Source organism: Benincasa hispida, chromosome 2 (genome assembly GCF_027475165.1).
Source record: "Benincasa hispida cultivar pf3 chromosome 2, pf3_genome.v1.1, whole genome shotgun sequence".
Classification (NCBI taxonomy): domain Eukaryota; kingdom Viridiplantae; phylum Streptophyta; class Magnoliopsida; order Cucurbitales; family Cucurbitaceae; genus Benincasa; species Benincasa hispida.
Genome location: NC_143479.1, coordinates 37,383,434 through 37,455,522, shown reverse-complemented (window position 1 = coordinate 37,455,522; position 72,089 = coordinate 37,383,434). Strand labels below are relative to the sequence as shown.

Sequence of the window (72,089 nt, the reverse complement as noted above, 5' to 3'; positions counted from 1 at the left end):
TATTTTCTTTGGAATTCTCTAGGGAGCGGTTCATCCTTCCCGAATGCAGCATATAACTCTCCGTTGTACTGCGCTCTCCAAGTGTGCTTGTTCCCCCTTCTTTCTTACCATGGCAAGTCTTTACCATGTCGAACTTAATTCAATTATACAAAATTAAAAAATAAAATTGTATTGAAATTGACAGCATCGGATTCTTTTCTTATCACATGCAATTTTTTCAAATGTAGACATTTGAGGTCACATTATACCTATTTTATTTGTAATGTGAAAACTACTCTTTTACTACTATCTTTCAAATGTTTGATTTAATTTTTTTTTCAAGGGAATACATTGTTTTTGTTTATTTATCTTCCAATAAAGCAATGATGTGATAAAATAATATTTTCTCACATTTAAAACGAACACCGTTGAATTGGTATAAAGTTTTGAAGTTCGATTTTCACACTCCATGTATGATTACAAAAATAATAAGGTAAAATAGGTCCTAGGTTTTGGGTGTAGTTTCTATTAGGTATCGAAGTTTTAAATGTTACAAATTTGGTCCTTAAGTTTTGAGTTTTGTTTCAACTTAATTTCTAAGTTTCAAAATGTTATAATTTTACTTTTGAGATTTGAGTTTTGTTTCAATTTGGTCCCTAAGTTTCAAGATTTCACATTTTTAGTATCAATTTTTCATTAAATACTCACTTTTAATTATTGACATCAATTTTTATTAATTAATTAAAAATAATTATGAAGTCAAATGATTAAAAAAATAATGAAACTTAATTAATTCTTTTAATGATTTTTAATTCATTAACTTAAATTAGTATTGAAGATGGAAAATGAGTATTTAGTGAAAAGTTGAGTTTAAAAGTGTAAATTTTGAAACATAGGGACTAAATCTAAGCAAAACTCAAATGTTAAGGGTAAAATTGAAACATGTTGAAACTTAAGGGACTAAATTTGTAATATTTTGAAACCTAGGGACTAAATAGAAACTAGACTCAAAATCTGGGGACCAAAAAGACATTTTACCCAAAAATATATTTCCACACATTTTTTTACTTGATTTATTAAAGAAAAGTTAAGTAACTATAGCACCATTTAATAATCATTTGATTTTTAGTTTTTGGTTTTTGAAAAATAAGCTTATAACACTACTTCTACATATTGATTTATATATTTGTTATTTACTTTTTAAGAGTGTTTTAAAAAAGCCAAGCAAAATTTTGAAACTAAAAACATAACTTTTAAATTTTTATTTTTGTTTTTAGAATTTGCCTAAGAATCGATGAAAATCAATAGTAAGAAATTTATAAGAAATAAGTTTAGTTTTCAAAAATAAATAGTTATCAATAAAGGATAAAAAAAATCATTTAATGCCTAATAAAAACACTAGTGTCAAAATTAGTTCATACTTCCCAACAATTTCATCAACTCACTTTATTAGTATATAGTATTTGGTAGTGGACAAAAATACGGTGTTGGTTGTTTTTTATTTTTGTTTCTTTAGTACAATTCATTTTGTATTAATTTAGTGCAAAAAATTCACAATGTCGCATTATTCAATAAAATATCATTATTATCGAAATAAACATAATTCGACAATATAGTACTAATTTGTATTATCAACCACGAAATAAGATATTTCATTCTCCACATACTATCAAAATATATATTGTTATTCTCATCTTGCTTTATTAGCATATAATATTTGGTGGGGAGTCGGAAAGCTTAAAAAGAAAAAGGAAGGAAGAGTAAGGGAGAGACAGAGACAATGAGATTGCTGAGAAGGTATATATTCTTCTTCTTCTCTTTTCGAACATATTGCTTGTTGCTTATCTTCTTTATGATATATGTACAGAAAAGAATGAATAGTGAATTTATACACCGAATGAATGTATAAGACGACAAGGAAGATAAAAAAAGAAACATTATGAAAACTGATTCTGTCCTTTTTTGTATGCAGGTGAAGGAGTATCAATTTGTTGCACCAGAATTTGTTGAGGAGAGAGAGAGTCCATGATGGCTGCTGTGTAGGATCCACATTGGTCTTCTTTGTTTTCCATAGGGGCTTATGTGTCTGCTTTGTCATCCCCCCTCAAGCGAGTGTGTAACTGAGTTAGGTCGAGCTTGCTTCGCAGATAGGAAAAGGTTGGAATTGGGAGAAGTTTAATTAGACAATCGGTAAGCTGTTCTGAGGAGGGAACATACCTTACATAGAGTTGATCACTGAGGATGAGATCTCGAATGAAATGGACATCTATTTTGATGTGTTTAGTTCGAGCATGGAAGACAGGATTGGCGGCCAGTGCACCTGCTCCCATATTATCACACCAGAGGACTGGAATTCTAGTTGGAGAGAAACCAATTTCAGTGAGAAGGTTGCACACCCATATGATTTCAGTAGTAGCGTGAGCAACGGCTTTGTACTCAAACTCTGTGCTAGACTGTGCCACAGTAGCTTGTTTCTTAGAGGACCAAGAAATGAGGGGTGGAGCCAAGGTAAATACAGTAGGCTACAGTGGACTTTCTATCATCAAGGCTTGAAGCCCAATCAGCATCAGAGTAGGCTGATATGGTGAGATGTGGATCAGAGTTTATGGTGAGTTCAAGGTGAGTTGTTCCAGCTAGGTAGCGAAGCACTCTTTTAACAGCTGACCAATGCACATCAGTGGGGGCTTGGAAAAATTGGCTTAACTTGTTGACAATGAATGCTATGTCTGGCCGGGTATTAGTTAAGTACTGAAGAACACCAACTATGCTGCAGTAGGGAAAAGGATCAGAGAGAGGTTAACCTGCATTGGTTGATAGCAAAGTGCCAGGGGCAGCAGGAATTGGACAAGGTTTAACACGCTGGAGGTTTAGTTTGGTTAACAAATCAGTGATGTACTGAGCTTGATGGAGGTGAAAACCGGATGGTGTATAGTGTATTTGAATGCCAAGGAACTTACTGAGTGTGCCGAAGTCTTTGAGGGAGAATTGCTTATGGAAGGTGGAAACAAGATGGTTAATAAGAGATAGATCACTGCCAGTGAGGATGAGATCATCCACATATACAAGAAGCATTATAATGGAGGATATGGTGCACATGTAATATAGAGAAGTGTCAAGTGAACTCACTTTAAAGCCTGTTCGACAGAGGAATCCTTTGAGTTCATCATTCCAAGCCCGAGGGGCTTGCTTGAGGCCATAGATAGCTCGATTGAGTTTTCAAACATAGTAAGGGTGAGTGGGACTTACAAAACCAGGGGGTTGAGACATGTAGACAGTCTCTTTGAGTGTGCCATTGAGGAAGCCATTGTTGAAATCTATTTGACGAAGTTGCCAGCTATTTGACACTGCCAATGTAAGGATGATTCGGATGGTAGAGGGCTTGACAACAAGGCTGTAGGTATCAAAGTAGTCAAAACTAGGATGTTGGTGAAAACCTTTGGCAACTAGGCGTGCTTTATACTGCTGGATAGACCCTTGAGCATCACGTTTCAACTGGTAGACCCACTTGCAGCCAACAGCAATGGTGTCAGGGGCATGAGGGACCAAAGTCCAAGTATTTGTATGCTGCAGGGCTATAAGTTCTTCAACCATTGCCTCTGTCCATTGTGGAACTGACAGGGCTTGAGAGATAGTGTGTTTTTCAGCTTGTGTAAGATCAGTAACAAGTTTAGCAGACCAGACTTTTGGCTTGAAGATACCAGCCTTGCCTCTAGTGATGATAGGATGATTGCCTGTTAGTGGCTAAGCAAGGGGTGGTTGGTGTTGTAAGGTGGACTGTGGGAAAGGATGTGTGGAAGGTGAAGTTGTAGGAGGACTAGGTGAATAGGATGAACTAGGATTTGGTGATATTCGAGGAGAGCCTACAGAGGGCAAGGATGAACTGGAACGTGGGGTGGTAGGACTCAAAGAGATATCAGGACAGTGACTTGGGACTTGAGATGTGTGAGGATAGTTTGGGACAGGTGAGTGATAATGTGGGGGTAGATTTATAGATGGTAGGGGGAACCAGGTAGTGATTGGAAAAGCTGAGCTGGGAGTGCTTGAGGATTGATCAATTGCAAAGCCAGTTTGAAAAGGAAAATCTTCCTCATTGAATATGACATGGCGTGAGATAATGACCTTCCCATCATCAGTGAGACACCGGTAGCCCTTGTGCATGGGTGAGGGACCAAGGTACACACACCTTTTGCTGTGGAAGTCAAACTTGTGAGCCTGATAGGGTCGAAGATTTGGATAGCAAGCACAACCAAACACCTTGACAGACGATAGGTTCAGTTTGTTGCCAAGCAAAACCTCCATAGGGTTGATATCTTGAAGAATAGAAGAAAGAAAAGCATTATTAAGAAGGACAGCACTTTGGAAGGCATACCACTATAGATGCAAGGGCATCTTAGCCTGAGCAAGAAGAGTCAAGCCTGTCTCAATAATATGCCTGTGTTTACGCTCAGCTCGGCCATTTTTAGCTGATGTGTAGGGGAAGGACATGCGTATGTGAATTCCCTGTTGAGTACACACATGAGCAATTGGTTGATACTCTTTACCTCCATCCATTTGTAAAGTACCAAGAGTTGTATTAAACTGTGTTCGAATAAGGGCTTGGAAACATTGAAAGGCAGCGAGTATCACTCTTTTGTTTAAGAGGGTAAAGCCAAGTAAATCTACTGAAGTCATCCACAAATATGACATAATACCTATATCCATCAGCTAACAGTATTGGGGTTGGTCCCTAGAGATCAGAATGCACCAGTTCAAATGGTCGTTTAGCACGAGAAAGAGAATCAGAGAAAGGTAAGTTATGTGATTTCCCAAATTGACAAACCTCACAAAAGAACTTTTCATTAAGAACTATTTTTAAATTACATCCACTAATCAATTTAGACAAAATCTTAGGGGATGGATGGCCTAAGCGCCTATGGAGAAGTAGCTTAGAGATAGTAATACTGGTTGCAAGGGCAGAATGTGAAGGAGACTGATTGGACCAAGTTGTCAAGCTAGCACCTGAGGGTTCTGATGTAGGAGGTGCATTATTTAGCAACTAGTTGACACTGTCCATCATGTAGAGTCCATCTTTAAGCCGTCCGGTCAGAAGAGCTACCCCCGAGGCCTTGTCCTTAACCTCATAGAAATTAGCATGAAATTCAGCCACAACATTATTATCATTGGCTAATTTGGATACATTGACTAGATTTTTTGGTAATTGCAGGCATATATAATATGTTTAGTAGAGATAGAACACCATTCTTAATATGCAGATTGGAATGTCCAGACTGAGATATAGAAAGGAGAGAGCCATTTCCAACAACTACTTTATCAGTACCTGAGTAGCTTGATGAGGATTAAAGGAAGGTAGGGCTACTAGTGACTGATGGAACTCGAGACATATGCAGCAGAATTAGGATCTAATTACACTCTAATTGCTCTTAAATTAAAGGAAATAAGCATGCATCATGAAGGAAAAAACAGTGGATTAAAAAGTGTAGGATACTACTTTTGAAGCCCCTGAAAACCGCTTCTCCTCGTTGAATCTCGACCCGAACACTTTCGGACCACCACTAGAGCTGATCTACTATCCTCTGGACTCAAAATCGAGTGGTGGAACCCGGTGGATGAAGAGAACCGAGAGAGAGAAAAGAGATGGAAAATAAGATGAATTTGAGTTTGGGTTTTTATTTCACTCAAAGAACGTAGGATTTTCCAGCCCAAATTTAGAACACTCTTTTTTTTAAATGGCAAAAAGTCTTTTCATTTAAAATGAAAACTCAATTTATAGAAAAATCCATGCAACAATTGCATGAACTAAATGCATAAAAAAACCAACACCTATATTCCACTATCTTAGTGGGCTTAATGTCTCCACTATAAGCCAACACCTAGCCCACTATTTTGTTAGTAGAATTATCCAAAAAAAAAGTTTGGATTTTCCCACTAACTATAGTCAAAGGGCAAAATAGTCATTTGGTCAAAGTCAAACTTTGACCAAAAAATCAACATTTTGGCTTTTTATGATTTTTCCCGTGTTGACTAATTTTGACCTCCCGAGCATGAATCCGCATTCATTTTCTCGAAATTCAAATCGAATTTGAATATAAGATCGGTCAAAGTTTGATTTTTTAAAGTCAAAAGTCAACTCTTTGACTTTTTACATCTTTGATCATTTCCATCATTTTCGAGCTTCCGAATATGAATATTTTCATATTCTTGATATTTAAATCACATTTAAATATTAAAGCTATATCTCTAAGCTGAAAAACTCGACCACTATATCACATATACTTGTCGGTTTCTCTCTCTCTACATAATTCGAACAATTTGAATTATTCTATCATACTATTCTATGTTTATTCCATATGAGCTAGTAAGGGAACCTAATAAACCTATAGATCATGGGCTCCAACGATCCGAGATTAGCTAGCTAAACTCTTTAGACGGAGCTAATCAACATTCGTTAACTAACGGGTCATTCAAAGTCCCGTAGTTGCACTCCCCTCACTATAGATATATTTTTGTCCATGTGATATAACCATGATTAGTAAGTTAATCCTTCACAGGTTGTTCGTAATCTCGGTTGGGTCATAAAACCCGTTTTACCCCCAAGACTACATCTTGTTCCTTAAGTTCCACTGATCCTCTAATGAACAATTGGTTTAAGGTCCAACCTATAAACCGAATCCTCTCGAGCCAAGGGGGGCCCCTTGTTCAAGACCTGGATTCAGTACTAAAAGGAACAACCTATCTACTGTCCCTATAACGGGTAGGAGTGAATTCCATCTTACACCCTATGTTCCCAGCTATCCATCCAATCTTACCCCTGAAATGGGAGGCTTATTGGGCCAGCGATATTGAGCTGCCCTCACCTATGTAGATCTAAGGATAATTCTGAGTGAACAGGAGTTCATAGTTAGTTCAGGATTAAGATTAAGTTACCTAGGTCATCAATTAACGAAATAGTCAGTTTTATACATAAAACGGTATTTAGAACATAAAAAGTGACTATTTCATGGTCCAGTCTTATGTAAACTCTTTACATAGGATGCCCCCACTCACATATCTCTATATGAACAATTCAGGATCACATCGTTTGTACTAACTACAAAGTGGGCCGCATCCATAGTGTCCCCAGAATAAGGCGCCCAACCTTATTCATATACTATAGACCATTTTGGCTATATATTTGAACTTGATCCACCTTTATGTCACTACATAAAGTTCAAACTACATTAAATAGCCTCAGGACCTTAGTTTATTGGATTTAAGATTACAATTTCAATAACAAATTTATCGAAAAACAAAACAGAATATATTTATTAATTTACAAACTACGAGTTTTAGGACATAAAATCCAACAGTGACATAAGTTGAAGCTCCGCTACATACCAATTAGGGTCAGCGACTGTTTCAGGGGAAGCAGCTGTTAAGTGAGTAAGTAAGGTTGAGGTCTGCTGTTCTTGATGTCTGTTGGATGGGAGCTCAATGGATTCAGCTCGAGTGTGAATCTATCGAGGATTGTTGAAGATTGTATCTGAAATAGCAGATATCAGTAGTGTGGCCTATTTTTCCACAGGTTTAACAAGTAGGCCTGGTTGTAGAAGCATTGTACCATCGGCCACGCCCTGTTTCTTCCCCCTCCTCCTCTGTAGTTTGATAATTGATTGTTTCCATAGGAGTTTCGATAAGGATTCAGTAGAGTGCTAGAACTGTTTTGCACTACATTAACTGAGGGTGAGTTTGAGGAAATGGATATATTAGTCATACCAGTGATGCCTGTCATGATGGCCAGCTGATATTCAAGTCTCTTCTCATATGACAGCAGGTCAGATTGAAGGTCAGACCACCTAGTTGTGCCTTTGCTTTGCACAGTTACGACAACCGGATTGTATTCTTCATTGAGGCCAGCCAACACTTGGGATATGAGGTCAGAAAGAGACACTGGTGAACCTGCAAGAGCAAGATTTTCAGCATACTTCTTCATCAACGTTAGATTCTCACTCATTTTCAGGACTGCCTTGTGAGTTTGTTGAAACATCCTCTTGAGATAGTCAGTTTCAGCCCTTGACTGAACTCCAACAAGTTCTTTGACATCTTCCCATAGCTCCTTTGCTGTCTGATGCCCCATGACTTGAGTTGCAATGTCTTGACTCATGGAATTATAGAGCCAACCTAAGAGCAGTTGATCAATGGCTATCCAAGCTTCATATGTTGGATTAGGCTGCAGGGTAGCCCCTGCTGAAGATGCAGGGCTAGGATCAACACTTGTGCTTTCACCAGAACGCTCATCTATTTGTCTGACTAAGAAACAACTGGGGCAGGGGTTATCTCCAGTTAAGAAGCCTATAAACGGTAGCTTCTGAGTATTGGCCAAGCTAAGTTTTGCCATAGAAGAAAATTAGACCTATCCATCTTTATGGATGTCATCTGATTCAGCAGCTGATTGAGAAGTGGACTTGAGATGTTCCCATTGTTGGTGATTCCAAGAACTGTAGGCAGAGAGTTGGCAGGTGGATTTGTCATTCTTGGATCGTTTGCTGCTTATTAAAAGTTGAAGGGCTCTGATACCAAGTCAGAAAGCTTAAAAAGAAAAAGGAAGGAAGAGTAAGGGAGAGACAGAGACAATGAGATTGCTGAGAAGGTATATATTCTTCTTCTTCTCTTTTCGAATATATTGCTTGCTGCTTATCTTCTTTATGATATATGTATAGAAAAGAATGAATGGTGAATTTATACCCTGAATAAATGTATAAGACGACAAGGAAGATAAAAAAAGGAATATTATGAAAACTGATTCTGTCCTTTTTTGTATGCAGGTGAAGGAGTATCAATTTGTTGCACCAGAATTTGTTGAGGAGAGAAAGAGTCCATGGTGGCTGCTGTGTAGGCTCCATGTTGGTCTTCTTTGTTTTCCATAGGGACTGGATGTGTCTGCTTTGTCATGTGGGAGAAAATTACACTCTTTATGGTTCTTTTTTATTATTATGGATCTTTTTTATTAATTAAGTGCATAATATAAAAAAAACTCACATGTCATAATCCAACAAAAACATCATTATTTTCACTTTTATAAGGATTATGAATCAATGAGTATTTTGAAATGAGGTTATCAAATATGTTACATTAATCTTCTATAATATTTATCTTATGTGAAATCATTTATAATACATTTTTAGGAATAGTATAATAAGGCATTCGTGAAATTAAGTATATAATCTTATTATATTTGTTCTATCTTCGGTCTTATCGTTAATCTTTTTAAAATTCCAATTCCATTCTGATTATATGTCATAGACCAAAAGTATATATGGACAATTTAACTATTTTTAAACTAGTTGAAAGATGATTAGAAATAACATGTTTAAGTTTTTACTTTACAAAATTAACACGCTTTTTGAAAACTTGTAAGAATAGTTTTTTCGATCCCTCTTTGACAAAATCGACCATCGAGATTTAGTTAAAAAATCAACTTTTTTTAAGTTATAGATTATTTTGGGCTTCTTAATACATCTTCCTTGATTACACACGATGATATGCTAAATTATTATGTAATCTTCTCCAATTTTATGTCAAAGCTTACATCTTTTTAAATTTTCTCCAAATTTGGTTATTTTACTAAAAATTATTTTAAATTATTACATAATTTTTCAAATATTTAGCATGATTTCTTTTTTCACAATTTTATGAATTTCCAAAATTTCAAATGGATTTTTCAATTATCAAAATATATTTTTCAAATTGATTCAATATTTTTAAATTTTGGAAAAGATCAAATTTTGTGGAAATTGGGGGTAAGATTTGGGATATATATATAAAAGCTCAGTGTTAATTTTGCTTGAGATTTCACCAAGAAAGATCAAATATATCAAATTTCGGTGTTAATTATGTTCGAAATTTCACCGAAAAAGCCCAAATATATAGAATCTCGATGTTATTTTGCTCGGGATTAGCATCAAGATCCACGTAATTTTTTCAAATTATATGCAATCTCTCATCTTATATCAACTTTTATTACTTCTCGAATTTCTTGCGATATTTCCCAAATCTTATATAAAAGTTTGCAAATCTTACTTCCAATTTACATATACACGAACTTTAAATTGATTTATTGATTATCTAAATAATTTACCAATTATCTTTTCAAATTTCTCCAAATTGTGTAATATTTGATAGTGTGATTTTTTAATTTTGGGAAGATTAAATAACATTTCGATTTTTTTACCCAAATCTCGGTTTGTAATTGAGACAAGGCCCAAAACAATCTATAAGTTAGAAAAAATGAAATTTTTAATTAAATCTTGGTGTCGATCTCGCCCGAGATGAACCAAGAAACTATTTGAAGGAATTTATAAAAATTGTCATAATTTTGTATGGTAAAAATTTAAAGATACTATTTCTGATAATTTCCCTAAATTGAGCTAAGGTCCGAGAGGTCGGGCTCGAGCCCCCTCAAATTTTTTACCATAAAGTACTAGTATAAAGTGAAACGACTAATTAACAAATCATATCCTTGGTTCGAATCTTCTCCACCCAAAATTCACATACTTTTTTTATTTTTTTATTTTATTTTATTTATTATTTTATTTTTATTTTTATTTATTTATTATTATTATTTTTTTTTTTTTTGCCTCTCTTCCAGCTTTGTAAAGAAAAAAGTTAAAAGTTTATATTATATTGAAATCTACTTTCAAATGTTCCATTTTAATCATTATATTTTTAATAAATCTTAAATTTAGTTTCTTATAATTTTTTTTTTACTAAAATTAGCTATATAATAATAATAACTTTCATGCAAGAAAATATGATATGTTAATATATTTTCAAAATTTACCGTAAAAATATTAATATATAACATTTTTTTTGGGATAAAAGTTATCAACAACAAGTATAAATTCTAAATTTAAGATTTGTTGAAGGTACATGTACAAAAATTAGACATTAAAAAATATTTGGACGAAAATTTAATAAGGGGCAAAATAGATTTTAACTTAAAAACAAAAAAAAAAAAAAAAAAAAAAAAAAAAAAAAAAAAAAAAAAAAAGCTGCATACTCTCGAAGCTATATCAAAAAAACAAAAAACAAAACTTTTATTAGCTACAAAATCAGATCATTATTAAATTTAGAGTTAAGTCCTTTAAATAAAAATTCTCGATCCACCGCTAATTTAAATCTTAAAAATCTCTCTTACAATCTGTAGATAAAAAAATATCACTTATAAAGTTTTCTAATAAACTAATCCATTGTTGTTTTTGGAAAGACGAGAAATTGCAACGACTCACTGAACTAATTCGTAACTAAAAGAATTGAGTTATAAACGAAACTCGTCCACAATCGAGATTTGGTTAGGTAGTAGTATTTTTTATTATTGGATGTAATGTCATGTCAAATTTATTTTTATTATAATAATTTAAAAAATAAATAAAATTAAATGAATGAATAATTGTGAATCAATAAAAGCAGTTTAGGGGTAAGTTATTATAGCACACTCAATGTTAATTAAGTATAGTAAATACTATTTCAAAATTCTGTTGGATATAATATTTACTATTTTTCCTACATTCTCTCTTTTCTTTTTTGCTGTAGTGTTTGTTATTTCTTACTTAAATAAAAATAATTTATACCCTAAATATGATAATTATAATTTAAATTAAAATAATTTGTATATCAAATATTAACTATTATAATCAATTGAGTACTATGATGCTAAACACTCCTTTTTAAGTACTGTTACCTTCATCGAAAAATAAATAACAATTAATTTGTATTTATTTATGGATGGATAACGTGGTGACTTCTAAAATACAGTTGAAAAATAAATACTATTTAAATTGCATTTATTTCCTATAGTGTGAAATGACTTCTTTTTCCTTACGATGCCTATCTGTTTGATCTGACATTTTGTGAGAAAATAATAAGGGAATCATAAGATGACACCTTTAAATTATCACCTTTTTAAAAATTCGTTTAAATAATTTTTTTCATTGGATGAAATTGACCACAGAAATTTAATTAAAAAAATTAGTTTTTTCTAACTTATGGATTATTTTGGCCCTTCTGGATCAGTACATCTTGAGAAGATTAAACTGAGATTCTAGTAATTTTTCAAAAATATTATGTAATATTCCTAAATCTTATATATTTTCAAATTTTCTCTAAATTCGATTATATTTAGCAAATATTATATCAAAATCTTACGTGATTTTTTACATTTTTTGTCAAATTTCTAATTTTCAAATCAATCTACCAATTATCCAAAAGAATTTTTTAGATGGATTTCAGGTGATTGACCTTGAATTTTAAATTTTTTGAAAGATAAAATTTTTCAAAAAAAGGTAAAATATAGAAATATATAAAATCTCGATATGAATCTTGGGCAGATTAACACCCAGATCGGTGAATTCTCGGGTATATTAATACCGAGATTTTATATATTTTCCATATATTACCTTTTTTTCTTTTTACAAAATTTAATCTTCCCCAAAATTAAAAAATCAAAATGCAATCATCTATTTGAAAAATCTATTGGTAAACTCATTTGAAAATTTAGAAATTCATATAATCATGGAAACAAAAATTGGCCTAAAACTACAAAAGAATTTAATATTAGGTAAAGACAACCGAATTTGAAAAAAAAATGAAAATATATAAGATTTTGTATAAGATTTGAATAGATTATTTAATATTTGGAAAATTTAATAAAATCTCGGCTTTTAATCTCTCTAAGATGTACCGAGAAAGGTCCAAAGGAGCTCAAACAATCCATAAGTTAGAAAAACTAAAATTTTCAATTAAATCTCAATAGTCGATCTCTTCCGAGATCCATCGAGAAAAACTAGTTTAATGACTTTTCAAAAAGCGCACTAGTTTTGAAACATGAAAAGTGAGCGTGTTATTTCTTACCATTTTCCAAAATAATATTAGTATTTATTTATTTTAGGAAAATTATTTCAAATGGTAAAACTGTAAAAATATTTATAAAATATAGCAAAATTTTAGAACTATCAATGATAAGCACTGATAGACTTCTATCAGTGATATTGATAGACATTGATAGAAGTCTATCAATGTCTATCACCGTCTATCATTGATAATTCTAAAATTTTGCTATATTTTGTAAATATTAGTGTTTATTCTTTTTAGGAAAATTATTTCAAATGGTAAAACTGTTGAAAATATATACAAAATATAGCAAAATTTTAGAACTATCAATGATAGACACTGATAGACTTCTATCAGTGATATTGATAGACATTGATAGAAGTCTATCAATGTCTATTACTGTCTATCATTGATAGTTCTAAAATTTTATTATATCTTATAAATATTTTTGTTTATTTTTTTATATTTAAATATTATTTAAAAACAATAATATTTAAACATAGTTTTTATTTATTACATAAACCTTTAATTGTAGTAAAATAAATTATCGAACAAATGTCAAAAAATACCCCTAAAATATGGTGGTAATTGTAATCATATTCTTAAACTTTCAACGGTAAAAATTGAGCCCTTAACTTATACAAACGTTAAAATTTGACCTTAAACCCTACATAATTATAGAAATTGTAATAATTTTATAAGTTTGAGAGTTCAATTTTATTATTTGTAGATCCAATTTCTATAATTATTGTAAATTTAAGGGTCCAATCTTAACACTTGTAAAAGTTTAAAGACTCAATTTTTATAATAAAAAGTTTGAGGTAATAATTACAACTATTATAAACTTCAAAAGTAATTTTTACGAGCGAAATTAGACACCAAAACATTTTATTAAAAAGTAACTTTAGAATATAATTGATCTTTTATTTCTCTATCTATCTTTTGTTTATCTTAAAAATTTTTGTCCCATTTCTTTTAACTTTACTCCTTGTAGAACTTACTCCTATTTTTTATTTCAAAATTTTTCTTACTCTCTTAACATTTTTCTTTAAAATTTGTATATCATTCTAATTTATTTTCTTGAACTTTTTCTCTAACTTTGTTTCCTCTCCCTAAACACTTTCTGATTTCGATACTAAATATTTCTCTATATGAAACTTTAGTTTCTTTGCAAGGCACAAGAATATTATACTGAAAATCTGGTCATTATAATTTTATGAAACTTAGAATCTAGTCCTTATGATTTATACTTAGAACTTAGTTCCTATAGTTTGATAAATCCATTATAAATAATATTTACAACAACAAGGACAATATATGAAGATTTCCATGCGAATCTACAAAAGGACTAAAGTTTAATCGTCTCCAAACCACATAAATCGAATTTGTAATTTAATCAATAAAAATATGGTTTATAAGTTTGAGATATTGATCTCGTATATAATATTCATGATCTAACAAGCCTTTAATATCTTTTTAGAAATAGCAAATAGATTAATAACATTATTTATATTATTTGTTTAATTTAGCATGACATTTTTTGTTTTAACTTTTTTAATCTTCTCCTTAAACAATGTCATTTATGTATTATTTCCATGCGAATCTTACTTTGACTTGCTTCATTAGGAAAAATTTAAGTCCGAAAAAAATGTATTCATTAGAAACAATAATATTATAAAAAAAATCATATTGAAAAATAATGTTGCTTTAACCAACTGTTTTGGCCGTATTTAAAGTGGGGGACCAATTACAAGCTTTATGCTTTTTTTTTTTTTAATATATAAATTATTTAGGAACAATACTATTCTAAAAAATTGGAAAATTGTCTTAAATGACAAAAATTATTGTAAATATTTTCAAATATAGCAAAATGTCACATTCGATAATGATATACTGATAAACAACTATCAGTAATAGATGATAATAGTCTATCAATGTCTATCAGACTATCACTAATAGATTGTGATATTTTACTAAATCTATAAATATTTTGATTCATTCTACTATATTTGAAAAGAATCCTAAATTTTTTTATTCTACAATCTGTCCTAATTTACATAAAGGGTAAGGGAGAAAAGTACAATATTGTGTTAGTTTCTTCTTTTAAAAAAGTAAATAAAAATAATTAAAGTATTTATTTCTTTTTGTATAAAGGTAGGAAGAGAATTCAAACAATAAATTTCTTAATTGTTAAGACATCCGTATGAGAAAAAAATAATTAATAATGTCAAATTTCTCACATAATCAAATAAAATATCGATATTGTCACATTTATAAACATCACAAATTTATGGGATAACTAAAAAGAAATTAACTATATTTAAAATATCAATCCTGCATGACAAATCTTCTATATATTATAATTTAACAATGGGATAATAATTTGATACCGTTATTTATTCTAGGGAGATTTTCAAAAATAGAAAAATAAGTAAAACTATTTACACAAAATAACAAAATTTTAATATTCTTTGATAGAAGTTGATAAAGGTCAATAAAAATCTATAAGTGATAAAACTAATAGATGTCATTCATGACGTGTTTCTTTTTGAAATGTGAGGAATGAAATTAAAATGAATTTTTTATAAACCAAAATTATGAAGTCTCTATCAATTGACTCTATTTAAGCCTTAAAAAAATCTCTCTCCCCATCTTGAGTTGGTGAATACAACTTTAGCTCTCCCCTTGTATTCATCAAATGGCTCCTCTTTTGCTTCTTGAAGGTGAAAAACTCCGGCAACTGGCAAGAATAATCCGAAACCAAGAGATAGAGTCGGTGAAAAATATTCAATTCAAATCCGAACCGGAACAAGTCAAATATATGAGATCCGTGGGAGATAATTACCACGCAGCGCTAAAGCTTCTCGACGATGCAGAAAACGTCAAGCAAACATTCAAAGACGACGAAACTAAATCGTCGATCGCTCATGAAACATATTCTTACGTGGAAAAAGCCGTTAACATCTCGCTTCAAGCAGTGAGAAACTATACACTTAGAGCAAACTACCTATCAAAGATTGGTGCACACTCCAAAGACATATTTGAAGCATTGAAAACCTTAGATCCAAACAATGTCACCAATGTAGCTCGTTTGGCCAAGGAGGCTAATCAATACAATGAGAGTATGCAACTACTCATGATAAAGCACCAAAGTCCAGCTTCACGCAATTTCTCCAAATGGCTTAAAGACAGTGGAACTAAATTTGAGGATCTCGTCGCAAGGTAAACTTAATTGCTTGTTTCAGTTTTACAACATTAGAAATGGGTTAAGTTTTAGTTTGTTTTTAACGAAAATAATGGTCGTGTACATCTCATCTATATACATCTTATTCTCATCACACACATAAAAAGTGAATTGAAATATTTCAAATATGGAATAAAAATAGTTTGTGATGTGACAAATCATGATTGGACAATTTAGTGGATTACATAAAAGATAGATTCTACTGGATGTACCAAAGTTTTTTTCTTTTAACAATGGTCTCATATGTATATATATATATATATATACATGTTTTTTTTAATATATATTTATTTTGTTAAATACAAAAGTTTGATATGGTTGGGTTATTGTTGTTATTTTTTTCTATTTAAAGAATGGAACTAGAATCCACCAAGATCTCATGTTCAATTTTCATCCCTACTTTCAAAATAAAGCCATTTTCATTTAATGTGAATTTCAAATTTTCATTAAAATTTGAATGGAAAAATTGTTATGGGCATCATTTTCATAGTTTCCTATTTATCTAAAATGAAAAAAATAAATAAATAAAATTAGGACGTTTGGGTTGAGTAAAGAAAAAATCATTTTTATTTAAACTCTCTTTAAAATAGAAGTGTTTTAAAAACTACATTTAATAAATGACTTATTTTAAAAAATTAATACTAATCCAAATATATATTTGAATGGTATAATAATTTATCTTTAGAAATAATCTTTTTACTATTATAACTCATAAGATTAATAAAAGAAATATATGAGAATAATTCATTTAAAGTAGTCATCTCAACAAGCTTCCCTCACATTAATTAGGTACCAAAACAAGCGTGGTTTCACGGGGCTCTTCAAAAATTTGAAGGATGAAGAAAAGCTGCTGGTAAATATAAGTATAATTTTTAGTATTTTGCTTCAAATTTTTCTCTATTCTTTTTTTCAATTTTTAAAAAACATGAGTATTTCACAAAATAAAAAAGAAAAGTGTACTTTTTTACATGAAAGTTCTCGATATATATGAAACGCCAACCCATATATATCTTCTACATTAAAAGTTTACTTAAGTCATTTCAGAAGAAGTTTGAATAAAATTAGTATGAACATTATGCTGGTTGAGCTACGCTCTTGTTGACATTTTCAAGAACTATTTCATATTTATTACAATTTCAACTTTAAATTTTGAAAACATATTCACATATTTGAATTTATGATTTTGCTAATTTTGATAAGAATGATTAAAATAGCATTTTAAGATCTTTTTAATATCAATGAGTTTCAATTTCCTACCTTATTTGGTAAATTTATCAAAAGTATACCCACTCATGTAAAAAAATTTATTTTACCAAAATAATAATAGTAATAATAAATTTGTACATTATTTGATATTTTTGTGAAAATGATTTATGAAGTAAAACTTTAATTTTTCTAATATAAATATATTATAAGAATGAAAATGACGTCATCTCCCATGGGGATAATAATAGGTGTATAACGACATCATTGAGGCTTCTGGGCGAGGAAGTGTGATTGCAGACACCCTATCAACCATCTCTGGTGCAGCGGGCATTCTGTTTCTCATTCTTGCAGCCGGAATCATGGTATGGGACATCTTTACAGCTGAACATGTTCTTCAAACAGCAACAAAAGATGTAATGGAGACTGCTGCGGCAGTAGGTGGGGCTATGGTTGGACAAGTTATCGGAGCCGCCTTGCCGACTTTAGCTGGCGTCGAAGCTTCTGCTCTGTTTTTAATGGTCACAGCAGTTATAGGCAGCATTGTGGGAGCCTTTGTGTTAGGTTCCTTTGTTGGTTGGTTGGTTGATGTTATCTTTAGTTCTGGAGGTGATTATCCTCTCAGCACCGATGGCCACACTTGCTACGTTGCCCCATTGCCTGACGGTGAGGCCATCGCACGTCAAATTGCTCATCACTAGAACGCTAAGGCTCTATGTTGCATGACTCTCTAAGTAAAATAAGTTGAAAAATGAATACTACTAGTAAGTTTATATGGATAATTATGATGGATAAATAACCTTGTTTGGAACCTTGTTGATTAATGGGGGGAGAATATAAATCTGCTCATATTATGCATAGTTTATAATCTTTTATCGTTGTTTGATCATGTGTTTTTAGATTTATTTATTTCTCCCTTTTAATCTTATACTTGAAAGTTCACTCGGTTTAAATTTTATTTATGACACATTTTGATATTATGATCAATTCTTCTTTAGATTATGGTTGTAACTTAAATTACGTTATGTGATGTCATTCGAGAAATAATTGATTAACAAGGTCTCATGTTGTCAAAATTAGTTTAGGTCAATGGTTATTGACATGACTTTTCTCTCTAGAGAATTGAGGTCATTTACTTGATAAGTGTTGTTAATTGGTGGGAGATGACAAAGATAATACACGCACAAGCAAATAGAACAACTTAATTGTTGTGAAATCTCACGAACCCATTGATTTATTGTCTAAAACAATAAATAGATTTAAGTTAGTCACACTAAATCAAACCAATCTAAATATCGAAATCAAGTTAAAGATGAGTAGAGAAAGAAAAAAATACTTATTGTTTATAAAAAACACACACACACAAATATTTATAGTGGTTCGACCCAATTATGAGATATACATCTACTGTGTAACGTGAATATGCATTCTTCTATTAACTTCAATCTTCAATAACAAAATATAATGCAAGTTCCAAAAAAAGAAAAATAATCATCCACGATCTCTTTCTCTTTCATGCGCTTCAAAAACAATTAATAATCCTTCAGTTTTCACCCTAATGTAAGAAGAGAATGTTAGAAATGAATTTTGGGCTTAAGTCCATAGCAAAAGTTAATGGAGTGGGAGAGTTTTGTTCTACATTGGAAAATTTAACAAGGCCTACACTACAAGAATTCTGGGTTTTTATGTCGATTTAAAACTGACATTAAAAGGCTATAATGTCGGTTACCGACATTGAAGATCGTGTTTTCAAAGTCTTTAATGTAAGTTGTCTTTAATGTCGGTTTTAAACCGACATTGTACACCATCTTCAATGTCAGTTTCAAACCGATATTAAAGCCTAGAATTATTGTCCATTTTTTTCAATTATTTTCATTTTTTAAAATGACATTGTCCAATCCATTTTTAATGTTGGTCAAAAAGTTAAAAACAACATTATAATAAGTTGTCCACAAATAAGAATTGTTTTTATATATTAAGATCTCAACAAACACAAAAAAATTAAATTAAAGTCTTGCTCACAAAGTACGAATAAAAGTTAGCTCCCAAAGAGAATAACAAAATTTATACTTACAAAGCAGTAAATGATTGCTTACGTATAAAAAAAATCCCAAAATAAAATCTTAATTTCTTTTGTATATACAATTTAATTTTCAACAAATACAAAAAATTAACGAAAGATTGAGAGAGTTGGTTGTCTACTTTGGAGTGTCATTACTATCCCAAAAAATCTGCAAAAAAGACATGCTTGCTTAAGTATATAAAATCAAGAATAATTTAAAAATAAATGAATCATACTAAAAGAAATTACATGAAGTATGGGAACTATATTTATACAAACTTACCAAAAGGAATTAATGCAAAACTTGATATTCTTTTCTCTATTCTATAGATGAGTTTGTTATGCCCTCTATCCAGAATCTCCCTGTACTCGTGCGAGCGATGTCATATGAGAGTGTATAAACAAACAAATATAAGTTGCGTTAATAAAAGCAGTTTATAAATAATGAAAGAAATGAACTCAACCCATAAATAACTACCATAGCTGCACAATCGTCATTATCCCAAATTTCAATGCTAAACTAAGGAACATTACCATATTTTAACCTACAACTAACTTTATAACTCTTATGTTTTAGAAAAATTTCGGCAACATAACAACACTACCACAACAATACAAAAAAAATTACTTTAATACTTGTTCAAAGAAATGCACTTCCAATAATATTCAAATAACAATCTTCTCATAGCAGAACTGTATCTACATAATGATTCAACTTATTTCTCTTTCCATGAACTTAGACTGTCAGGTTAGAGGTAGAGGTTATCCTGGACTCCATATGCTTAAGAGAGAGAAAAAGAAGAAGCATTGCAATTAGGTAAGGCCATAAAATTCATGCATGAGAGATGAAAAGTAAAACTGTAATATAGAGTGTAGTAAAGAAATAAAATATTGTAAATAGATCAAAAACTCTTGATAGTCACCTGTTGATGAACATGAGTCATAGATAAAGTCAAATGTAGAAAAACTTTGGTGGTTACCAATACCACAACACCATTAGCATGCTAAAGATGATATTCAAGGAGATTCATGATGTCAAATCTCATTGCTATCTGACGATACATATTTAAAAACCAATTCAAGTATGAGACACTGTGCCCATTCATTAAATTCTTTGATCCTGCAAGCATATCATTTTGTTTCAACTAAGTATGATAGATATTCTATCGCTGAAATTCTCGACACTTACATATTATACAATGCATGTATAAGAACCAGTCAATGGAGAGATAGCTTAGAGACTCTAAAACAACAGAATCAGTACAATCCTAAAGTTATTGTCCCTTTCACGTACTACCAAACTTCTCTTGAACTATGACTTTCTGCAAAGACAAATTAACAGCTAAGCAGGACCTTCATAAAGTGCAATAAGAAAAATATAAAAGAACGTCCCAAACGTTTTGATTATCCACCACATCATTACCAAGATCTGAACTATGAAAAACTGCCAACAAGATTAAGACTATATAAGAAAAAGTTAATGTTTTGAACACCCCTTAGAAAAAGAACATGGGCATGGATCAATCTTGTACTATAGATTGATACAATTCTAGGTAAATGTATGTTATTTATAAAATTAATTATGAATAAAGTTCAATATTTTGGATGAAAAGAGTTGTAACCCAATAGAGTAAACAACAAGGCCTGCAAGCTCGTGAAGAAAAGTCATAAAGAAAAGCCAAAAAGTAAACTTTTTCACCCTCAATGACGTAGAAAAATCTTTGAAGTCATTTTAACCAAATATCACCTACTCTATAATAAAAAAATCATGAAAGTGTTACGCAAAGTTAAAATTTTATTTTCAATTCTCTCAATAGCCAAACAAGTTAAAAAAACACGAAGACTGAAAAATAAAGCTATATACAAAAACAAACTTGTGAATTAACATGTATATCATAAGACGTTGTAAGGCACATTCAAGCATTTTAAGGGAGAAAAATAAAAAAAACAATATGTAGAGAATTATATCCATTGACTCTTAAAATGATTGCACATAACAACAAATACAAAAGCACATGTAACTAAAAGGACACTGGGAATTAATGCCATCAGTTATACATGAAGCAATCTAGATACAAGTATTTATGAGATCATTTTTTTACCACTCAATCGTTACATGAACCCCTCCCAAAACCACAAAAAAATTACACCTTTCCCCTCCAATAAGCAAACATACCAAGTAGCTTATCAATATTACACAACACAAATAATAATAAATCAACATCTATCAAAGCTAAAAACTAGCATTGACAGCATCAGAAACAAGCGATGTGTGCCCTAAATATTTTAACACCCCAATCTTAGCACCTTCAAATTGATTCAATGGTGCAGGGGTTGTGATTGTGAATCAGATTCATTGGTAACATCAGAAATAATGGGAATAGGGTAATAGAAACAACTTTCCATTCTTGCAAGCAACAACAGGAATAGGGTAATATTTCCAACAACAAAAATGAGATAATAGAAGATGAAAACACCGAAGGAAGCCATACCGTCGCTAAAGAGAACACCAGAGAAGAAGAATAGTCGATGGGTTATGGTCTCGTCGTTGCTGCTGCATTCGGGATTCTTGCACCGCCTGAAAAGTTGCCTTAGTTGATACCGTATTACAACTTACAAGCTTATGCTTCCATAAAGGTACCTAATGGTTGGTATATTCTACAGCAAGTAACACCCTAAAAGCATGTATGAATAACTTATCAATTTAAGCAACTAAATGTTATCAATGCAAGAAAAAAAACTAATTAGAAACATAATAAATTATGCAAAAGGCATAACCATAAACAACAAAACTTACAAACACAAGAAACTAAACAAATTTATCTCCTCAAACAACTAAATCGTATTTTAGAATAGAAGGAAAAACTACTCACCTCGATAAGCAACACTACAATTCTCCATCCAAATTTCATTTCCTCGAACAAAAATCAACTTTCTTGAAATCTATACAATCAAAATAAAGTTTATATTAGAACTAATAAGAGCTCAATAGAAATCACGAACAACTTTTCGATCCAAGCAAAAAAATGTTATCACAAAGACAATATTCGTTTTAATCATTATGAGCTTTGTTATGTAACCCCTTATGAGTTTTGGTAACTTTGTTTTGATTGTATAGATTTCAAGAAAGTTTTATTGCATTGAAATCACAAAGACAATCCAAAAAATATTATCAGACCTGGCCATAAAACTTGTATTTCTTTGCGTTGAAATCCAAGCTGGCCATAAAACTCTTCATCACCAATAACGATAATCCAAACAATGATCCAATCAGAGAGAAAATTCACCGAAATTCAGATTTGGAGAACGAGAAGACAATACTAAAACAGAGACGAAATGTCCCAGTTGAAGGCAATCAAAGAATGAAATCTGCCGCAATTGTTCAATTGGGTCAAAATTACATTGAACAAATGTGTTAAATGTCATCCCACAAAGTAATAATGTTAAGTGACGTGTTTGATCTAATATTGTGTATAGAAATTAACCATCTCTGATTCTTATTACAGAAATCCAACAACAAAGAAGGAAAGTAATCTTTATGTAAAGTTGAGACCAAAAAAAGTAGAACATTTGAAATCATAAGAGCAAAATAAGTAGATAATTAATTGAAACCACAAGCTCAAGATACAATGGCCAAAATATCCAACGAAATCAAGAGTTCTTCTAACTATCGCAGCAGCAGCTAGAACTACACAAGGTTTTAGGTCAATTTCTCTATAGCTACTAGCTAGAACAAAATAAATAGTTAATTAATTTAAACCACAAGCTCAAATTACAATAGCCAGATCAACATGAAATGAAATCAAGAATTTTTCTAACTATAATAGTAATTAGAAGTACACAAGGTTTTAGGGTCGATTTTTGTAAAGCTAGACAAAAGAACATAAAGATAGAATTTATACCTCCAAGCAATGTATTTGAGCAAAAGCTTTCAATTTCAAGCCTGCACTCGCTGAAAAATGAATTAAAATTATTCTTCCAATTTCAAGATTTGCCTCTCTTGAACGCAAATCTGCCGCAGATACCTAGCTCCGGTGGGTATCTTCATCCTTCACTGCAAATGTCCGCCATAGATGCCCCCATTGAATGCACGATACCTAGAAAATCACTACCGCTCTCCACTGCTTTCACGAGACAAGAGAGAGAAATTAAGAAAGAGGGGGGACGATGGAGAAGGGGGAGATGATTCGTGGGCTAGGGTTTGTTTGATTTTAATATCACATATTTATATTTTATTTAAAAAATTTAGGGTGGATCTTTAATGTCGGTTTTAAACTGACGTTGTAGCCTCATCTTTAATGTCGGTTTCGCTTCTTTTTTTTAAAAGACCGATATTATACATCTGTATTTAGTTTTTTCAACCGACATCAAAGCCCAAATTTCTTGTAGTGCTAAAGGTTATAAATACCAAGGCATGCTAGATGTGTGTCCAAAGTGTATTGATAGTGGAATTATAACCCTTTTCACCATATGCACGCATTATTGCCTTTGTCCATTTGGTCAAATGGGTGGGTTGCGATAATTGCGTGCAAAGATGGTTGACAATAATATTAAAAAAATTAAACGTTTTATTATTTATGTTTGTGAATGTTTCCTCTTCTGCAAACCCTAGCCATTCCGTTTCTTCTTCTTCTTAATAGGTTCATCAGATTTGAGATAGATACAGATCTATAAGTTCATATGATTTTTCTCATCTATTTTGAGGAAATTTTCTTCCAATTCTAGTCCATTTTCCAACGAGTGCACGCCTGAATTTGGAGGATGTGTTAACCTCGAGGAGCAACAAGCATAGCGATTAGCACTGAGATCGTGTTACAATTACTTTCAGGGCAATGCTTACACCATGGCGCAACAACTCGTCATGACATTTGTTCTAATAAGTTGAAAGCAAATATTTCCATATGTCAATAAAAAATGGTAAGGACCTCCTCGATCTGTCCAAGCTCGAACCACTTAATGGAGCGAACTATCGCCATTGGTCTAAAAAATTATTGATCATCTTCGAGTAGCTAGAGATTGATTATATCCTTACCACAGAAGTGTCGACTGATACCAACAAGATGACTAATGTCTCTAATCTAGAATCCTCTAAAGAACCCTTTGCTGTTTCTGACCAACTGAGCTAGTCCTCCACCATTGATCCTGATAAATACGAGAAAGACAACATAACAGTCTGTGGCAATCTGCTGAATCATATGGTAGGTTCGATATTCGATCTGTTCGAAGTTCAAAAGTCAGCAAAGGTAATTTGAAATACGTTGTAGTCTCGATATGGAGGAGACTATGCAGGCCGCAAGAAGTACTTGTTGGTAAATGGCAACAATTTCATATGACAGACGAGAAACCTGTAGTAGAGTAGATTCATGAATATGAAAATTTTGTGGCCAAAGTTCTGTTCGAGGGCATGAAGATGTGTGAGGTTCTCCAAGAAAATGTACTACTTGAGAAATTTTTCCCATTCTGGAGCGACTACATAAACCATCTAAAACACAAAAAGAAGGATCTGACACTCGAGCTGATTAGCTACATGTGCATGAAAGAAGCCAACAAAGTAAAAGATAAGTTGATTTATGGAAATCCGAATTCAGTTAATGCTAACTTGGTTTAATCTTCTATTGTTAACAAAGACAGGTTCAAAAATAACAAGCAATCTGAAAAGAATAATTCCTCTCAAAAGAAGAGACATCACAGCTGCTGGTGGAAAAATTGAAAAGAAGAAATTAATTTGCTATATCTGCGGGAATCCTAGGCACAAATCCTACCAATGTAATCAAATAAAAGGAAGGCCAACCATAAGCTAATCTTGTTGAACAAGATGACACAATAGTTGTTGTTGTGGAAGTCAACCTGGTGGAGAACAAAATTAACTGGATACTTGATCTCAGAGCTTCGAGACACTTCTACTCAAACCAATAGCTCTTCCATGACTACGAGGACACTACTAATGGAGAATGTGTGTTCATGGGTAACTTTTCCATGGTAGGAGTACTTGGAAAAATGAAGGTTCTTTAAAAATTAACCTCTGGAAAAACTTTATCCTTAAGTAATGTATTGTATGTACCTTCCTTACGTAGGAATCCGATATTTGGGAGTCTACTGAATCGAATTGGGCTTAAGGTTGTACTAGAAGCTGACAATGTTATCCTCCACTTTTATATTGAATATTGTCCCTGTAGCGAATATGATGAATGCAATTACTTCTAATTCTGCTTACATAGTTGAGTCTCTTGATATGTGGCATGGTAGACTAGGTCACGTGAATATTGTATCGATTAAGAAACTTAATGAATTAAAACTAATTAATGCATCTGAAACACATGAAACTAGTAAAGGTCCTATATGTGTAGGAACGAAATTTATCAAGAAACCTTTTAAACCCATCACATCTAAATGTGCAGAATTGCTTGAATTGATTCATTCTGATTTAGCTGATTTCAAAAAACCACAAGTAAAGGTGGAAAAAAAATACTATATATCTTTTATTTGTGATTTTTCTAGATATACTAAAATCTATCTTTTAAAAACAAAAGATGAAGCTGGTAGTATGTTTTTGAAATATAAAGCAGAAGTAGAGAATCAATTAGATAATAAGATTAAAAAAGGCCAAGGTTAGATAGGAGTGGTGAATACAGTGATAATTTCCTTAAAGAATTTTGTGAATCAAATGACATTATTCATGAATTTACTGCACCTTATTCATAAAATAAAATGATATAAAAAAATAAAACTCTTAAGAAATGATGAATGTTATGTTGTTAAGTTCTAGATTGTCTGATAATATGTAAGGTGAAGCTGTGCTTTCTGCCTATTTTATTCTTAACATGGTACCTCACAAAAAACTAATTAAGACACCTTACGAATTTTGGAACGGCTATAGACCTAATTTCACTTACCTAAGGGTGTGGGGATGTTTGGATAAGGTACCATATCATGCATTCAAGAAATCTACGATAGGATCTAAAGGTTTGGTTGTGTGTTTATTGGTTATGCTCAAAATAGTGTTGCATATAGATTTATGTACTTGAATTAAGATCATATGTGAATATAGACATGCATGATTCTTTGAGCATGTTTTTTCCATTGAAAAGGGAAAAATTGAATCTATTAGAACGTCTAACTATGAGAATGTATCTGTTTCTATATCTTCTTTGTCTAATAGTATGCATGAAACAAGAAATAATTGACCTTTTAGTATTATGTCTAAAACTGAAGATGTTAGCACTTATGATAGAATGTTTGATATAAAATCTAGAAGTAAGAGATAGAGAATTGAGAAATATTTTGGTTTTAACTTTTTTACTATTTTTTTAGTTGAGAGGCCAAATGATATAGACATTCAGTTTGCATATATCTATTTAATAGTTAAGGATCCTAAAACTTACTGAGAAACCTTAATTTCTGTAGACTCTAGCTTATGGAAGGAAGCCATTAAGAGTAAATTGGATTTTGTGACTATGAACCAAACTTGAAACTTAGTAGATCTCTTTAGAGGAAGTAAACCTATTAAGTCCAAGTGGATTTTCAAAAATAAAATAAGGCCAAATGGTTTAATTGAAAGATACAAGACTAAATTTGTAACATCAAAAATTTAAGTTAATTATCTAAAATTATTGAGTTTGAATTTCCATTTCATTTGGAAAATTGAGGTTAAATTGAAATACTTGAAAAAATTTTATTGATTTAATTAAAATTAATTGATTAGATATTCAAACTGATTATCTTGAAAATATTGAATTTTGCTTCCCTTTGATTTTGGATTTTAGGGCCAACTTAAAAAAAAATTAAAAGAGATAATTAATTTCATGTGGTTTTAAATTGATTTAAATATTTGGAATGATTTAATTTGTATCAAATTGATGGAACTTATGCCCTTAAATTTTGGTTTTTGAAACCTAAATTAAGATAATTTGAAAAGTTAATTAATTTCTAAATTTAATAGAATCTTAAGAGATTTTGGAGATATTATGATAAAATATTTTATTTATCATTTCAAAATTAAGAAAAAATAAAAAAATCGAGATTTTTTCGAAATTAAATGAGAGTGAAAAGAGGTCAAAAATTGGGGAGAAAGAAATTCGGTTTTTCAGCGACAGCTTCCACAAAATTGTCGATTGCCAGAGTTTGAACCGTTGGATCGTGCTTAAATTTGGTCAGTCAGGAGACATATAGAATTTCATTTTGAACAGTTGGATCGTTGTTTGAAGCTCTGGTTTATTCGTAATCGTTGCTGAATAAAATCTATAAACTAGAAATTCCTCTTCTCTCCCACTCTCGCAAACCCTCCTCATGCAAGACCCTCACTACCAGCCGCTAGCCTAAACAATTTATGTCGTCCGACAGCAACACACGCTGCCTATCTATGGCAGCCACAAGTTGACGTGCCGTCGGCCGTCATTGCCTCAATTTTTGCCTGAATTTTGAGGTAAATCTTGGGTAAGACATATTTTTCCTTATAATTTGGGAGGTGAAGTTCACCCCTTTGATTTTGGGTTAAATTAGTAACCTTTCTTTGGTTTGAAACTTAGATTCTAGGTTTGGAAGTTTTGAGACATTGACCATAAAACTAGATACCATTTTGTTTTGCAGAAAATTGGTGAAGATCGGTCAGTTTTGTAGGCTTTTGGATGGTTATTCTTTTGGATTGAGAGTAATAGTGGAAAATTTAAGTTATTGATTTTGGATTTAATTCATGATCAGATTGGCTAATTAAATCGAGTATTGGAATTTGTCTTGGACTATGCCACAACTTTAGGTTGATTCAAGTGTGCTAAAGAAATTCTAAGGAGATTTTGTTTTGCGTTTTTTAACCAAGTTGAGTTAAGTAATTTTACTATTGAAACTACCCTAGTACCCAACAATGATAATTATGATTTATTGAGGATTATTAGTTAGCATGATATTTATGTTTGTCTTCATTGACTGAGGTTTGAAATGACTGGAGTCAGGAATTGACAAATATGATTTACTGAGGATATATTGATAGTTTGATGTTTATGTATGCCTTGCTGATATGAGAATTTAAAAGGCTAGTTGCGCATAGATATGTTTGAATACTAGTATGATTGGAGTATATCATTTTTATTGGAGATCCTGCTGAATCTGAGGAGGATGAGATGCATACATATGTTGTAAAGCTATGATGAAGAAATTTATATGTATATTGTAGAATCATAATGATGTGATGTATATGTATGTTATAGAACCATGTTGAGATTGTGATGTCGAGATTGTGATAGTGATTTTACTAATTAGTTAGAATGCCCACCAATTTGTGTTTCCTTCAGGATTCACCAGTTTGTGTTTCCTTCGGGATTCACCAGATATTGTGTTTCCTTCGAGATTCACCAGATATTGTGTTTCCTTGGGGATTTACCAGATATTGTGTTTCCTTGGGGATTCACCAATTTGTGTTTCCTTCAGGATTCACCAGATATTGTGTTTCCTTTGGTATTCACCAGATATTGTGTTTTCTTCGGGATTTACCAGTTTGTGTTTCTTTCGGGATTCACCAGTTTGTGTTTCCTTTTCACCAGTTTGTGTTTCCTTCGGGATTTACCAGAGATAGTAGGCATATTTAGCTACACTAGTATAGAACTCAATTTTGCATGTATGTATGTGTCCCATAAGGACTAGGACAATTTATATGTTCCACCAGAGGTAGGCATCCAGGGGACATAGATGCCTAACCTGACTCCAGTAGTGAGGTTACTTACTGAGTATTTTATACTCATTCTTTCTCATGTTGTTGTTTCAGGTAAGGGTAGAGATGTACAAGCGATAGACAAGCGGAATACGTGATCGAGCCACTGGGACTAGTTTTATACTTCCGCTCATGAGATTTAGATTTCTTTTCATGTTTTTCTTAACTTTCAGTTTTGATATTTGAAACTTACTATTAAGAATCGTCACACTTATTTATTTTCATTTATGATTTATGGGTACCCTATTGTTGTTTTTAATATTTGAATTTAATGAAGGCCTTTTGCACTTACCTTATTTATTTAGCATTTATTTCACCATAAAAGAATGTCGTTTTAAGTTCCACGCATGCATGTATTTAGTAACGGCCTAACTTAAGTCCTAGGGGGTCGGGTCGTTACAGTTGGTATCAGAGCCTAAGTTTTAGGTTTTGTAGACTGACTTACGATGTAAGTCTTGGTTTTGTGTCCCCTATGGCTATTCACGGATCCTTCGTCCTAGCTAGGTATGTTCTTTCATTAAATGTTTTATGGAAGATGTATTTAAAAGCCTTCATGTCTAAGCTTTATGTATTGACTGATTGTTATTGCTAGTTTAACGACCTGATAGAAGTTAGCATGAGATGGCTATTTTGTTTTGGTATTATAGAAGAAAGAAGAATCACAATAAGGCCATTTGGCGTTAGTTTAATTCATGGAAGGACTATTAGAAACGGACATATATTTCTGTTCAGGGATATTGAAACCTGATAGAACGATGAACTGTTATGCACTTATGACATGAAAGAAAAAAATGGATGTATTTGGTTAAGCTATAAAATAAGGTAGGTGAATTGGAAATTCACTGTGGAATAATATTAAGTTTTGCATTACGAAAATAAAACTAGTGGTGCTACAAGGAACTTTATCACAAGGCACACGTTTTTAGTTACGAAATTAAAGTTTCTTTATAAGATAAGGAAGAGGTGAAGAAGAGACTATAAATTTTATTAAGGATTACTAAATATTAAAGTCAAAATGTTCCAAGAAAAAAATTGAAAGGATTAATAGGTCATGATCACTTTCATGGTATCGAAGTTGGTGGAGCAAATAATGTATGGTGTTTTGGTTCTTTATGTAACGTGCCTAAAAGGAAGAAGAATTACTAGATAGAGCATAAAGCGATAGTATGAGGAACTCTTTACAAGACCTAGGTAAGATGAATTGGTCAAGAAACGCCAAGATGGTTGAATTTATAGTTTCCTTTAGATGGGAGAAAACGAGTTATTGGATTGAAAATTCTTAAGATGCTTGGGTTTGAACTATGTATTTGTTGCAATGAAAAGGTTCAAGTTTAATTAACTATACCAAGAGGAAGGATAAACGTTTTGAAGTTTAAAAGCAATGTGATCTTGTGGGGATACTCTACTATGGTTCCAAGTTTGGAATGGAATTTTAGATTTATGAAAAAAGGTATAAAGGGTCATATGTCTTGGTTTAGGGATTATGTTTCGCTCTTGAAGTAAAAAGTGCACTTTCAAGTTGTTGGCTTAAGCAAGGATAAATGTGAAGAAAATAATAGTATTTAAGGAAAGGTTTTATTCATTTGGGGAGATAAATGGAAATTAATGTGTTCAAGATTCTCAAATAGTTAAGAAAGGTTTGGATTTTAAGACATGATATAAGTGGATACAAGGCATGGTTTGGTATAAAATAGGAATCTTTTATTACCATTTGGAACTTTGGACTGCAATAGGCATTATTCGGAAAAAAAAAAAAAAAAAAATAGCCTGCTTAGGTTGTTGGATTGTAGACTGTGAAAAGAGATTCAAATAGTCACATGTTTTGGTACAGATATATTTCATTAGGAAAGTGAAATAGAGCATCTTGGATTTATTGGTCTTGGAAAAGATAAGGAAAGATGAAAGAATTTGAGAAATATTTTGTTATTTTGAGAAGGTAAGAGGAATTGATGTTTTGAGATTAAGAACAAAGGTTTGGTTTGGTGTCCAAGATAGGAAATATGTATTTACGAACCTTTAGAGTTGGTATGAACAATCTCATTACTATTTGGAACTATGAATCTTCGTATTTGTTGGTTGAATGGATATCCTGCCTAAGCTATTGGTCATGGAACTCAATTTTAGCATGAGAATTTGATTAAGCTACACTATCACGCGTTGGAAGAGTGCTTAGCAATCTTCAAATTATAGTGAAGTCGAGGAAATAACGTTTTATGAAAGGATGTTTGGTAGCAATAGTTGTTAGAAACTGTGGAAATAGAAGGGGTAAGGCCTCGTTAAAGAGGGGGAAGACGTTGAAAGGTATTAGCAAGGTTTAAAGGTTTTGATTGTGGACACGAATATCTAGAACAAGGAGCTAATGAAGCCATCGATTTGATTTGAAGGTGAAAGTAATCTAGCTCTAAGTAAAAAAAAAAAATGCTATATGAGTATTAAGGTTGAGTAAATTTGATCTCCCATAATGACCCCTAGCACTAGAGATAAACTTGAGTTGAGAGAAACTCCTATCCTTAAGGCTCCTCATAGAAGGACTCTAGCAGAGTTGGAATAGCCTAAGTCACTTATACAATAACCATTTAGCAAAGTGTTTCATATGTGCCTTAATGTTTTGTCTTGGAGCACACCAGCTTTGTTTATTAGGATAGAAATTCATGCGACTTTGTATCAACTATTATGAATTGAATATGATAGCGTATCTCGATTGCAGGGGATTGTCAGGGCAATTAGGTGGCGAATCCGAATTCTGAATCCTGGACTTGAGATGCCACGAGAGATATATTTTCTGTTGCATGGACAGTGAGGTGACCCACTCTATGGAGTGTGAACATTCTCAATATAGATGTATGCAATCATGAATGTCTTTATCTTAGAAACTGACATTAGGTAATGGTTACAGCTATTATGAGGTTATAGTGATGTATTTTTATGGGGACTTCAAGAGCCTCATTTAAGTGAGATTTTCAGACTCGTGCATAAGAGGGTCTAAATGGTGTTATGTGTTTATTTTAAGTTATACAATTCATGGTAGGAGGTGAAGACTTTTTGAAACGTAGAATTAGTGATAATTAAAAGTTCTTTGGTAGAATTATCGGTCTGAAGAAGCAATTTGAAAACATGAGGATGAGATAAGAACTAAGTATCACGAGCCTTTAAGGACTTGAACTTTCGAGGGCGAAAGTTTCTTAAGGAGGAAAAAATGTAACATCTCAAATTTCAGGAAAATTTAAGTTAATTATCTAAAATTATTGAGTTTAAATTTTCATTTCATTTGAAAAATTGGGGTTAAATTGAAATACTTGAAAAACTTTTATTGGTTAAATTGAAATTAATTAATTAGATATTCGAACTGATTATCTTGAAAATATTGAATTTTGCTTCCCTTTGATTTTGGATTTTAGGGCCAATTTTAAAAAAAAAAAATTAAAAGAGATAATTAATTTCATGTGGTTTTGAATTGATTTAAATATTTGGAAGGATTTAATTTGTATCAAATTGCTGGATCTTATGCCCTTAAATTTTGGTTTTTGAAGCCTAAATTAAGATAATTTGAAAAGTTAATTGATTTCTAAATTTAATAGAATCTTTGGAGATTTTGAAAATATTGTGATAAAATATTTTATTTATCTTTTCAAAATTTGGAAAAAATAAAAGAATCGAGATTTTTTCGAAATTAAATGAGAGTGAAATGAGGTCAAAAATTAGAGAGAAAGAAATTCGATTTTTCAGCGACAGCTTCCACAAAATTGTCAATTGTTAGAGTTTGAACCGTTGGATCGTGCTCAAATTTGGTCAGTCGGTTCGAGATATAGAATTTCATTTTGAACAGTTGGATTGTTGTTTGAAGCTCTGGTTTATTCTTAATCGCTGCTAAATAAAATCTATAAACTAGAAATTCCCTTTCTCTCCCACTCTCGCAAACCCTCCTCATGCAAGACCCTCACTACCAGCCGCTAGCCTAAACAATTTATGTCGTCCGATAGCAACACACGCTGCCTATCTATGGCAGCCACAAGTCGACGCGCTGTCGGCTACCATTGCCCCGATCTTTGGCGGAATTTTGAGGAAAACCTTGGGTAAGACTTATTTTTCCTTATAATTTGGGAGGTGAAGTTCACCCCTTTCATTTTGGGTTAAATTAGTAACCTCTCTTTGGTTTGAAACTTAGATTCAAGGTTTGAAAGTTTTGAGACATTGACCATCAAGTTAGATACCATTTTGTTTTGCAAAAAATTGATGAAGATTGGTAAGTTTTGTAAGTTGTTGGATGGTTATTCTTTTGGATTGAGAGTAATAGTGAGAAAATTAAGTTATTGATTTTAGATTTAATTCATGATCAGATTGGCTTTTTAAATCGAGTATTGGAATTTGTCTTGGACTATGCCACAACTTTAGGTTGATTCAAGTGTGCTAAAGAAGTTCTAAGGAGATTTTGTTTTGCGTTTTTTAACCAAGTTGAGGTAAGTAATCTTACTACTGGAACTGCCCTAGTGCTCGACAATGATATTTATGATTTATTGAGGATTATTAGTTAATATTTATGTCTGCTTTCATTGACTGGGGTTTGAAATGACTGGAGTCAGCAATTGACAAATATGATTTACTAAGGATATATTGATAGTTTGATGTTTATGTATGCCTTGCTGATATGAGAGTTTAAAAGGCTAGTTGCGCATAGAGATGTTTGAATACTAGTATGATTGGAGTATATCATTTTTATTGGAGATCCCGCTGAATCTGAGGAGGATGAGATGCATACATATGTTGTAAAGCTATGATGAAGAAATTTATATGTAAATTGTAGAATCATGACGATGAGATGTATATGTATATTATAGAACCATGTTGAGATTGTGATGTCGAGATTGTGATAGTGATTTTACTGATTAGTTAGAATGCCCACCAGTTTATGTTTCCTTCGAGATTCACCAGTTTGTGTTTCCTTCGGGATTCACCAGATATTGTGTTACCTTCGGGATTCACCAATTTGTATTTCCTTCAGGATTCACCAGATTGTTTCCTTCGAGATTCACCAGAGGTAATGGGCATATTTAGCTATAGTAGGATAAAACTCAATTTTTCATGTATATACATGTCCCATGAGGACTAGGACAATTTATATATTCCACTAGAAATAGGCATCTAGAAGACATAGATGTCTAACTTGACCCTAGTAGTGAGGTTACTTATTGAGTATTTTATACTCATTATTTCTCATGTTGTTGTTTCAGGTAAGAGTAGAGATGCACCGACGATGGACAAGCGAAATTCGTGATCGAGCCACTGGGACTAGTTTTATGCTTCCGCTTATGAGATTTAAATTTCTTTTCATGTTTTTCTTAACTTTTAGTTTTGATATTTGAAACTTACTATTAAGAATCGTTTTCACACTTATTTATTTTCATTTATGATTTATGGGTACCCTATTGTTGTTTTTAATATTTAAATTTAATGAAGGCCTTTTGCACTTACCTTATTTATTTAGCATTTATTTCACCATAAAAGAGTGTCGTTTTAAGTTGCATGTATGCATATATTTAGTAACGGCCTAACTTAAATCCTAGGGGGTCAGGTCGTTACAAAATTAGTAGTAGGATATACACAAAAACAAGATATTGACTATTTTGACACGTATATCCCTCTAACAAAGATAGCTACTATTAGACTTGATTGCACCAGCTGCCATCCATGGACTTCTAATTCACCAAATGGATGTAAAAACAACTTTCCTGAATGATGATTTAGAAGAAGAGATTTATATGATACAGTCAGAAAACTTTACAGTTGCCGATTAACAAGAATTTGCCTTCCAATGATTCTGAGTTTAATTGGGCTCTTAGATGCTTGGTTTTCTTGGCTTCATGAAAAAAATTGTACAGCCATGAATATAAGTTATTTGTATGCCTGTAATAATTTAAAAGGTGAAATTTCAGTTTTCACACGAATCAATAGATATTAACATGAGATTCATCAAGGGGGGAAAAGGAGTGAATGAAGACCTTACATTGTTGATTATTCAAAACCACTCTGCTTAAGAAGTATCAGTGGCTCTAGTGGCACACAACCATTGTCTTGGGGTCTCTAGATCATCACCTGTAGTTGTTGGAATGTGCCAACTTCCATTTTCAGACTCCTGAAATAGATTCAACACTCGTAAAAATTCTAAACAATCATCTTTGAATGTTCATATTTGTGCTTTCACTCCAATAATTAGTGATTTCGCATGTTAATCATCTCACCTGAATGATAATTGAATAGGGGGGAGGCATGTGCAGTTTCAATCCATCTGTTGATACTGACAATCGAACCTGCCATTCATTGGATGGAGTGTTACAATGACACCGGTTTGATATAATCAAGGATGTTTGATCACTTAAGTTTACAAATATATAGATTCATATTTAAACATCAATGGTTAATGAGAAAAATCGTGAAATATCACAAGACATAATACTTTTATGAATTTCTAAGTAAAACTTCTCAACAGATATCGAAATCTTAAAGGACATCTTGGGGCCTCTACGTTTAAAATGCAATGAAACCTTTGTAATGAGGGGAGCCAAGTAGATAGATAGATACAGAGAAGCATCAGTGTCATACCAATCTTCTCCTAAATGATCATGGCGAGTCTGAGGAGACAAGGGCATAGGTCTGGATCTAAGCATCAGTGTCAGCTCAACAACGGCCGTAAAGTGTTTGGTGCTAGGGCGAATGATAGTCCTTTTGGTAAAAGATGAAGGCTCCAAGATGTTGTTGTTAATTGATGGATTTGTGTTGGTATCCAAGGACGGACCAATGCTGCTGTCGATGGCAGGGGAAGGGTTCAAGTTGATGGTTTTTCCCACAGGTGGAGGGGAAGAAAGATGTGGAAGGGTGGGGTTGGTTACTATTGGCTTTGAGATCAGTGATGGCGGTAAGAGGAAGGATTGAGAAGATAGGTTGATATGGCCCGTGGGTTGGTAGCCAAAGGTGTAGAGGAAGATTGTTGGGAAGGAGTAAGAGAGATGGTCGGGGGAGGAGAGGTTTGGTAGGGAGCTATGAAGCACAGATACTTCATTTGAGACAAAGAATCCATATCAGACACGTTTTGGATACCGATACATCCAGATACGTATTAGACACGCATTTTGACATATTCATTTATACGCATACCTTTTTTTAAAGAAAAAAAAAAGACAAACAACTCATCTAATATTTCCCAATCTAAAACTAGGTAACTTATTACTAAAAGTAAATAAATAAATAAAATACCAAACCCTAGAATCATCTAATATTCATGTTCACATTTGAGTTCCCACAAAATCCACCAAAATATAAAGCATTTGGATATCTCAACAATTTAATGAAGAAGTTTTTCGTTTATCTTCATACTTCTCTCTAATCTTCTTCTTCTTTGTAATATGAGTCACTTTTCTATTGCATTTTATTAACTACTGTACTTCAACATCTTAGATGTTGCTTTTTTTGTATTATATTTCAATGTTTATATTTTATTTTGTGCTATTGTTTTTAACTTGTATGCTAAATTGATCTATATCCTAGATTTTTTTAAGAAAAAAAAATATATCTTCAATGTATTAGTATTCTTATTTTTTAGAAATATATATATTAAAAAGAAATATAAAAAATAACGTATCTTTAAACATATCCGTATCTTAATTTTTTATAAATTGATAAATTGCTGTATCCGACCGTATCCATATCATATAACCGTATCTGTGTCTATGTTTCATAAGTAGAGAGGGTTCATCAAAGGAATTAGGATAAAGGTTGTAATAGAGAGGCAAGAAGAATTGATGGGACAGGTGATGGGGTGATGGGGTAAGTTGTGATTGGTCATGGAGAGCTGTCAAAAGGTCAGTTTTCTGTGCGTCAATCAGGGCAGCGTTTTCAGAACTCCTTGGAAGGCGCGTTGGATGAAAGGGTGGCTTCTCCATCTTTGCACGCAAGATCAGATTTTTGGGCTGCTAAATGACTTTTTGGTGCATCGGGGAGAACTAAAAGAGCTTCATTTTCACACCTTAATCCAGCGGACAATGCATTAGGAGCAGCAGATGCATCATTTAATGAACCAGTAGATGGATGAGGGTGGTTGTACGACGATTGATGGGGCCCATTTTCAGACCTCTCCTCGGTGGGTGAGAGGGAAGTGATCTTGCAATTGGATGGGGCTTCCGTGCTTGCAAACTTATGCGCCAGCAAGGGAAGCTCACCATGGCTTTCAACCAAAAAACCGACGTGGAGAACGGCTTCAAAAAATGGGTCAATGCCACCATGATCTGTTTTGAGGACGAAGATGGTAGAGGAATAATGGCCGACAAGAAACAAAAGAGATTTTTCATCATTTTAATGCATGCCTCCATCATATCCATACGTGAGTCTTTTGAGCCACTTTCATATCCATACGTGAGAGAATCTTTTGCCTCCATCATATCCATGCAAGGGAAATTAATGAAGTGCACAAGCAACGGAACAGATAGCAGAAGGTGGATCGTTCTGCTCATCATGCGAATTATTTATTCTTTTAACTTACTATTCTACTTTGCAAGCTCACAACCTGCTAAATATCTAAGACTGCAAAGGGAGGGACCCAAAGAAAGTTAAACTTTTAACTTGGATCTTGTCATCACGGAATCAATTTAGTTCATAAAATTTGTTGAACTTGAGAGAATGATATGTGTGTATTCTTATATAGGAGAATGACCTCTTATAATTATGGAAGGTAATAAAGATAATAAAGGAAAAATATTTAACTACTAATATTTGTACACATAGAAATTCCAACAAAATTCAACTAAAATTGTCAATCTCATTCTCAAACAAAACTGGTGGGAAGGTAGAAGAAAATCAAGCAAATGTATTTTCTAAGTGCCCCGAGTAAGGTCAGAAATGTTGGTTTGTCTCATTTGGAGCATTTGGGTGCAGTTAAGTTCTTGTATGGGGCGGTCCTGGGAAATCTAGAACAGCTCCTTTTGTGGTTAAAATTTGAGCAGAAAAACAAATTTTATTTGGACTGATTCAATCAAGGATCTATGGAGGGTTTGACTTCAAAGAAATCAGAGGGTGATTGATGGTAAGGGAAGGAGTTGAAAAGATTTTTCTTTTTTTTTTACACTTGGCTTGGCTAATTTTGTATCCTCTTCTCTTGGCGGTCACTTTCAAATTCTTTTTCTAACCACTCCCCCGTTAATATAACTCCTCTAATGTTACCTTTTCACTGTATACCAATGGGAAAAATCTTGTTTATGAGAATATAACATCCAAAATTTTTTTTTGAAAAGGAAACAATTCGTTATATTAATAAATAGAGAGGAACGAATGCTCTAAGTACAAGAGAGTTATACAAAGAGCAAAGCGAAAATACAAGTGCTTGTAAAAGGGTTAGGAGATGCATCCAGACGTCTCAACTAGGTTGACACTCCCTTAGCACCCTCATCATCTCCAATTCTAACCCATGATGGGAGATATAATAACAAGATTACAAAATGAGGACAAAGCCTAAAGAAACATCAAAAGTGAAAAACTAAAGATAAAGCCAAAACAGTGGCCTAAAACTTGTGGAAATATATAAAAAATTCAATAAGTGGTGCTGAAATCTGGAAATCTGAAAATGTTTAGTGCTGTCCAATGGTAGGGGTTGAGGTAAAGGCCCCCCAATTGAGGTTGAAATCTGAAAGGCTATAGGCACGGAAAGGAGGCACCAGGAGGAGGCTTGACGATGGCGGCTTCAAAGCAGTCTTGGCATCTAGTGGCTTTGTTATAGAAAATCCTTTGATTTCTTTCAAACCAAAGGTCTGCCCATAAGGCTTTTACAACATTACACCATAACAAACGGATGGATTTGTGAAAAATGGGGCCGGCAAGGAGCTGAAACACGTTACTTTTGAAATCATTGCACAAGATCCATGAAAGATTGAAAAAACACAGCAGCTTTTTCCAACACCAATTTGAATAAGGGCATGTAAAGAACAGGTGAAGGGAGTCCTCACTATGTTGTAGGCAGAATGGGCAAACTGTGGGAGAAAGGGAGGATGCTGGTTGCTTTCTCTGGAGGACTTCAGCTACATTCAGCTAACCGAAAAGCATAATCCAAATAAGGATGTTGACTCTTCTTGGACTTTTTGTTTTCCAAATAACCAAGAAGATGGGCTTTTCCAAGGGGGAGAATGGTATTAGGTGGCCTTTGAGGGATTTAACGATGTATTGGCCAGTGGTTGAGATGGACCACACTCTTTTATCAAAAGAGAGAGGACTTCTACTTACAATTTTCCTCAACAAGTCTTGGAAGGCCAACACTTCTTCATCTTTGAGCGATCTTCGGAAAGTAATGGACCATGAAGCTATGCTATTATCCCAATGATCAGCAACTGAGCCATTGGGTAGCATGGTAATTCTGAATAAGCTAGAAAAAAGGATACTGAAGGGGGAGGGTCCTTCCCAAGTGTCTAACCAAAAGGCAATTCGACTGCCATTACAAGTTTGAAAGTGGCCAAAGATTCTACCTTAAGCCATATCTTTGAGATGCTAATCCATGGACTTTTCAAACTTCTACCACCTTTCCCTGCCGTGTGCCAATCAAAAGCATCCTTACCACGAATACTTCTAACAACTTTGCCCCAAAGAGAGTTTTCCTCATTGAAGAATCTCCAACCCCATTTAGCAGGGAGTGCAATGTTCATAGCTTTGAGCCCCCCAAGACCTAGACCACCATCTGCTATAGGTTTTTAAACCAATTCCTATTTAACTAAGTGATTTTGCTTGCTGCCTTTATTGCCTTCCCAAAAGAAGCTTCGTACTAATCTTTCCATTTTAGTTGCTACCCCTTCGGGCATAAGGAAGGTGGCCAAGTAATGGGTTGGAAGGTTTGAAAGGACTGAGGTGCAAAGAGTGGCTCTTCCACCCCTAGATAAATTGAATCTTCTCCATTTGTCAAGTTTACCTTGTACTTTGTCTAGGACTGACTGCCAAAAGGAGGCTCTTTTCGGGTAGCCCCCTAGAGGCAACCCTAGATAATAGAAAGGGAGGTGGTCAGCCGAAACATTCAAAGAAGTTGTTGTAGTATAGAGCTCACTATCATCCACATTAATGCCATAGAGGGCTGATTTATCCCAATTTACCTTCTGCCCTGAACACCATTCAAAAAGCTCCACTGTATGCTTAAGTTTTGACAGCATAGTACTGTCATATCTGCAAAACAATAAGGTATCATCCGCAAATTGGAGTATGGAGACTTGAACTTGCTCTTTGCCTACTAAAAAACCTTCAATGATGCCGAATTGGTTGAGTCTGGAAATTAATGCACTCAAAACTTCGCTGACTAGAAGATAAAGAAAAGGGGAGAGATGATCACCTTGTCTTAGCCCTCTTGAAGCGGGCACTCTTCCCTTTGGTCTCCCGTTAATGAAGACCGAGTAAAGTGGATTTTTGACACATCCCAAGATCCATTCTATCCATTTCTGATTGAAGTTCTTGGCCTGAAGCACTTTTTCTAGAAAATCCCAATCCACTCGGTCGAAGGCTTTCTTCATATCAAATTTAAGGATCTAACCCTTTTTCTTTTTTGCTCTACACTCTTCCACCACTTCATTGGCTATAGGTATGGGATCCAAAATTTGCATTCTTTCTATGAAAGCACATTGGGAGGGAGCAATGATGCTAGACATTACCCTTTTCAATCTCTCAACTAACACCTTAGCAATGACTTTGTAGATTAATGAGGTTAAGCTAATGGATCTATAATCACTTACCTTGATTGCTATTTTCTTCTTTTGAATTAAGCAAATGAAGTTCTCTTTCATACACGCATTGATCTTGCCATTCTTGTAGAAGTCATTAAAGGTATCTTGGAAGCTTGTCTTTAGAATAGACCAAAATTTCAACAAAAATTTTGTGGTGAAGCCATCGGGGCCTGGGACTTTGCTTTTGCCAAGGGTTTTTATGGCAGAGAGAATTTTTGTGGCTGAAAAATTATTTTGCAGGAGAAGATTCTGATTCGAGTTCACACAAGGCCAGTCTAGATTTAAAGGGAGATGCCTCTGCCCTGGAGATTTTAGATAAAGACTGCTGTAAAAGTTGAGTACTAGGCTTTCAAATTCTGCACTCGACTTTGTTGGGACCCCTTGCTCATCAACTAACTCGTTTATAAAATTTCTCCTCTTTTTTGCTGCTAAGAATCTGTGAAAAAAGCTTGTATTCTCATCTCCCTGCTTGAGCCAGTTTAATTTACTCTTCTGCAATAGGTTAATTTCTTCCAACCTATATAAGGCCATTAGTTCTGATTTTGAAGAAAACCAAGCTGCATAATCAATGCTGGAAAGGGGGGAAATCTCAGCAAGTGTATCCCAATTTTCTATTTCTGCTAGCAGCCTCTCCTTTTTTTGTTTTAATTCTTCCTTATTGCTGTGATGCCACTGTTTTACTGCTGTTTTCACTTCTTTCAGCTTCTAATTTAGTACAAACCTAGCCCAAATGTGTACTTTGTTGTCAAACCATGCTTTCTCTATAATTTGGGTGCAGTCTTTGTTGAGTAGCCAACTATTACAAAACCTGAACGGTGAAGGACCCCAACTAAATGAGTCGGCTTCTAATAATATTAGGTAATGGTCTGAAAAAATCCAGGCTTGTCTATTTATTCTAGAATTTTCAAATAACTCATCCCAACCTTTTGATATGAAGAAGCGGTCTAGTAAGGATCTTGAAACAGTGATGCCTTCCCTTGACCACATAAACTTTCCATTACTCAACCGGATTTCCATGAGTTTTGCTTGCTCAATGAACTTATTAAACTTTCTCATGCCTCTAGTGCTTCTACCCAAGGGGAATCTTTTGTGTGCCCATTTTGTGATATTAAAATCGCCACCCATACACCATGCCTCTTCACAATAAGCTACCAAGGAAAGTAGTTCTTCCCACACAAATTTTCTTTTGTTTGTAATCGGTTGGCCCATATACATTAGTGACCCAACAAGTCTTTTTACAAGTAGTGTTGCATTTAATTGAAAGGGAGTAACCACCTTTGAGGGTTTCTATTACTGAAATCAAACTTGTGTCCCACATTGTTAACAGCCCGCTAGAAGCACCAAAAGATTCAACGAATTCCCAATCAACATCTTTAGAACTCCATACAGATTTAATGAAACTTGCCTCAAAATTTTCCTTCTTGGATTCTTGAATTAGCACTATTGAAGGGTTAATTTTCTTTAAGAATCGTTTAAGGGCCAATCTTTTATTAATGTCTTTGAGACCTCTGGTGTTCCAAGATACTATCTTCATCTTTTCGAGAACAGTGATCAATGCCAACCAATGATTAGTCTAATAATAGGTTGCAGTCGTCACTCAGTAGATGTGCTAGAAGGTCAGAAGGGGTTGAAGGGGGGGCTGGATGGGCAGGGTTGGGGGTTTTTGTCTCGACAGTAAGGTCCTCCCCTATTTTAAACAGGGTAGTTAGGTCAGCAAGCAGGGATATTTCCGGAATTGGCTCATCATGATCTTCTAAATTGATGAACCAATCGTTTTACTCTGTACTGATACTAAAAGGGGAGTCAGGAGGGCAATCCCTCTCAATGATTGATTGAGGTTTAGGGGTGAAAATGGGGATTTCTTTCGGTAGTGGTCCAGTCGGGTTGGAAGGGGGAAGAGAAGATGGATAATCTGACCTGGAATTAAAAGGCTGCTTTGGGAAAGAAGGGATTCTAGCTTCTTGGAGCTGGTTGGAGACTGAGTTGAGGGTGAGTTCAAGGCTTTTGGGGTGTTCCCTCAGGTGCTTTCTTCTGATAAAGTGTTTGGGAAAAGTTTTGAAGAGGCAAGAGGGGTGGCGGGCTCTGTTTAGCCGTTTCTAGTGTGCTTTGCAAGGTTTAAGGGCTGGTTTAGTATTTAGGGGAGGATGAGGATGCTTGGAGGATGCAGAGACAGTGGTAAAGGTTGCTCTGTTAGGACAGGGGAGGGCAGGACAAGGAGGGGATCGAATGTTTGAGGGTAGTGAAGGTAGGGAGGTCGAGTGATCTGGTAAAGCAAGGGAGAGAAGGGGAGAGGTACTGAGGCAGAGAACAGGGGAAGAGGAAAGCTGATGGGTAGCTTGGGTTTCGGGCTTGGCTAAGACATGCTCAACTAAGGAAGAAACTGAAGGGAGCACCACATTGCAAGAGACACAAAATTTTGCTTTCTTTTTTCTTTTTGGCACAGGTGGCTTTTCAGATTCAACAGGGGAGGTAGTGGCTAGAACTTCTTTCTCTTTCATCTTAATGGCAGCAGATGAATTAATATCTAACATTGGAACACGAGGGGTTTTCAAATTTAAACAAGGTGCCTTATCTGGAGCAGCAATTAATTCAGGGGGCTTTTCGGTTTCCTTTAGAATGCCAAAGGACCTTTCGGATGGCTGCAGCTGCAAGGGGGGCTTTTCGACTTCCTTTTAATTAAAAAAAGCCTTTTCAGAAGGCGGGGGGGTACTTTTCAGCTTCCAAAATTAACTAATTTGCTTCGTCAGCCTCAATAAAAACACAAGTTGGCTTTTCGACTTCCCTTATTTCTCCAAGATTGTTATTTGAAGTTTGTGGTTTTTGGATTTCTTTCATCTTTTCTGCTTTTGCACTTGGACTTCGTGAGAACTTAGGTTTGGATTTATTTGACAATAGGAAAGACCAATTGGATAATTCAATTAAATCAAATTGGGAGGAGGCATCTTCATCCTTTAGAACATCTTGTAACCGAACTAGGTCTATTGGGTTGGAGAAATCTTTAAACAAGACTTTAGGGGGTAGTTTTGAAGGCTGATGACAGTAAGCAACATCACCGAAGTTTAAGTAAAAACTTCCATGAATATCATCCTTAATTTCAATGGTGGCTGGCATGAATCCACATAAATTCTTCCTGACTTGAATTTTCGCTTCTAAACAGTTGCTGAGATTAAGAGTTTCTGATGCAATTGCAATTAAACCACCAAAATAAGCCCCAATTGCCTCGAAAGTTTTCCTACACCAATAATCTAAGGGAAGGTTTTTTATTGTGATCCAACCCCCATAACCTTGCATTACTGAGGGCCTTCCATGACTAAATGAATTCCATTTTTCCAGATGAAGATGAAAAGGGCCAAACTTAGTCCATTTACCCTGAATTGGCACTTTTTCGTTGAGGTTTCCTTGGCTTAGTTTGATGAGAGCTTTGTTTGCAAACAGAGGATTAATGATGACATTGATGCCTAGACACTTGCTTAGTTCTACCGCAATTTCCTTCCACCCATTTGATGCCATAAATCTTGAAATAAGCCAAAGATTACAAAAATTTTCAGGCCAGACATCATCATTCTTCTTTAACCAGAAAGCAGGGTTGCTCTATTTCTTCACATGTGGAGTAGGGGAGGGTGGGAGGGCAGAGTTCCCACAGGGAGGTGGAGTGGGGCTGGTACGACCGACTGGTCTATGTTTAGGAGAGGGAGGAGGTGAAGAAGAACTAACCTGGAAAACAGGGGATTTTCTGAAGTATTGGATGCAGCTATCAATCATCTCCTTAAAGTCTTGTCATCCTGCTTTTTCGTTGCCGAACGGGATGTGGATGTTCCTTTTTCCTCCTGTGATTGGCCAAACAACACATTCTACAAACCAATTCTCCTTTGCACGAAATTTGACAAGCCTCATGAAGCTTTGATCAACTCTTTCCTTTAGAAGGAAAAACTCAAAGGTGGAACCATATAATAGTCCGCGAAAGCTCTCAAGAAGCCATTTAACTGAGGTTAAGGAGAGAAGAATGGACTGCCCTTTTTTTTTGTCTTTTAAAAGGAAGTTCGATCCTTCTTGCTCCATATGGAAGGCGTGGTCAAGGATGCGGCAAGAGAAAGAAGCCATGGTTGGAAACAGGGCAGAAACAGAGTGAGAGAGGAGACCGGTGGACGGATAGGAGCCGAAAGAAGGTTAGAAGGAGAGGGGTGAGAGAGGCGGTCAGGAGGAGGGAAGGTTAGGGAGGGCATGGTGAGCTCTAGTGGGGTGGTGAGAAGGGAGGGCGTGGAGGAGGGGAGCGCTTTTTTTTTTTTTTTTTTTTTTGCCTATTAGCACCTAGTACATTCAAAACCTCAATATAACATCCAAAATAAGAGTCCTAATCTGAAAAGCTCAACAATTTCAAAAAACATGCCCATTTTTCTTGTCTACTTCCACACCAAACATCATAAACCGAATGGAAAGTATCCAAAAGTATGCAAGAATTCAACCTTACTCTTGATTATACTGAAATAAAGCAATGAATACAGCATAAGGAAACATGAACCTAACATGGGCTAGTAAACTCTTCATCCTCGAAACACTATTTTTTTTAGTTCAACAACATTTCGAGAAGGGGAATTCAAACCTCTCGCGTCTTGGTTGAAGGTCCATGTCTAAACCAATTGACCTATGCTTAGGTTGGACAACCTAGAAACACGAATATATTGCCAAAATACCCTACTACTTGACTACCCATACATACCAACCTTCCCACGTCCCACTAACTATTGGTCTTTATGCCTTTTCCCTTATTACCCCTCCTAGCATACGTATTCACAATTGAAGGCCCAACAAACCTCAAGAGAAGATCCAAATTAGACCCGCGTACTGAGTCCATATTTCCCCCATTTCTCTAAAGATTGTTTTTGAAAAACAGTTGATATGATACCATACTTGCACATACATGTGTGAGAGAGCAATATGTCATGCCTATGGAAAGAGGAGGGAGAGAATGACGAGCATACCTGATGCTTTTCCTTCCACTGGGGGAAAAAGCTATTCCCAAGCAATTGAAACAAGTGGTCCCTCATTTCATCATTCGTCAGTAGCAAACATTTAGAGCGTACAGCAGCATATAACCAGTACCTGTAGGAGACAAAAAGAATAGCCATGGGTTGCTTTATGCATTTGCATTATAATAGGAGGTCTGCTGTTTCATCCTCTTCGCGGGACATACCATCCAAAATACACTGATGGTTTGAATTCCTAGTAATCACCATTTAGTCCTAAGGATGGGATAATTAAATTCCTTAAATCGCGGACAGTGAATAAAACAAATAATGATGTGATGTGACTGTACACAAAAATGAGGTATATAACCGTCATAAAGGGTACTTAGCTTTTCCATGTTATTCACACTAACAAAAATCTTGAGCTCATGCTATTAGTGAAACCTTGAGATGTTTTTAAATATTCAAGCAAATAACTCGATTATTGCAAGAAAGATGAATACCAGTCATCATTGGACCCAGGAGGAGTAGTATAGAGCGCACCGCAATTTTTCCATGTCTCTATTAATTTCTTATTATTAGGATTCTGTGCAGGACCTCCAGTAACACGACTTCTATGCAAAATTATGAGTGGCATTCTCTTTGTAGGGCTCAGTTGACGCATTAGATATACAACCCTCTTGAGCTGCAATTAGAAGATAGCATTTAAGTACCAATCACAACAGACATAGAAAAGTACTCTCTCTAAGAAACTCATTGTGTATGAGTTTATTGAGAAGATATATCACCTGGATAAAGCTGAAATGCTGACTAAGAAGACCAACATTGGCACCATCAATTACAGCATCAAAAGGACCATGCTTTTCAAGCCACTCCTGAATTATTCACCTCCAAACCAGTCAAAATATAAATTGACATGTTACTTGCCTAAAGTAAAGATGTAAGACTGAAATATAAAATGATGGTTACCTAGACGTATAATGAATATGCATGATAAAGAGGATAGACAGGAATAATCTAAAATAGACATTTCTGTTCGACTCCTCATGGTGTAGAAAGTTAATTTCATTTTAATCTCACATGTATGCAACACAACCTTGTTGCCCATGATATGATGAAGGAAAAGTAGCAAGAACTTCCACAATGGAAACTGTCAATTGATCGACATTGAGTGTAACACCTTGAATTTTCATTAATTTATTTTGAATTATCTGGATAAATGGATTGGAATTCAAGATTTAAATAATTTACTAAATCAATTTTTATATAATTATTTTGAATTAATTGGAAATGCATTTGGCTTGCAGTTAAAATTGGATTATTATAATAAGAGAATTCGATTTTTATTAAGCGGTGGAAGTTTTAAAATATGTTGGAAGGAAATTTTAGAAAAGATTTGGGAGATTTGAATTTTTGGAAGGAATTTAATTTGGATTTGGAATTTAAGAGGGAAATAAATTATATATATATATATATATGTGGATATATATATGGACATATATGGATATACATATATGGATCTATATATATATACACATATCTATGCAAATAAGTAGAGGAAAGGAAAAAGAATTAAGATTTTGGAATTTAAAAGAAATTGGGATTTTTAGAAGGGAAAAGGAATTGGGTTGGGACCAAGCCCGCCATGTTCAACCAAGCCCGTCGTCCTCTCATATCTGCCGATGCTAGAGCCACACCGAGATCCCTTCCTCGCATCCAGATCTATGACCACAGGACCTGGGCAGCGCCGCCGTGTCTCACACCGCCCGTTTTCCACTACGCCGCTTCATCGTTCGCCTGCCACACCACAGCGTCGCCTGCAGCCGCATTGGTCCGGCACCGCCATCATGGTTGCTCGGTGACAATCAGCGCCTACCCTATTTTCGCTGAAAAGTCGGGTTTGAGTAAGGCCTTGTTAAGTTTCTTAGATTTCTGGTTTGAATCTTAAATACTCACGGAGGATTGGCGTTGATTTTTGACACCGTTGTGTTTGGTTTTTAGATTTGAGGCTTGAAGGTCGTTATCGTGTTATTTGCCAGGTGCTACGAAACGGTTTAGGTGTTTGTGAGTAAGTATCAAAATTTGGGATCTTTTTGGACTGAGATATAATGCTGTAGTTTTGAGTTCAAACATGCAAATTACGATGTTGGACTTAGAATTGTGCTGAGGGCAAGTTTGAAGGTGGTGTTGGGATTAAGCCTCAAGTCGGGTAAGTTTCTTGGATGCCTTTGAGATAAATTGTGATCCAAATTTGACCATAAGGGTATTACATTAATTTTAGCTCTTGTTTCAGGTTTGGTTCAAGTTAATACAAGATAGTTGATTTGGATAAAATTCGAACTTAATTGAGGTGTCTTACTATTGGTTCGCCTTGGAACCAGCCATCCCTACCACATGATGATGATTAAACTGTTTGATTTAATGATATGAACTGTTTTGACTATGATGTTATGCTATGATGACTGAGGGCGTTCTAATAAATTTTTCCTAAGTTAAGCGACTGTGATTATGATAAAAGATTTATATGTGAACTGATGCATGCTAAGTATACATGGTACCTGTTAACCTTTTTATATGGACAATGTACACTTTACGACTGATTGTGTGTTCCTTCGAGTCCACACTTATGACTTTATGTGCACATTTATGACTGTTTGTGTACTTACAGGATACACGCCTATAACTGATGTGTGCTCCTTCGGGACCGCATCTACGATTGATACGTGTACCTTCGAGATACACACCTATGACCGATGAGTACTCCCTCGAGACTGCACCTACGACTAATAAGTGTACCTTCTGGTTACACGCTTTTGACTGATATGTGATCTTTTAGGATCACGTTTATGACTGATATGTGACCCTTCAGGATCACTAGAACTGATATGTGACCATTCGTGATCACTACGACTGATATGTTATAGGTATACACTATTGCCTAGATAGAAGGGTTAACATGTTACCTAGAGGGTCCAGTAATGGGTCACTTATTGGGTATTATTACGCTCATCCTTTCTTCCTTTATGTTTTTCAGGCAATAACAGAAATAGACCTGTGAGTGATTTGGAAATTTGAATTTATTGTCAGACATAATATTTTATTGTTTTGAAAATTTTCTTCGTAAATGTTTTTAGGGGACCCCGATTAAAAGTTTTGTTTATTTGATTTATTATTATTATTTTTTTTTAGAATAGGTGATTATTATACAACAAGGGGGATCTCACAGCCCGGGATCAAGTCATCAAAGCAACAAAGCACAAGCAAAGACAGGACTTGACCGAAACAAAGCCGAAACAAACGTAAACAACACCATCCACCTGGGAGAAAAACAGAGAAAAGGAAACATAACCCCACCACCTGGGGCCAACAGCCAAACAAAGAACATCGACAAGTACGAAAAGAGGAAAAACATCCGTAAACGCACTAGATAAGACCAAAAAGATCAACCCGTCAGGTAGCAGCACGAGCACGAATCGTAAAGATCATAAGTTGAAACAGAGTAGACACCGTCCTCGGTCTACCCACATGAAGCCGGCGATTACGCTCATGCCAAATGAAGTAGATGGAAACACATCATAAGACACGGAACAGCTTACTACGCACTCCCTTACCTGACCCCACTCAGCATAACCAACTCAACTCGACAACCCAACTCGCCACCCGATGAATCGAACCCAACTGATGCAACATACCTGACCACACCTCTCTCCCAAACCCACACTAAAAAAATAGATGATCTTGTGACTCCACATTTCCCCCACATAGAAGATACCCCCTCTGACAACACACCCCAACTCCTCAACCAATAACGCGTACCCAACCTGTCCCTCACAGCTAACTACGCACAAAAGGAGTGACGGGAAATACCAACCCCAGACCACAAAAGACTTGCCCAAGACACCTTAGGACGACGAGGGCACAAACTCTCCCATGCACTAGTGATAGAAAATCGACCACTAGCACCTAGCATCCAAACCCAATAATCCTCCCCCCTCACCCTAGGCCCCACTGCCTGAATAAGACCCCAGATCTCAAGCAACTCCCGTGACACTATAGGCCATCTCCAACCTCCCTCACCATCCATAAACTCCAACAACCGCGCCTCCATACTACCACCGTAGACCCATATGAATCCATAATCGTACCCCCGGCAACCAAGGATCCCACCAAACAAAACATGACCTTCCATCACTCACCATCAAATGAACCAGATGTTTGAATCTATCCCTACAACGCAAGATAGCCCTCAAGCACCAAGACCTCCCAGCCTCACATCGAACAGCCCACAAAGACCGCCCACACAAAACATACGCCTCCACCCATAATGAGCCCGATTTAATTAAAATAAGGCAGAGCAGCTTCATAATAGCAGCCTGATTCCATGAAGCCATATGTTTCACACCCCCACCCCCCCACCTCCACCCCAAGCACACCTCATCCCACGCTACCCGCGCACCACCCCGACTTTCAACACTACCATTCCATAAATAACTACGCAACAGACGATCAACCTCATGAGTTACACACGCAGGCAACACAAAAATACTACACCAAAACACTTGAAAGGACTGTAAGACAGATTTGACAAGCTGCAACCTCCTGACAAAAGAGAGGGACCGAGCCGCCCAACTTTTAATACGAGTTGTAATCCTTTGTATCAAAGGCGCACAATCCACAACCCTCAACCGATCAGCCAATAAAGGTAACCTCAGATACCTAACAGGCAGCGAACCAAGAGACTCCCATTAAAAGCAGCAAGCTCCTCCGCCTCACCAGACTCCACATCCACAACAAACATGGAACTCTTCCCAACATTCGCAACTAACCCAGGCAACTCTGCAAACTCTGCCAAAACTAGGGGTGGTCATTCAAACCGCAAAAACCGAACCGTTTCTAAAAGCTGAACTGAACCAAACCGAAAACTCAGTGAAACTGAAAAATGCGGTTCGATCCGGTTTGAAGAAATTTTGAAACCGAATTAATTCAGTTCGGTTCGGTTTCACTCTTGAAAACCGAATTTGGAACCGAACCGAACCGTTTTTAACTAATATATATATTTATTTATTTATATATTAAAAAAAGAAAATAAAAGCAAATTTAAAACCGAACCACTTTTAATTTAAAGAACAAAAACGAATTTAAAACCGAATCGAACCGAACCAAACCGTTTTTAATTAAAAGCGAATATAACATGAATTTTTTTAAAATGTCAAAACCGAATTTGAAACCGCATGCGGTTCGGTTCAGTTCGATTTCACATTTTAAAAAATTCGGTTCGGTTCGGTTTGACCACCGAACCGAACCGTTTCCACCCCTAGCTAGAACCTGCCTCACAAACTCCAAAGAACCCCTCTCAGTTGCACAAAAAATCATCAAATCATCTGTAAAAGTCAAATGAGTCAACCCCACACGCTCATACCGATCATGGAACCTAAACCACACAGGAGGCTTATTCAACAATATAGACAAGACCTCCATCACCATCACAAACAAAAAAGGAGACAATGGATCCCCCTGCCTCAACCCCAGGGAAAAACCCCTCAAGGGAACCATTAATCATCATAGAGAACGTAGGCGAAGTAACACAAGTCCTCACCCAACTAACAAACTGAAGGGGTGTACCTATAGTAAGCAACACACCAAACAGAAAATCCCAATAGACCGAATCATACATCTCTAAAGGTCAACCTTCAACATACAACGCGGCTTCCCTCTGCCCACCTTATAGCCCCCCAAGCTCCTAACACAATAAAATGTTATCAAAAATCGACCTACCAGGAACAAACGCAAACTGGTTACCACTAATGAAAGAAAGCAACCACAACCGCAATCTCTCGGCTAGGACCCTCAAGATACACTTATACACAACATTGCAACAAGAAATAGAATGAACGTCTTCCATACGATCAGCTCCCCGCCTCTTTGGGATAAGAGTAATAAGAGTAGAGTTAACTCCACCAGGCAAATAACAAGACTCAAAAAAATTCATAACAGCATCACAGAAATCATCCCCAATCACACTCCAAGCAGCTCTGTAAAAATCCAAAACCCATCAGGCCTAGGAGCTTTCCCAGACTTCATCGAGAATAAAGTCTTCTGAATCTCATCCCGACTCACTTGGCAACCAAGCGTCTCCACCTCCTCCGCGAACCAGCTGAACTGCACAATATCCCCCATCCGGGCAGTAAAATCGCTATACCCCACATGCTGAGACCCCAAACTACCACAAAAGAAATCCACTGCCACCCCCGACACCCTGTCATGCACCGTCTGGCGAATCCCCCCAGCATCCACAACTGAGAATAAACCACTGCAATTGCGACAGGAGCGAACACGGCAATGAAAAAACGTCATGTTCATATCACCTAACTCCAACCACCTCACCTTAGCCTTCTGCCGAAGCGACGCCTCCTCCAATCTAGTCACTGACCAAAACACCTCAGTGGCCCAAACCACCTTTGCACACACCAACTCTAAGAAAGGATCCCTCTCTAACTCGGCCTGAGCAACCTCCATAACCTCCATAACCTGCCTAGCAACCCGCACCTCATTAGATAACACAGAGATACGCCTACCAAATGAGGCACGTAAGACCCGCTTCACTGCCTTCAAATTTCGCACAAAACTAACCATAGGGGACACATCCTCAGACCTTCTCCACACTGACCTGATAATATCAATAAAACCATCTGCCTCCGCCCAATGAGTAAAATAGCGAAACGAAGGAGGCGGCCTACTCCTCGTCTCCCCTGTAGAAACCAGAAGAGAGCTATGATTAGAAATCCTCCACTGCCCAACCCTAACTTCCAAATATGGAAAAGCCACCTTCCACGCCTTATTAGTCAAGCAGCGATCCAACCGGCGCAGGATACCATTCTCCTGAACTTTACTAGTCCAAGTAAACCAATTACCTATCACACCCATCTCAATCAGATCCGCCTCCAACAACATCCCATCAAACTCCTCTATCTCCCTCAAGCTAGGGCAACCACCAAGATCCTCCGAACTACTACGAATAGCATTAAAATCACCCATAACAACTCCGGGAAGCTGTCACAAGGCACACACATCAATCAACTAGGTCCACAAGTTTCGCCTATCACTCACGTGATTAGAGGCATACATAGCACCAATATGTGCCCTAGCACTAGATACAATATCCACCAATGTTCCAGAAATGAACTGAGCCCCACTGACATCCAGAATAAAATCATACACTCTTCCGCCACATCACCCAGATCCTCCCAACTCCACTCACACTATAGCTACTTACACAACTCCAAGCATCACCAAACCTACCTACCACCATACCAAAGTTCTCGCGACGAACCCTCGTCTCAAGCAAACAGCAGAAAGTAACAGAGGAGGAAGACAGAAAATCCACCACCACCCTACACTTGACAGAGTCATTCAACCCCCTAACATTCCAAGAACACCAGATCATGAAACTTGCAAGAAATCACACCTACCACCTCCCATTGGGCTTTTGCCCGAACTCCCAAACATCTCATCCAAAACAGACAACAAGTCATGATCAGACTGCACTAATGCCAGTGCCAACGAGTCTCCCCCTCATCACTCAGTACATCAAACTGATTACGATCATCAGTATGCTTAACAAACCCCGTAATCCCAGGGGAGCCATAAACTACTCTACTCCTCAAGGGCGTCGATCCCGGTGACCCACTGCCACCCCTATGTCCTACACCTCCTCTATCACACCGACGACGGCTAATCATAGTAAACTCGTCATCACACCCTACCTCCTATTCCCAACCATTGGGCTACCTCCCCTCCCACCAAAACTCGACTCCTGACCCTTCCTTACACTCTCAAGGCCTTCCTTCTCCCCCAAACACCTCTCATTAACCGCCACAATACTCAAATCCTGACCCTTTGCCACACCTTGTTTCTCACACATAGCCCCAGTATGCCCAAAAGAGTCACAGTAAGCACACTTACGAGGCTTCCACTCATACACTACTGGAATAATAAACTCCTGACCCCGCATTCTAACAATGACTGAATGGGGCAATAATGAATCACCATCCACCTGAACACAAACTCTCGCATACGATAACCGACGTCGCTCTCTAGTTGCAACGTCAAAAGAAACAGGCTTACCCACAACACTAGCCAACACTGCTAAACCTCTATTCGTCCACAGCTCCAAGGGAACACACTCTAGTTTAATCCAGATAGGAACAGAATCAAAAACAAAGGCTTCAAGAACAATACCTGGTAACCACTGTCGTAATAAGATGGGCTTGTCACCCAAGTGCCACGGGCCATTCTCCAGCACCCAGTCTTGTGACTCTGCCTTTTGAAATTTAAAGATAATCAATCCATTCTCCAGCAAAGCAATAGTTGGCATCTCTACGCATCCCCAATTTGATTTATTTATTAATTTAATAATTTAGTTTGGAATAGTCATCTTTGGTTCACTAAAGTTATGCTATCTTGGTCAAAATGTTTGATTGAAAATGTGCATTTAGTAGTAACGGCCCTTGTCAGAGTACTCGATTAGTCGGGTCGTTACATTGTGCCTACTTCCTACACCACATCATCACACATCAAGCTAACAAAATGATTCCTTAGTCGTGGACATAAAAAATCAGATTGAAAATATTCTTCTAGATCTTTGATAATTAGGAGTGCTAGATATTTAATTATATTCCCTTGTAACAACCAACTTCTTCAGTTGATTTGCTCCCAAATATGACACCACCAAAATCTGCCCTTGACACCTCTATCCATTGTATACCCCTCCTACCTAATAAAAGAAAACATTGGCACTACCAAGTGCTCTTTTAACGATTGTGTGGGCCCTTTCTCCAAACCATATGATGACAAGTATAATAAACAGCAACCAAACAATTTTGAAGACAGCAACCCCAAGTGTGGGTACAAATATGGAAGGAATGATGATCAGCAAAAATGATTTTTTAAGGGACAACAAATGAATGGTCATCCATTTAAAAATGCAAATCCAACTACCATTCAAGTTTCAAAGTCGGGCAATGCAAATTAAGCTGAAAAACTTTCAACACGATGTCTGAGCTTAACAATGTCATTATTACTTCGATGCCCCAAAGAAAAGCATTCGGAAAATTTCTATACTCTCCCTGAATAAAAATTGCAATTTGAGCGGCTAATGAATAGCACAAATGGCAAAGCATATTGAATGCATATTTGCATAAATGGAAAATCAGAGGCAAACGACTGAAGAGAACGAAAGGGCTTTAGAGAACCTAGTGTTTGCGATATCACATATTCCCTTGGAAGAGAACCAAGGCAGTGGGCAGAAAAGGAAGACTCAAGAAGAACAACTAGCTTCGTTGGACAAAAAAGAAAGAGAAAGGAGAGAAAGGCAACATCAGAAATGTGACATGGGATAATCGAACGGGAGCAAGTTTAAGAAGGTAGAAATGTTGGTCTTTTGTAGAGACCAACTGACTGCATGGTTGTTTAAGCCAAAAGATATTTTGACATTCATCAATAATCAAAGACCAAAAAAGTGACCATGACTGCGATCAACTTTTCTGGGGTGGCATTGAGCAGGTATCGCTAGGAAGAAGGGTGAAACCCATTCAAGGGATGGTTTGACATGAAATAGAGGATGTTAACCTCATTGCATCTGTTGCATGAGGCGAGCACTTTGCACCTGTCTCCTAGTCATCCGAAAAGAGAGGATATTAGCAAAATTCAGGGATAGATTTGAGGCTTTGGCAGTACCTCTACCACCTTTGCCAAAAGGAATCTTAGACAGCATGTTTCTAAATGGCCTTGACGCAAACGTGAGAGCAGAAGTAATGTCTAGTGTCTACTGCCTTGAACGGGTGGGCTTGGACCAGATTATGAAAGCAACCCAAAAAGTGGAAGACAAAAATCTGATTGTGGCATCAAAATTAAGCATTGGTCCAATCAAGCTGCCAAAAAACCCGGTTCTAACATTTCGGCTTAATAGTCTAATCAAGGACCAAGCCAAGGTCTTAAAACCAATCTCATCCCACACTGGCAGGTCATTATCAAAATTCTCGAAAAGAGTATCCTGACAAATAGTTGACACACGTGAAACTCCAATCAAGGAAAGAACGTGTTTTGTGTCTCAGATGTGATGAGAAGTTCAGTGTGGGACACAAGTGCAAAAGCAAGGAGTTGAGACTCTTGATGGTGCACAACGAAACCGATGAAGAAGAAATGGAAATTGAGACCTTGTGGTTCACTGTTAGATACCATATGGCTCCAAGAAATTGGTAATTCATTTTTTCCCATGAAAAATGTTAGATTTATAAATATTTTTACAAATATTTTAAATAATCGACCTACCCACTCAAATATTTCAGATATATACTTAATTGTGTGGTATAAAGTACCCAAACAAGTACCTAATCTAAATATTCGCTCCATGATCAATTAAAACTTCAAATCATAGAACCTGAGATGACAAGAGAACTATCGCACCTGGAATTTATTAAAATCAGCTTTAACTTCTCTTTGGCAAGCCAACTTGGTCAATGATGCAGCAAAGTCTTCCGTTTCTTTTGGATCAATATCAATGCAAACAAGTTTCTGAGCACATGAATGACAAACACCATTATCATCCATTCCAGTTCTCACCAGCCTCCACTTACCACTACCCAGCCAACCTTCTCCATGCCACCCTCCACCTCGTCTAACAATTCCTTCCCTAACCTTGTCCACATCCCAACGTTTCTTCCCAACTTTTGATGCACTTTCAGAATTAAACCAATCTTCAATAACTTTGGCAGTAGGTTCAGAAATCTGCCTCACTGTTCTTCTTAACCGATGCAACAACTCATAGACCTTATCGACCTTCTTCACATCAGAACTGAGTTTTAGAAGAGCAGAAAGCTCAAGTTCTTCAGCTTCCACTGCAGATGCAACCATGTGGGAATCAACTTCATAAGCTTCTTTGGCCATTAGCTTCCTACAGAAACCAAACAGTGCTGGTCCATATGATCTCAATCTTGGTGCAATATGATAATCCTTCATCTGTTTCACCAAAGAAAAAGCCATTTCTGGATCGTCCCTCACAGCTGCAATTCTTGCAACACTAGTAAATGTAGCCTCATTTGGAGATACATTATCGGTCATCATTTGCTGAAAAATCTCAAAACCCCTGTTGAGGCCCATGCTTAATACGTCGATAGCCCCACTTGTTTCAAGCAAACTAGAGGAAGAGCACAAATAGAGCAATACATTATAGTGATGTTGCTGAAGCTGGATGCCGTTATTCCGTGCCTCATCATAAAGCTTAAGTGCTTCAACAACTTGTCCATTTTTTGAGCACATATCTAATTTATGTCTAAGCACTCTCTCTGGTGATTCCTTGAGGGCTTTCTTCCTTAATCTGTTGGAGACCTTATTGGAAGAAGATGCTGAGGATTCATGAACAGAAGAAGTGGCAGCTAAAGAAACAGTACATAAATAGCCAACTGTGTGTCTAGAGAAGTAACTGTTGCAACTATATTTCAATATATTTTTTGAAAATACAATAGACTGACAGCTATAGGTTTGGAGGCTAGCTCGAAGAGTATTCTGGGAGGGAAATATCCATGGAATTTTAGTGAAGTATGAAAAGAAGGGAGAAGTCTTAACAAGTGAAGGCATAAGTGAACTTCCTAAGGTCGTCATTCCAATACGGTAGTCCAGAAGATTTTTATGGCACTTTCCATCACAATTGATAACTAGAATCGGCGAGAACAGATGAATAACCCACGCTCATCTGAAAATCTAACAAAATAGAAATATCGTAAGCATAGTCTGCCAATACCTTAAATAGAACATTACAAATACAAATGAATTTCTAGCATATTTTCAGTTGACTTATACAAACAATTGGTAACAAAACTCAGAATGTAAGCTAGCAACCTTTTAATAAAATAGCAGCACTACAGTTCATCATGAAATGCAGGCCAGATAGGCACATAGTAAAAACAAATCCATTGCAATGCAGGTGAAGCATAAAGCATAATCGAAAAACTATAGCAACCATAAGAAGATGAAAGAAGAAACTGCAAACCAATGTATCAAACTTGATCTTGTTTACAAGAAACAGCAAACTCGATTTCTAAACTCACATATTCAACTTCACAAAATAGGTAGGTAGGGCTTCAACGTCACGAGTGCAGACGGTAAGGCAAAGCCCCACATGAGGCGCTGTCGGCGGCGGCAAAAAACAGAGAGCTTTGAAATTAACCGGCGGCGGCAAGGCAGAGCGCGGCGAGGCTGAGGCGTGGTCGGAAGCGAGGCTGACGCGCGGCGGCGAACCGCGAAGATATGAAAAGTGGAGTTGCTCAATCGAAGAAACAGGAAGAGATAATTGGGAAATCGGTAACGATGGCCCCACTTAGAGGCAATCTCGAAATTTGACCCACTTTTTAATTCATTTTGATTTTTGACTTACAGATGTCGTTACAGTGTGATTTTACCACTTTTATCCTTCTTCTTTCTCTGTATATTTTTTTTTCTCTCCTGTTTGTTATGCCTTTCTTCTTCTTTTCTTTTTCGGCTAATTTCTTCTATTTATGATACATTTTGATTTTTAGTGATTTTCCTTTTTTCTTTTTCAGCCATTGATGTTTATTTCGCTTTCTTTTTTCTTTTTTCTTTTTTCTTTTTCAGCAATTTATGTTTTTTTAGCGATTTTCCTTTCTTTTTTCGACAATATTTCCTTTCCACTCTCTTTTCTTCAGTTGCCCTCCTTTTACGATGATTTCTTCTATTTATTTCGACGTCTTCTTCTTCTTCTCGTATAAAAGATGTAAGTTGGAGTTTGAATCAGAACAAGAGGAAGAAACGAGATTAAGACCAAGAAACGAGATGAAGAAGCGAGAGTGAGAATTCAAATGAAGGAAAAAACTATAAAATTGATGAGGAAAAAGCTAGAGAAAGAAACGAGAGGAAGAATTCAAAAGAAGGAAAAAATCAAGAAAAAATGAGGAGAGCTACGTGAATTAGGGAACGAGTAAGAGCGAGAGAAACAAGATGAAGGAATGAAAGGAAATAGCGAGAAATTTGGGTTATATCTGGCCTCGCACACGTTTGGGGGTTAAACAGTAATTTCACACGCATCTGATGTAAGCAAAAGGCCAAATTTCGAGCATTTTTTAAAGTGAGGCCAAATTTCGAGTGGTCCCCTAAATAGAAGCCATGTGTACAAAGTTCCAGAGGTAATTGTATCAAGGGCCCAACCCCAAAATCAAAAGTGAAATCTGGCATTATGCTAATGTCATCACCATGTGAAATTACTATTTCAACTTTCTTCCTTCTTCGTTCTTCTTCCTTTAGTAGATTTTTTTCTTCTTATTTTTCCTTATGCGTTTCTTCTTCTTCTTTTTTTCCTTCTTTTTGCTTTTCTTCTTCTTTTTCCTTTTTCTGTGTTTTTTCTTCATTCTTCTTCTTCTTCCGATTTTGGTTGGTTCGTCTTTGTATGTGTTCTCCTTCATCTTTGCTTCTGTGTGCGTTCATCTTTGTCTTCGTTTTCTTCTTTCATTGCGATGAGGAGTGAGAGCACGAATCGAGGAGTGCAATAGGGAGCAAGATTGAGAATTATGGAGCACAATGGGGAGCAAGAGCAAGAATCAACGAGCAAGAACAAGAATTCGGAAGCGCGATGGTGAGCGAGAGTGAGAATCAACCAACAAGAGCGAGAATCGGGAAGTGCGATGGAGAGCGAGAGCGAGAATCAGCCAACGAGAGCGAGAATCAGAGGGCGTGATGGGGATCGAGAGCGAGAATGACCTCGAGCGCAGGCCCTCGCGTGCATCTAGGGTCAAGTTGATAATTTCACACAGTGATGATATAGGCAGAAGGCCATTTCTCTTTTTAAAAAAAAAAAAAAAAATCTTTAGTCATTTTTCATTTGGGCCCTTAAATTAGGTCATCTATCTGTCGGACCCAAATAGGAAGAAAATGAGGGGTCGTGCATTGAAGACAAACTGACGAAGATAAAATCGTAGGCCGTAGGTTGGAAAATGGTACAAAATGACCCAAAATGAAAAAAAAAAATCTATGACTCACCTTTTTCTAAAAATTTGTTTAAGATGGACCCTTTTGACATGTGAAATACCACTTTTACCCTCAATATTAAATACTTCACATTCTCCTCTATTTCCTACATCTCTTTTGTTGTTCTCTTTCAACAACCAAAAAACAAAAATTCAATATTATTTAAAAGTAAAGATGTTTCAATATTTTGGTCAATTTATAAGCATAGATGGAAAGAATACGAAAAAATCGTATAAAAACAAGTGGTCATTTAGCGACAGAGATATGACAAAAACAAAATTATCGTATGCGCAAAAAATGTTCGTGATCGCTGACATCGTGTTGCCTGATTGCTGACATCATGGTACACAATCGCTAATGTCATGGTGTGTGATGACTTACATCATGATGCGCGATCACTTTGCAATTTTGTTTTGATCATATCTCTATTGATATAATTTCAAACTAAATAATAACTTGTTTCATACGTTTTTTCATGTTCTTTCCAATAATGTTTATACAAATAGCAAAACGTAATAGAATATTGAAAATAAATGGCACTACAACATTTGAACTTCAATAAATTTTACTTTCGAAGTATTAAATTGAATATTGTATATTTTTGTGAGGGAAAAATGATTTTAGGATTTGATTGTTTAAATTTCCAACCGTTGAAATGGAAAATAAGTTTTTTCTTTCTTTTTTAGTACAATTGAGGATAGGTGGATTCAAACTACAGACCTCGTGTTTCTGGTACACTTGTTTGTCAATTCAGTTATTGATAAAAAGCTGATCATCATAGGAGAGCATGAAGTTTTACAAGAGAAAAATGAAGCTCAACAAGCTCAATCCAACTCAATGAAAGCTCATGCTGAAAATCCATGGGAGAGTTTTCTAAGCCAATCTAATCATGAGACAATCATTATGTCTCAAAAACCAATGGTGAGTTAGAGCTAAAAGACTTCTAGAAGGATTAAATGTTTGCTTTGAAGATAAGTTTCTAACCGATGGTGAAGAGTTGCAACCATTGAAACTCCAAGAGTTATTTGGTCATCCAAAACCCATCATGAATCTAAAAATTCAGATTGATTTACATTATAACATCCCATATATTTAATTAATGCTATGAATTCTTGAAGAAGGGGAAAATGATAAGAAGCTGACCATCATAGGAGAACATGAAGTTTTACAAGAGAAAAATGAAGCTCAACAAACTCAATCCAGCTCAATCAAAGCTCATGCTGAAAATCTATGGGAGAGCTTTCCAAGTCAATCTAATCATGAGGCAATCATTATGCCTCAAAAACCAATGATGAGCTAGAGCTAAAAGACTTCTAGAAGGATTAAATGCATGCTTTGAAGATAAGTTTCCAGCCAATGGTGAAGTTGCTCTAACCTAGAGCCCAGGCTCTGATACCAAATGATAAAGGAACTACCTCAATCACGTTTGAGAACTCCCTCCCCCCTCCCTCCGGCTGCCGCCCCAGATTTTGGCTTGGAAGATTGATTGATGATCAAGAAGAAAGAAGAACTTGTTCCTAACTTCAAGATTTCAAACTTTCCACAATCTAATTGATCAAACTAGATTGAAAATCCTAAAACATGCATTCTAAACACAATAATACAAAGAAAAAACATAAAGTTTGAGAGAATAAACTCTAATGAAATTTCATTCAAATTCAAAGTGTTGTTCTAAATGTGGAGATTATAACCTTATTTAAACTAATTGAATAGACACCATGAAAGGATGCAACCTTTCATCTATATTGGCTACATTCATCTAGTACCCTTTCAACTACTCTAATAAATGTAAATTCTTAACATTAATTAAATATATGGGATGTTAATAATGTAAATGAATCTGAATTTTTAGATTCATGATGGTTTTTGGATGACCAAATGACTTAGTTTCAACGATTACAACTCTTCACCATTAGCTGGAAACTTATCTTCAAAGCAAGCATTTAATCATTTTAGAAGTCTTTTAACTCTAGCTCATCATTGGTTTTTGAGGCATAATGATTGTCTCATGATTAGATTGACTTGGAAAGCTCTCCTATGGATTTTTAGCATGAGCCTCGATTGAGCTAGATTGAGCTAGATTGAGTTTGTTGAGCTTCATTTTTCTCTTGTAAAACTTCATGTTCTCCTATGATGGTCAGCTTCTTATCAACTATGCTCGATTTTATTAATGGAAAATAAGTTATTACAAAAGAAAAAAAATACAAAAATAAAGGGTCCATATCATAACGTTCACATTTCCTGCTTTTCATTTATTGTTTTGTTTCTTATTCTTTAAGAACTAGAAACAAAAATATATCTGGAAACTATTTTTGTTTGTTGTTTCTTGAAAAAAGAAGCAGAAACAAAAACTTGTTTGATATTCATTTCTTGTATTTTTCCCTAATGTTTTCTCTTGTTTTATAGTTTAAATCTAATTTAATTATGTAAAATAATATATATATATATATATATATATATATATAGCATGCAATAAAATATAAAAAATAATTATAAAAAAATTACATTACCAAATACACATAAGTCCTTATGCAAAATTAATAACTATAATACAATTGCTTCTATCGTTTATACATTTCTAAAATTTGATTTTCAATACTATTTCTCACTCAAGTCATTTGTCTCAATGATGTTGACTCAAGTTCAACTCAATTATATTGGCCTCGTTTTGTAACCATTTTATTTTTTATTTTTGGTTTTTGAAAATTAAGCATATGACATTACTTCTACATCCAAAATTTCTTCCTTTATTATCTATTTTTTACTAATGGTTTAAAAAACCAAGCCAAATTTCGAAAAATAAAGCAAGTAGCTTTTAAAAACTTGATTTTATTTTTGAAATTTGGTTAAGAATTCAACCATTATAATAAATGAGAAGAAAATAAGCTTAATTTTTAAAAATAAAAAACAAAAAATGAAATGGTCACCAAACAGGACCACTATTATTTAAATGTCATGGTTGTAAAATATTAAAGTGAATCTAAATGAATGTCTTAGTAAACAAAATTTATATATTGTAAAATTCTAACTGGTTTCGATTGTACTAAAAATAATAACTTTAATTTCAAAATAATATATAAACATGCCTATTGCAAAATTTAAAATTCAAAATTTTAAAAATATTTAAATATACATATTGAAAAAATTTTGAAAATCAAAATAATATGTAAATCTAAAAATATTGAAAATTTTAAAATTAAAAAATAAACTAACATATAAATATAAACACAATTAATAAAGAAATAGAGAAAAATGAAAGAAATATGGCCAAATTAAAGTAGAAAATAAAGAAATATAAAACAAAAACAAAACTAAAATAAATCTATCTTACGTGAGAATCAAACTTTAGACCTTGAAGCCAACCGGTGGCTTGGTTGGGCACTACCTACCAATTGGCCAAGCCCAAATGTTGACTCAAAATAAAAACGAAATCCAATAGATAGAAATGGTAGAAAGAAATTAGTTTTTGTACTTTCTCAAATTCGGTCTCATTTTCATAAACATTTTTCAAATTTTAGAATAAAAAATTGGAATAGTTATCTAATGGGTCAAAGAAAAGATGTTGTAATCCTCTCTCGGTCGATCAAATAAAATTTATAATATACCAATCAATAGTACATATACTACTAGTACTACAAGTGGCAATACCGGATCGACCCACAGAAAAGGGTTAATATAGTTTCAAACAAATTAGATTCTCTAGCTAAAGCGGTGGGGGGGGGGGGGGGGGGGGGGGGGGGCGGTGTTGGAGTGGTTTGAGAATTAAAACAAGGAAAATAAAATGTTGGAAAGTAAATTGGAAATAAAATGTAAGAAAATAAAACCGACTTAGCTTAGAGAATAGGATCCACCTAATTGCTTGATTTTTCATAGGATTTCCTATAGATTAATTCTCATGAATTAATGTGCTTAACCTACCTGTCTGAAAAGTCGAGTCAAGTGTCCTAATACATCAATTATTTGCTTAATTAAACTAAATGCTCGATCGCAAAACCAAATATCTGCATAAAGCCTAAAAGATTTGAATGAGATGGTTAATAACTTGAGTAGCCCTAAGTTACTCATCGATTATGTTATTGAAATATCCACATTATGCAATGTTGTAAAAGAGTCATTCTAAACAATCTAAAATTCACAAATAAGCGGTTGAGAATCATATCTCGAGCAGAAGCGTTAAGACTGTCTTGCATTTGGTTTTTCATTTTATAGGAAACAGAAAAAACAACTAAACAAAATAAGATAAATAGGATAAACATCATGAAAGCATGCTTTAATGAAGGAAATAAAGGGGGAAGAACCATTTCTCGAGCAGAAGATTCCAAGCCTCTAAAAATTTCCTCTAACCTTTCAAACGAATGTCTCCTCAATCGATCTCTGACACGACCACAAGAATAACCATGTTATTCTCTAGGACTCCAATAGTTGGAGAGGTAAAGAAATTTCTTGGAGAGAGTGAAGAGAGGATTTTGTTTTTGGTGGCTAGGTTAAAATCTCACCAAGTCTTTCCTTCTCCAAGTCCTACCCTAAAAAGAGTCATAAGGAGAAATTTATATGGAAAAAGGTTAACCCCTTCTCTAAGTCTTTCCTTTTCTACCCTTGTACTAAATTAATCAAATAACCATTATTTAATTAATTAGCATATCAATTAAATAACCATATATATTAATCTAATTATATATATATAGTTAATTAATAAATATAAACATCACATGTTTATATGCATCCACTTCTTTATAAAAATTTTGAATTAATTAATTAATTAAGTAACTATATTAGATCATATTTAATATAGAGTTAATTAACATATAAATATCACATATTTATATGTATACAACTCATTAGGAATCCAATTCCCATAAATCTGATATTTGAATCTCATCTAAATATATCTTTCTCACATAATGTGAATTATAGATCACATCTATAATTAATTATATATCAATAATTGACTTGAACAATTCAAATCATTTCTCATTAATATCCTTTAGTGACTAACAACGGGACTTTATGGACCTAAAAATCAGAAGCTCCAACGATATGAGATTAATTGGCTAAACTCATTAACTAAATTAATCAGTATTTGTTAACTGTGGGTACACTCTATTAAAGACCCACAACTGCACTCTTTCCCCTATAGATATATTTTTGTATCCATGGATATAGACAAATAATAGCAAGTTAGTCTTTCACGAGTGTTTGTAACACCAACAGGGGTCAAATTATCGTTTTACCCTTCGGTTACCTCTGTATCCTTAAGTACCAGTGTTCCTTTAATGAACAACCTGTTTATGATCCAACCATTAAACAGAAACCCCTCTTAGGCCAACGAAAGGGTATGACCCTTTGTTCAAGTTCCAGAGACATCACTTAAGGGAACACATTTACTTATCTTGAAGTCAAGAAGGAGTGAATTCCATCTTGTATTATTATGTTCCCAAATCCCCAGTCAGTCTTATCCCCAAAATGGTAGGTTTATTGAATCGGCGAACTGACTGCTCTCACCCATACAAGTCAAAGGGCAATCCCTCGTGAACAAGAGTTCACAAATCAAAAGACAATCCCTCGTAAACAAGAATTCATAATATACTCAGGATTAAGACTAAGTTTCCTAGGTCCTCCTATTGAAATAGAAACCTAACTTGTCAACGGTGTTACATCTAGTAGTTATCATTTCACGATTCGGTCTTATGCAAACTCATTGTATAGAATACCCCCATTCGCATATCACCTACACAAATGTGTTGGATCATTGCATTTGTATCAAATATAAAGTGAGTCTTATCCATAGTATTACCAAGATAAGGTACCCAACCTTATCCTTATAATATGGAGCCTTTAGGTTGTATCTTGAACATTGATCCCTATATGTCTCCACATACTGTTCAAGACTCATAAGATAGTCTAGGATGTTAGTGATAGCTCGTAGAAATACAAGCTATTGTAGCCTTTTATTTAGAATTTGAAGGTTTATGAGCAGAGTATGCGTTAATATTATTGGGGTTGATACCCTAAAGTCTCGTGTCTTGTAGTTTGTAAACAGTTTGTATGAACGCTTGTGTTGTATAATACATGATATTTACTTCACATCTTGATTTTGCTCAGTTGTATGTTTTATTTGCTTTACCACAAACCAATAAACATAAAATCCCTGGTTATCTGTATGTAACTCAAGCACGTATGTGGTGACATACAAGTGGATCATGTCTTGAGTGATAACCAAAATGGTTTGTAGTATATGGATAAAGGAGGGAAACCTTATCTTGGTAACGCTACGGATGCGGCCCGTTTTGTGAAATGGTCAAAAGTGTTGTGACTTGTCACAGATGGTCTGATCCTGATCATTCGTGTAGGGGACATGCGAGCGGGGGTGTCCTATACAAAGAGTTTGTATAAAACCTGACCACGAAGTGTTAACGTCTCGTTATATAACACCGTTCATGACAGAGACTTCACTTCACTAGGATGACCATAGGTAACATGACCTCAATCCTAAGTGAGTTGGGAGCTCCTGCTATTGAGGGCAGTCCTTTGATTTGTATGGGTGTGAGTGGTCAGGTCGCCGATTCAAACCTACCATTTTGGGGATTCATCTGATTTGGGAGCTAGGAACTCAGCTACACAAGATGGAATTCACTCCTTCCCCGAGGCAGAGGTAAGTAGATAGATAGCTCTCTTAAGGGCAATTCTAGAACTTGAACGATGTGGCGCCACACACATTCTCTTGGCCTGAAAGGTGTTCACACATAGTTGGACTATGTTGTATTGTTCATTAGAGGAATCAGTGGTACTTAAGGAGTGAGATGTAACTACAGGGGCAAAACGGTAAATTGACCCAACTATACTTACGAGCATCTGTGAAGGGTCATCGTAGTCATGATTGGTTATATCCGATGGACACAGAAATATATTTGTGGTAAAAAGAGTTCAACTGTTAGTCTTTAGTGGAATGTCTGGCAATTAACGGATGTTGGATCTTGTGGCTAAAAAGTTTAGTAAGCTATTCACGTATCGTTGGAGCTTCGAGTCACAGGTCCATTAGGTGCCCGGGTAGCTTGGATAAAGTCAAGAATCAGTGTTTGGGTCAGTTTGAAATGTTCAAATTGACAAGAGGGAGTTTAATTATATATGATATAACTGGACTAGTTAATTATATATGATATAATTGGTTAAATGTATGAGATACATTATTTTGGAGAAAATTAGATATAAATATGATTTATATCAAGTGGAAGAGAAATTACTATAGTAGATATGTGATATCAAGCTATAGGGTAAGAATATAATATGATTATATTCATTAATTATTAAATTGGTTAATTATATGATAATTGGCTAAAAACCTCTCCTCGTTCGTGCATTAGTGGGAGAATCTGAAGTCGGTTATTGTAATCAAATAATAAAATGAAAATTTGTTTTCATTTTGCAAAAAAAGTTCGAAAATTCGCAATCGGTGTGAAAACGTAACGATCACCTAGTTTGAGAGCCTATACGATAGTTGCTCATCGTCTAAACGATCACACACCTGCACTTAAACGATCACACGCCTATCCCTAAACGATCGCTTAGATTTCCTAAACGTCGCATAGCGTGCCGCGTTTTCCAAACGATTATCTACCTTTTACTAAACGATCGCTTAGTAAAACCTACACGATCTTGTAGCTTCTTTTAAACGATAAGCACCCTTGCTATACGATAACTCTTTCTCTCCCACTTGCTTATCGTCTACACGATTTGTCTTTTCTCCAACCTCTACCAAATTCACCAAAGACCACACTTTGGATTCTCATTCCGAGAATACCAAGGGCTTCAATTGGTGGTGTCGTCCCCGCTGCTTTCTTGTTCATGACTGTTCATGTTGCTACCGTTCGTGTAGACGATCGTGCTGCTGCAACCGACTAATTTACTGGGCGATAGAGTTCGAGTAAAGGTTCTTCCGTTGCTTTTGAGTTTGACGTTTGAAGAGAGTCTTCAACTGGTATGAGAACTCTTTCCCTTGTGTTTTATTGTTCGAAGCATGCCGTTAATTAGTGTTAATTTGCATAACTGTTAGTTGGAATGTGTGCATTGTTTTTCGGTTACAATGAAATCGGAAAGATCCGAACGCGCTCATGGATGCTCTTCGTTAAGAGCTCCTTCAAATATTACTAAGGATTCATGTGGAATAATGAGCTTGCATCGTTCAACACTTAAAATCCTCGCTAACTCTATATCATGTCTATTTTTGTAGTTGTTGCAGGAATTGAGAGCATGCGTTGATCTTCATGAAGACAAGTTCGTCGCATGAAATGTTGCAACTAGAAGTATGATCGCAAAGAATGGGTAAATGCGTTGATCCTTCATGAGGAACGAATATAAATGCATGCTTCGGGATTTCTGAAAGTGTACATCAGATATTCTGACATGTCTTCTGATCATTGACCATGATGTATCGTTGACATTCTCACCTACCACATCAGTGATGATGGCTAATCAGAGCGGGACTACCAATGTTGTCGGTGTTTGAGTTAGAGCCCAAATTCAAGGCATCCGAGTCTCTGCCTTAGGCAGATTCTTGTGATCACGGATGAGAGCATGAGCAAGACATTTTTTGAGAGTTTTTCATTTCCACAACTTTTTCCGATTGAGGACTAGAACTTCGCTGAAGATAGAGCTTGAGGAAGACTATCCACCGTTCATCCATTTCACCACCACCAGCCTTGACAAACATCTGATGGAAGCAAGAGATTGCTACATCTAGCCCTCCACCTCCCCTCTTACCTCTGTATGTATTATATTTTGGCTTAAGACATTAATACATTTTGTAATCAATGCATCTCTTTAGTTCCTTCAACACCATTTTCATCATCATCTTCTTCTTTATCATCTTTTACTTTCATCAGAATGAGTTAAGTGTTGATTGCAAGAGTTATCGCATACTCAATCATGCGGTATAGAGATATGACGTATGTAACAAACCACCGAGAGATGTGCATTGTGCAAGTATAGTGAGTCAATCCTCTTTGCCTAGTGCGAGGCTATCGCAATGCTTGTCTATGAGATGAGTAGCTATAACCAACTGCCCGAGAGGGTAAGTAGTGGAACTCATTAAGAAAAGTAGGCAGTGTTTCTAGAGATAGGAATAATCTTATGCTCAACACAACCATGTGTTATAGAGATATAAGCATGTGGCTGATTGCCCTTGTGACAAAACTTAATGACTTGGTGAAATTTTCTCCTCCAACCTTACTTCTCCATGCATGTCATTACATGTTAACAGTTGTTGCATCTCTACCAGTTCTCATAGTCAAACTTCAATTGCTCAGCCTGTTTAACTAGGAGTAGGAGTAGTGCATAGTAATCAGCTTCTTTCTTTTTATTTTTATTCACCACCTCAAAGACATTACTTTACAAGCATCACTGAACTGCAAGTCCTCGTGTTCGACCTCGGATCATCCCGATGAACTTGTGATCTTGTTATACTTGACGAGAAATCAAGAAAACTTGTGACAGGACACATGGTCATCGCATACACTACTAACGCATAATGCATATTCTTCATATTAATGCATGACCATTAACACATGACAATTAAAGGAACAATTCATTCCTCAACAAGTTTTTGGCGTCATTGCCAAGGACTTGGCATCTAATGGTTTGTTTAAGTTTTGTGTTTTCGCTTGATATTAGGCGTATTGTAGCTCGTGCGACCAAGTTGCAAACGATATTTGAGTGAAAGTGCTGCACCCAAATTCGATATTGACCCTGAGATTGAAATTCTATTTTTCGCACGAGCTGGAAGCAGTCTTAGGTGCGTGGTAACTGCCATGTGCCCAATGAATGTTGAAAGCTCTCATGGTCAGGACAACAACGAGTTCCCTGACCTAAGCAGGTGAGTTCGATCCCATGCATGGAAGAGTCCTTACGGTGACTTCACTTCAATTCCTCCAAGGACGTCTTCTACTCTATCTTTACTTTACTTTCCTAGTTAACTTCTTTAGTTTATTTATTTGATTATTGTTATTTTGGATTTACAACTGCTTTTCTTGGATGTGGTGTTGTGATCACTTTTTCTTGGTGCGATAATAATTTCTTCTCGGTGTGTTGTTTTGAAAGAAGAATTCTCTTATTCAACGTATGACTATTTCTTCTGCATGAACGCTAAGTTATTAACGCAATCGATATTCTGTTCGCATCTTTCTTTTCTTGTTATCGTTCATGTGTGATCCTTTTGAAAATATCTTTTACCTACTTGATATCTTTTGTGTTGATAAATTAGCATCCATGATGATACTTATGTACACTATATCCATTAACTAAACGTTGTATGGCCCACCTCGCTTTAATAGCTTCTTCAAAGTTTGACAGTCTTAAGTTTTATTATGTGCAAACCTCTGCTCAAACCTCTTTTACCGCATCTTGGAATAATTTTGTCTTTAGCTTAGATTATACGATGTACATGTCTCACAGACCTAAACTCTCTAAATGACTCTCAAACACTTTTAGTCGAGAGAGCCTTCATAAATGGATCAACAATGTTGTGCTCCGAAGTGATCTTTGTGACGATCACATCTTCTTGCACAATCTCTCGTATCAGGTGATACTTTCTTTCAATATGTTTTCCTCGTTTGTGACTGTGAGGTTCTTTAGAGTTGGCTACTACCCCACTATTGTCACAATATAAGGTCATGGGCAAGTCTATATTTAGAACCACTTTCAAATCGTTTAGGAACTTCCTGAGCCAAACTGCTTCCTTTGCTGCTTCATAAGCAACTATATATTCTGCCTCCATAGTGGAGTCTGCAATGTATCCTTGCTTAATGCTACGTCAAATACAGCTCCCTTGTTCAGTGTAAACATTGATCCTGGCGTGGATTTTCTAGAATCCTTGTCATTTTGGAAATCAGAGTCGGTGTATCCTGTAAGGATCAAATTCTTAGACTCATACACCAACTTGTAGTCTCTCGTTCTCCTAAAATACTTGAGGATATTCTTAAGCACTATTCAATCGTCTAACCCTGGGTTGGACTAGTACCTATTGACTATTCCTACTACATAATAAATGTCTGGCCTAGTGTAGAGCATAGTATACATTAAACTGCCCACAGTTGAGGCATAGAGAATACGTCTCATATTCTTAACTTCTTGAGGTGTCTTAGGACACTGATCCTTAAACAAGTGATCCCCGTACCTGAAAAGTAATAAATCCTTCTTAGAGTTTTGCATCGAATGTCGAGTTAACATTTTGACGATATAAGTTGCATGGGACAAAGCCAGCGTTCCATTCTTGCGATCCTTAATAATTTGGATCTTAAGTACGTATTACGTCTCTCCCAAATCTTACATTTGGATTTAGGCCTCCAACCAATTTTTAATATTAGTGAGGTACCCTACATCATTTCCAATGAGTAGGATATTGTCCATATAAAGTATTAAGAAAGTTACTTTTCCATTGATGATTTTCTTGTAGATAAAAGGTTCATCAACGTTTTGACTAAAACCAAAAGATTTGATCACCGTACCAAATATAATGTTCCAAGATCTGAATGTCTACTTCAACCCATAAATGAATCGATTCAGCTTGTAAACTTTTTGCTCCTGACCTTGGGCTGTGAACCCCCGGGGCTGAGAAATAAATATTTTTTCTTCAAGATTTTCATTCAAGAAAACAGTCTTGACATCCATTTTCCATATCTCATAATCATAATATATGGCTATGGATAAGAATTCTTATAAACTTAACATAGCAACAGGGGAAAAAGTTTCCTCATAGTCAGCCCCTTCCTTTAGGTATAACCCTTTGCTACATGTCTAGCCTTGAAGATCTGTACCTTCCCAGCAACATCTCTCTTTCTTTTATAGATCCATTTGCACCCTATGAGTTTGACCTCTTCAAGTAGATCTACAAACTCCCATACTGAATTGGAGTACATAGACTCCATTTCAAGGTCCATGGCTTTGACTCGTTGGTCCTTGTTTACATCATTCATTGCATGTTTATATGACAATGGATCCTCAATGCCATCATCTAGTATGACAACTTGAGTTTTAGTTAAACCCAAGTAATGGTCCGGTTGTGATACAACCTCCCTATTACGTCGAGGCACTGTCAAAGATTGAGAAGGATGAGACTGACATGAAGTGTTGGCTTCTTCATTAACTCTTGATGAAGGACCAGCTACATCAATAACCCTTGTTGATTCTTCAGTAGCTTCATTTAATACTAATTTGCTCTATGGTTTTGATCTCTTATGCGGTTTTCCTCCAAGAATGTAGCGTTTATTGATACAAATACCTTGTTTTCTTGAGGATTGTAGAATAAACCACC

The 72,089-nt window shown here is 35.4% G+C and overlaps 2 protein-coding genes across 5 annotated transcripts; one reads left to right on the top strand and one right to left on the bottom strand.

Moving 5' to 3' along the window:
• Positions 1-15,429: 15,429 nt before the first annotated feature.
• Positions 15,430-18,150, top strand: LOC120070604 (uncharacterized). Its single transcript, XM_039022418.2, has 3 exons — positions 15,430-16,065; positions 16,877-16,940; positions 17,542-18,150. The coding sequence occupies exons 1-3, from the start codon at positions 15,542-15,544 to the stop codon at positions 17,989-17,991; spliced, it is 1,038 nt and encodes a 345-aa protein (XP_038878346.1). The 5' UTR covers positions 15,430-15,541; the 3' UTR covers positions 17,992-18,150.
• Positions 18,151-34,647: 16,497 nt separating this feature from the next.
• LOC120070645 (proteinaceous RNase P 1, chloroplastic/mitochondrial-like) lies at positions 34,648-58,284 on the bottom strand. Of its 4 annotated transcripts, none has more exons than XM_090310855.1 (9): positions 57,856-58,126; positions 56,216-57,508; positions 53,990-54,067; positions 46,540-46,626; positions 46,255-46,436; positions 45,767-45,887; positions 35,289-35,357; positions 35,054-35,182; positions 34,648-34,953 (listed from the first exon to the last, which is right to left on the bottom strand). In XM_090310855.1, exons 2-8 carry the CDS (start codon positions 57,407-57,409, stop codon positions 35,081-35,083), a joined length of 1,833 nt encoding a protein of 610 aa, XP_090166981.1. In that variant the 5' UTR covers positions 57,410-57,508; positions 57,856-58,126; the 3' UTR covers positions 34,648-34,953; positions 35,054-35,080. The 4 variants fall into 4 exon arrangements, with proteins under 4 accessions (XP_090166981.1, XP_090166982.1, XP_038878402.1 ...); XM_090310856.1 differs by having other exon boundaries at positions 56,216-57,500; XM_039022474.2 differs by lacking the exon at positions 53,990-54,067 and having other exon boundaries at positions 57,856-58,284.
• Between the last annotated feature and the right edge of the window lie 13,805 nt (positions 58,285-72,089).

Excerpts from the sequence above, each read along its gene's own strand:
- LOC120070645 (XM_090310855.1), bottom strand. The coding sequence starts at position 57,409 with ATGACGACCTTAGGAAGTTCACTTATGCCTTCACTTGTTAAGACTTCT. Across the intron at positions 46,437-46,539 it reads AGCATTTCAGCTTTATCCAG|CTCAAGAGGGTTGTATATCT; the intron begins GTGATATATCTT and ends TTCTAATTGCAG. Across the intron at positions 45,888-46,254 it reads CCTGGGTCCAATGATGACTG|GTACTGGTTATATGCTGCTG; the intron begins GTATTCATCTTT and ends TGTCTCCTACAG.
- LOC120070604 (XM_039022418.2), top strand. The coding sequence starts at position 15,542 with ATGGCTCCTCTTTTGCTTCTTGAAGGTGAAAAACTCCGGCAACTGGCA. Across the intron at positions 16,066-16,876 it reads TTTGAGGATCTCGTCGCAAG|GTACCAAAACAAGCGTGGTT; the intron begins GTAAACTTAATT and ends CACATTAATTAG. Across the intron at positions 16,941-17,541 it reads AGGATGAAGAAAAGCTGCTG|GTGTATAACGACATCATTGA; the intron begins GTAAATATAAGT and ends GGATAATAATAG.